At 44.7% G+C, this 71,333-nt stretch overlaps 5 protein-coding genes and 1 long non-coding RNA gene across 6 annotated transcripts; 4 read left to right on the forward strand and 2 right to left on the reverse strand.

Moving 5' to 3' along the window:
* The first annotated feature begins 2,398 nt into the window (after positions 1-2,398).
* LOC124648373 lies at positions 2,399-6,333 on the forward strand. Its single transcript, XM_047188154.1, has 2 exons — positions 2,399-2,650; positions 5,862-6,333. The coding sequence occupies exons 1-2, from the start codon at positions 2,399-2,401 to the stop codon at positions 5,982-5,984; spliced, it is 375 nt and encodes a 124-aa protein (XP_047044110.1). The 3' UTR covers positions 5,985-6,333.
* Positions 6,334-12,592: 6,259 nt separating this feature from the next.
* On the reverse strand, positions 12,593-13,905 carry LOC124648374. Its single transcript, XM_047188155.1, has 6 exons — positions 13,735-13,905; positions 13,509-13,639; positions 13,208-13,328; positions 13,029-13,121; positions 12,855-12,932; positions 12,593-12,598 (listed from the first exon to the last, which is right to left on the reverse strand). Exons 1-6 carry the CDS (start codon positions 13,882-13,884, stop codon positions 12,593-12,595), a joined length of 579 nt encoding a protein of 192 aa, XP_047044111.1. The 5' UTR covers positions 13,885-13,905.
* A 9,209-nt stretch (positions 13,906-23,114) lies between these two features.
* On the forward strand, positions 23,115-23,525 carry LOC124649735 (histone H3.2). The gene has a single exon (XM_047189324.1). The coding sequence runs from the start codon at positions 23,115-23,117 to the stop codon at positions 23,523-23,525; it is 411 nt and encodes a 136-aa protein (XP_047045280.1).
* A 9,343-nt stretch (positions 23,526-32,868) lies between these two features.
* Positions 32,869-34,139, reverse strand: LOC124649736. Its single transcript, XM_047189325.1, has 3 exons — positions 33,990-34,139; positions 33,331-33,371; positions 32,869-33,238 (listed from the first exon to the last, which is right to left on the reverse strand). Exons 1-3 carry the CDS (start codon positions 34,131-34,133, stop codon positions 33,106-33,108), a joined length of 318 nt encoding a protein of 105 aa, XP_047045281.1. The 5' UTR covers positions 34,134-34,139; the 3' UTR covers positions 32,869-33,105.
* A 37-nt stretch (positions 34,140-34,176) lies between these two features.
* On the forward strand, positions 34,177-35,895 carry LOC124648375 (dihydroorotate dehydrogenase (quinone), mitochondrial-like). Its single transcript, XM_047188156.1, has 7 exons — positions 34,177-34,206; positions 34,508-34,732; positions 35,143-35,223; positions 35,302-35,409; positions 35,493-35,522; positions 35,672-35,811; positions 35,865-35,895. Exons 1-7 carry the CDS (start codon positions 34,177-34,179, stop codon positions 35,893-35,895), a joined length of 645 nt encoding a protein of 214 aa, XP_047044112.1.
* Positions 35,896-35,954: 59 nt separating this feature from the next.
* Positions 35,955-36,383, forward strand: LOC124705765. Its single transcript, XR_007004153.1, has 3 exons — positions 35,955-35,993; positions 36,071-36,170; positions 36,338-36,383. It is a non-coding gene; the product is annotated as an uncharacterized LOC124705765 (long non-coding RNA).
* The last annotated feature ends 34,950 nt before the right edge of the window (positions 36,384-71,333 follow it).

Consider the following 71,333-nt stretch of genomic DNA (forward strand, 5'->3'; position numbering starts at 1 on the left):
ATGGATAGGTGGAACAAACGCTGGCTGATACTCTCCAAAAGGCACGGTTGTGTATGGATTTGTATTATCAACCCATTCAAGGAATGTGGAAGTGTTCTGTTGATCAACTCTAAGTGGAGCAAGTACTGATTCTTTTGCTGGATGGTTTGAAACTTTTCCTGCACATTGTGTGTGTGTATAGTACAAGAAATTAGAAAAGTGAAAACCTTGCCACTTATTCACACATGACAGCAAAATTACCTTTTTTCTTGCCTTTCTTTGCTCCTTCTAGAGCATCTTTTGATCTTTTTTCCATCCGAGCCTTCACTCTCTCGGGAGCTTTAAATGGCACCATTTTTTTGGAAATCTCTTCAGTACTTTCAGCAGAGCTTTCAGGGTCCTCAACTTCATCCAAGTTTACATTGCTAAGTAATTCTCTTGCTTCCAAAGCCAATTTATCAATACCATCGCTGAGGTATAGCAAGTGACATCATCTTTCGAGAAGTATGTGCAAACATGGATTCTAGGCTATCATTGTTATTCAGTTTGGATGTAAATATTTCCAATAGCTTTTATAATGGCTGCACATTGATCAGTGAATATGGTTTCAGGCTGCTTACCGGACATAGCTTGTAGGAAAGTTCTAAAAAACCACTCAAATGAATCGGCACTTTCATTGTATAGCAATGCTGCTCCAAAGAGAATAGTCTGTTTGTGATGATTGACACCAATAAGCGGAGCAAATGGCATTTTAAACTTATTTGTTGAAAATGTGGTGTCAAAAGAAATTGCATCACCAAAGACAGAATAATCCATGATTGCTTGCCCATCAGCCCAAAAGATATTCATTATTGTACCATCATTTTCATCTAGTTGCACACCATAAAAGAATGAAGGGTCCTCAACTTGCTTGTTCTTTAAATACTCCATCAGTGTTTGGGCATCATTGGATTCTAAATACTTTCTGCGCTCACTTCGCAAATAGTTGTTGCAATCCATTTGCAAGAAGGGTACACCATCTTTACCATACCATTGCTCACAGAAATCAAATATTTCTGATTGTCTAATGCCCGATGTCCTCATTTGTTTAATCATGTGGCGGTCAGCATCTAAGAGTTGACACAGAGATCGAAGCATGTGCCTCTTATCTGGACTTACTAGCTGATGATTGTGATCAAGTATGACTTTTTGAACATTCCAAATACCCTCCCGAGTGATGCTGAATTGAACACGAGCCACACAAGCAGTCCTAGAATTAGGTTGTTCTTTCTTGGTTACATGTGTTGGGTGAGTAGCCTTCACACCTGACTTGCTACAGATAAAATATCTAGAAGATAAAGTTTCATATGCTCTATACTTTCTGTGACACCTCCTAATGTTGAATCCATTACTCTCAGCATAAAGATTATAGAACTTGTATGCCTCTTCCTCAGACTGAAAGCACATCCCAACTCTTGGAATATTTTTTTCGGACGATGAATTCTGATTATCACCGCAACCACATGTTACTTCATTTTCGACTCATCGGAAATTATATTGCTGTAAGGTGATGAATTCAATAAGAGATGATTTGGGAAGAAGGGGGTTATGCGTATTGAGTTTGTATACTGTACTCACCGTGGATGGAGGAGATGTGTGCAGAGAGTGTTCCGGATGCCCGGCTGCCATGTTCGTTCCATTGCTGTCCGCCATGATGTCGTCATCTTCCTCCATCTTGATGCATCGTCACAGTAGAGAAGGGGCAGGAAGATGAATCGCAAGGTAGATGAATGGTCTGGGGATGGTTCAGTTCTCGCAGGATTAGGGATTTGATTAAGTAGAAGTGGGGAATAAGTGGCAAAAAGCTTTGAGATTAGTTCTGCTACGTGTCATACGATCGATTTGGTCCAGCGATGGAAACGGTACGACCCAAGTCATATAAGATTTCCTCCCTAGCAGTAATTATCTTCTACGGAGTACTCCGTACTGTTTTTGGGTCGCCCAGCACAGCCGGCGTCCGCGTCGGGTGGCAGATGCGGCGACTTCAACGAGGTTCTTTCCTGTAACGTTTTGCTCCGGCGACTCAGCTGCGGCCTGCGGGTGCTTCTTCTCTCACTCCGGTGAGGCGGAGGCGTTAATGCAAGCGGCGGCCGATCTCGATCTGCGCAGAAGATCCCATGTGCTTGGTTGTATTTTTCTATTTCTTAGGGTTCTTTCTGTAAAAGGGGGACAGCTGTCCCAGATCTGGATGTTTCTTGTAATTTCTTCTTGTTTCCTTACTTAATATATTCCAGATAGTTGGGTTCAAAAAAAAAAAAAACGCAAAACCCACCCACCCCATTTCACCCACCACCGCCGCGCAACTCCACCCACGCCACGCCCCCTCTCTCTCCCCCTTCCCCTCCCCGGTCTCCGGCGAGCGCGCGCGCGCGCACGAGCGATGGCGCAGGCCCCGCCCACCTTGCGGCTGCGCGGCGGCGATGGGGAGGTGTTCGAGGTGGACGCGCGGAGGCTTGCGGCGCTCTTCCCGGCCTTCGTCCTCAGGGTCCCCGCCATCGACAACTTCGGCGTCTTCAAGCTCATCAGCGCGTACCGCAAGTTCGAGGCCAGCGGCAGGCACACGGACCCAGACGTGGAGAACGCCTTCGTGAAGACCATCGGCGACCTCGACAACCTCGCCCGCGTCGTCTCGGTAAGCCACAACCTACCCCGTGTAGTACTGTAGTGCATGCCTCGGCCCAGAGTAGCCGCATCCTGGCTCCCGTGGGATTCGTGGTGGTCGATTGATCTCCCGTATGAGTTGGGTTGCTGCGTCTCCGGAGGGGAAAGAACAATTGCACTCAATTTTACCGGTGCTGAGATTGCTGCCACGCGCATGCATATCCTATTTGACACCGTAGGATTTGCGTGTTCAGATGTTCTGTTCTGGTCTTTTACTTGATCAGATGATGCGATGAATTGGTGTATGTATCTAGTAATAGTAGAGGCACGCACTCACTACAGGATGTCTGGATGCATGGGATGGGCATTACCGGGGTATGTGGTGAGGTTTGCTAACCATGACGATACGTTGTAACTATTGGGTGGGCATTCTTGGTTTAGCGCTTACTGTCTGAGCATAGTTGGTTTATGCTAAAGTGGAGTCCCAATACTGATCATCGGCCATTCAGGTTTACGGTCTGATGTAGGCCTTGTGAACTGAGGCTTGAGATAGCAGTATATTAGTAGTTAACATATGGTTATGCTTGCCTGTATTGGTAGCTTACAATTCGAGAAAACTCTTGTTGGGGCTGAGAGTGGGGAATCAAGTTTTTTCCTCATGGAGATGCTTTGTCCACTTGCAGATTAAGTGATGGGCCGGTCAATCTGGTCTGTAACGTAACATCAGATAGTCACATGGTTTTCCATCCCCGGTTCTATTTAGTCATGCTGCTGAATACCCAATTTGTTTTGTGCCTATGATCGATGATACATAGAACACTGCCGAATACACATGGGTTTGCAATTTTCAGTGTTTATCCATATATTATGGGGCTGCACAGGTGTGCTCATATGCATGTAGATAGTGTACTCACATAAACCACTGGAGCTATAAATTACAGGGATTCCTGTTTCTTATGGAAATTTCAGTGATGTCCTTTAAGATAATAATTTCAATGATGTCCTTTAAGATAGTTTTTGGGGGATTCAATGTTAATGCTTTTTTAGAATATACTCGGAAGTATATAGACATTGGCTTATTTGCGTGCCAGTGATGAATATGTACTGTAAAGCTATTGCACTATTAAGTTGGACTTGTGTCATCAAAAGCTGATCAGCTGACCCATGTCGGTTTGCCACATATGGTTCAGCTAAATTTGAAGCGCTAAAAATGTGCATGCCCACTCCTTATTTCTGATCTGAAAGCATTAAAAACTAAGGCTGTTGTGTTTGAATGCTTAACAGGTATTTTTTTGCATTTGATTATATTTTAACCAGTGTAGTTACAGGTCCTATTATCACAGTGGATTATAATTTGGTATGACCAGCTTGGTAGAGGTTGAATGATAAATAATCTATGGTGCCGTTGATGCTTATATGTGGAAAGTGAGCTATGGATTTTCGGCCTGTGGCTGCTAAGCTGATTCTTTGGAAGTGCTTATAGCAGTAGCTTAATTAGTTAGCATGTGTTTATGCCTGCCTGTATTGACGGTTTACAAGTCGTATTTGGGGGCTTGTGAATGCCCAAGTTGTTTGTGCCTGTTATATGAAACATACCATATACATGAATTGTATTTCAGTGATCAAAATGTGCAGGCTCAATCCTTATTTCCAATCTGAAAGCAGAATATAGATAACTTTGTATAACCAGCTTGGTAGAGGTCGATAAGCTGTGGTGGCTTTATGCTGCTCAACTGATACTCTACAAATAGGAAACTTATTGGCCATATCTAGTTACAACTTTTTGGACACTGTATTTCCTATCCTTGTTGGCGGATTCAGCTTAAATTACAATTTGTGATCTAGCTGTAACATTTAGAGTTCTTTCGATTGTGCTATAGTCGTAATTACTTGCGTTCCTTACTGTATATGACATGTTTTCCACTCTGGATCTCTTGTACTGCCCTTCTCTATTATGATTGTAGGCTGAAAGAAGGTGATATGATGTTTAGACCACAGAATACTAGAATGCAAATGTAATCGAAGAACATGGTTAGTTAATATTCAGATGCGCTAAACCACTGGCGTCTTAAGAAAAGAATATATGACATGATCTAAATTAAACTCAAAGAGCTGAATTGTTTATCTAGCCAGTGATCATATTCTTTTTTTTTGTTGCGGAAATAGCCAATGCTCTTCTTTATGACTGCCGCTTCTGTAACAGCGTGCACCTGATCCCCCCCCCTCCCCCCTTTGGTTGTTGTATACTTCCTATTTCAATTATAGATATGGACATCATTTTCGAACATGTGCGCCCATGGTTCCATTCGTGGCTATCTTTCTTGAGATTGTGGCAATTATGGCTCTCTGATGTACATTTACCTGTTTTGGAAAATATGTCTTTCAGTCCTGATTTATCTCCATCACATGCAACTCTTGTTTTTTGATTGATATCTCAACCAAAAATCGTTTAATCAATAATCTTCTATCATTCCTTACTTGTTCCATATAATTTATCTACTATGACTGTGATTTAACAACATTTTTGCTGTTCAATTTGTTGGAGGATTTAGCTTAAGTTACAATTTGTGATCTAGTTGCAAGTTTTAGAGTACTTTGGAACATTCTATAGTGGTAATTACCTGCAATACTTGTTGTCTATGACATGTTTTTCACTCTTGGTCTTTTGTACTTTCCATCTCTGTTATGATTGTAGGTTGCATGAAGGTGATAGGAAGATTAGACCTCGGTCTTATCACTGATTTAGAAGATTGGAAATGTAATATAAGAACGTGATTACTTACTATCCAGATGTGCTAAAGCAATGGTTTCTTCAGAAAAATTTATGACATGATCTCAATTCAACTAAAAGCTAAGCTGAACAGTTGATCTTGCTAATGTCTTCTTCATGGCTGCCGCTTCTGTGATGCCATGTTTACTGTCGTTTCTGAATCTCCCCCCTTTGATTTCTGTTTATTTTCTTTTTGAGTTATAGATATGGACATAATTTTGGATACATGTGCGTCCATGGTTCCATGCATGGCTATCTTTCTTGAGAATGTGACAATTGTTGCTGCCTGGTGTACATTTAACTTTTTCGCAAATATGTCATTCAGATCTTATTTATCTCCATCACATTTTTTTTCCGGTTCATATCTCAACTAAATATTTTTAATCAATAATCTTCTATCGCTCCTTGTTCCATATAATTTATCTTCTATAACCATGCGACTAACAACATTTTTGCCGTTCATTTATTGAAGGCTGCAATGCAGCTGGAAGATCATGCCCTGCTGAACCTGTGCCTGCAAGCGACAATTGTGAGTATCGGGCGGGCAAGGGCTGCGGGAAATCTCCAGAATTTGCAGGGACAGGAGGAGAACTAGTGATCTTCTGTGTTCATGCAATGAATTTTTTTTTAATAGCATCCTACATCTGCACTTTTAGGCCTTAGTAGAGATCTGAAACTTGTTTGTCTTTGCTAGCCTCAGTTTCCAGATCAAGTTCATAGCTCTTAGAGGAAAAATATCTAGTATCTGCGACGCCAAACAGAGATTCCGTCGCTGCTTCTGTATATCACATGTTGCTTGCCCCATGTAACTAAGTCCTAATCTGTATATCTCAGGTTGCTGTCATGCGTTTTGAGAACTGTTGAAGTTGACTGTAAATCCTTTTGTTTCAAGGAGCACGTAGCAAATTATAAGATTTCAGCTGGGCACGACAAGTTACGTTTTACATGAAACGTGGTTGAATCTGCTGGTTCTTGTTTGAATCCTCACTTTTTTTGTAAACGGTGTTCTTTTTGGTTGGGGGATCAAGTTGGCAGAGTATTGTCGTTTGGTTTGTTCCACCGTGGATTCTGCATTTGTTTCGTTCTGCTTTCTGATACATTTCGGTGCTGTGCAAAATGTAAGTGTGATGATCATGCTAATTAAGATGGCCATGCTTATGTGCGTATCAAATATCACCGTTCACCGAATACGAGCTACACATTCGAGCGATGCCTGCATTTTGGCCATTTATTCTCTTCCGAAATTTGAGGTTTTGGCCATTTAAGAAATTTTGAATTTCATCGATTTGAATAAGGAAAAACAGAGCAGTGATGCGAATCCGTTTTGAACAAGATGCTGTCACCCTCCTCTCCTCTGATCCGACGGCCAGCATGAACTGCTCATTCTGACAGCTGGCTACAAAAGCCCCCAAAGCGCCAGCTCACCATTCCATCTTGCCGTGAACCAAACGGCTCTCGTTTCGTTTCCATTCCCCAAACCGCACTCGCCGGCCGCTCCGACCAGGCGACGATGGCGCCGACGCCGGAGGAGATCCTCTCCGACGTCGTGCGGAACATCCTCAGGCCGCAACCCCCGGCCACGCTCTCACTCGACCGCCCGGTCATCCGCCTCCCCCGCCCCTCCGTCAGCCACGCCGACTGGCGGGGCCTCTCCGCGTTCGCCCTCCGCGCGCTCTTCAGCCACCTCCCCGTGCCCGACCTCCTCCGCCTCGGCTACCTCTTCACCCCGCGCTGGCGCGAGGTATGGCGCATGTGCCCACTCTACCTCCACGACAAGCAGTTCGCGAGCCTCCCCATCCCCCGCTCCGAGGTCGCCGACGCCATCACCAACGTGCTCGACGACTTCCTCCACGGCTTCCAAGGCGAAGGCGTGGAAGAAGATGACATCGGCGGCGTCCGCGTTTATCGCAGTGGCGTCTATTCTTTCCGCGTCGAGTCCACGGAGTGGCGGCCTGAGCACGCCGCGCGCTGGTGCGCGGCGCTCCAGAGGGGCGAGGCGGCCGAGGTCGTCCTCTTCAACCGCGGCCAGCCTCCCGTGCTCATAGGCGTCCCGCCTCTCCTCTTGCAGTGCGCCACCGTCAGCGAACTCCACCTCGCCTTCTTCACCGTCGAGGCCGGGGAGCTCGACGCGCTCACCGGAACCGTCGACCTCGGGCTCTACGGCTGCGCGTGCCGCCCCGGCGTCGTCGAGGGCGTCGTCGCCGCGTGCAGCCACCTGCATATGCTCTGGGTCCAGGATTGCGCGGTGGACTCCGTCGTCGTCGTCAGATCGGCGCCTCAGCTCCATCGCCTCTCGATGCTCCGCACCGTCTCGCGTAGCCTCACGGTGGACGACGCCACGAACCTCCGCGAGCTCCTTCCTGGCTCCACGGCCGCGCTCAGCATCAGCGGCGCGCCCCAACTGACAAGCATCTTGCGCCTCAACCTCCCCGCCACCCTCGAGATCGATGGCACCGACATCGCGGTATGAACTACGACCTGCTGTACTATACTGGCACTCATGGACATTGCTCGGTGCTCCATCCATGTTGGGCTGCATATATATGCAGGTTGGTAGGCAGGAGATGGAGCCGCAGATGCGGTCTGTCAGCAGACTATGGCTAGCCCTGGACTACACGGCGCTCCGCGGCATGGAGGTGCACATGGCGGCGCGCGTGGTGGAGCAGATGCTGAGGCGTTTCCCTTGCCTCAACTTTCTGACCATCGAGGTACCACCATGAACTTCAGTCATTTCGATCCTGCGCCTCTGGTCTGATCGGGCGTCGATCGCCGTGCTTGCAATGCAGCGCAAGGACGCCGTGCCACGGGAAGAAGGGATGGCCTCCCGGGACGACCACCACACGCACTACCCGAACCTCGACGGCGGCCTCGACCAGTGCCTGCACCACCTGACGCTCTTCGACTTCCGGGGCGGCAAGGCCGAGCTCGCGCTCCTCAAGGCGATCATGCACAGCACCCATGCATTGTGGGCCGTCGACCTGGTGTACAACGCCCGTCGCCAGGACCCCCAGCTCTGGCACGCCAACCAGGAGGCGCTCGCCGGGCTGGAACGGTTCGCGCTCATGAGCGACAACCACACCCTCCGCCTCCAGAACCCGCTGGTCGGCGTCAGACCCATGCGCACCAGAGAATTCATAGGATGCGGATGGTGCGGATCTGATCTCTTCTGATTCCGTCTCCGGAGCTAAGGTTTGGTTCATTGATTCATTGGCTTCTTTCCTCGGTACCCTCTGAATCACGCTTCTGTGATTTGGGAGTACAGTACAGTCATGTGCTTGGCACTACTATGAGTATACTGGAGAACAGTGATCCGGTGTATGAGGATGTCTGGTGTCTGATTTGTGCCTGGTTGTTCATCTTCTAGATGCCTTCACTGGTTTAAGGCATTGTCTTTTTGTTGCATATTTGAAGCTGCTATGTTCTGCTTGCATGCTTATTGCTTCTTAATCTGCCTCTCGCCGGTTTGTCATCCATCTGTCCTCCCTAGAATTTTAGAAAAGAAAAATTAAAACATGTCTGGTGGGACTCCTAGACGGTGTTTCAAGATTCGCGGTTCATAGCAACATGTTATGTTCCAAAGATCTCGAGATGAACTGTTGGTCTGTTTACATGTAGGAGTAGTGGTCTTGATTGAAGTGAATGTCATAACTAAGCTATGTTTGTGATTGTGAATACAGTGGTATGCTCTGTATGTAGCATACTGAAGAAGCGTGTTCCGTTTAACTGGGAGGTGTAGTATCTTATTTGCGGTTGGTTTTTGATCAGCTAATTGTCTGCACTGGTTATGTCATTGAGATTTCATTTTTTCTTTGAAACTGGTTTTGGTTAAGCAGTTGTCGATAAGCAGCACCTGAAAGCTAATTTTATTCTCCGTAGGAAAGGTTTGATTGATTGATTGGGTTCTATCCTTCCGAGTTCCTTGGTTTTCTCTGAATCACACTCACTCATGTTATTTGGGAACACAGAGAGTGATGAGCTTGGTACCATGTAGTACTAGTTCTGAAAAACAGTGATCAGGTTAACCAGGAGGTTTAGTATGTGACTTGTGCTTGTTCATATTTTATCTGCCTTCACTGGTCAAGACACTCTTTCTTTGTTGCATCATTGAATCTGGTTGCGGTTAAGATGCTGCGATAGTCAATAAGCGGTAGCTTGAAGTAATGATGTGACCATGCCAACAATGGTCAGTAGAGTTTGTTCTAAGTTTTCTTTGCATGTTAATTGCTTCTTAATCTGCCTGTTATGCGGTACCTTCAAAGCAGAAAATGGACTCTGGCCGGTATGTCCATCAGTCCTCGATAATTCTATGAAACTTCTGAACATTTCTTTTGACCGAAGATTATTGTGGTCATACTAGCCTCTTCTGTTCAAAGACCCTGAGATGAACTGTTGGCCTATTTACATTTAGGAGTACTGGTCTTTACTGAGGCTAATACAGTGATGTGCTTGGTATGTGGCATACTGAAGAACAGAAATCCATTTAATTTGGAGGTTTAGTGCCTCATTTTCCAGTTTGCTCTATGTTTTCTTTGCATGCTACTCCCTAATTGCTTCTCAATCTGCCTAGTATGCAACATCCTGAAGGGAGAAATGGGAGTCCTGGCCGGTTCCTCCATATAGTTTCTCGGTAGAATTTTACGAAACTTTTAAACATGTCTTTTGACTGAAGATTATTGGGGTCATACTAACATGTCCCGTTCAAAGATCTTGAGGTGACTTTTTGGTATGTTTACATGTAGTAGTAGTGGTACTGATTGAGGTAAATACATGGATGTGCTTGGTACTATGTATGTAGCATACTGAAGAATGGTGACCCACGATTGGGAGGTTTATTGCCTTGTTTGTGCTTGCTTGCTTGCTGATCAGTTAACCGTCTTCAGTGGTAATGTCATAAATTGTCTGTTCATTGCATCTTTTAAACTGGTTATGGCTAAGTAGTTGTTGATAAACAACACCTGAAAGCGAGGATGATAGTGTCAGACCATATGCAGAATGGATAGCGGAGTTTGTTCTGTGTTTCGCTTGCATGCTCATTGGTTCCTAACCTACATCCTCGGAGCAGAAATGAAGCTCTGGCCGGTTCATCCATGGTACAAAATTCATCCATCTGTCCTTGGTACAATGTATTGGAAATGTCATTGAGTTGAATATAGGGTGGTCGATCGATCTGGAGACAATGTTGAAGATTACTGAAGTCATGGTAACTATTCCTTGTAAAAAAAAATAACCGCGAACTGAACTGCTGGGCAGGGTACATCTAGGAGTAATGATCTGATTGGGTTGAATGTTATGATCGAGTATATATTGATACCCTGCAACTGTAACTTAAGTTAGCTAATAAGTTAGTCGTGACTGGCTTGTCTCATGAGGAAGCTACACAGTGGCAGGTGACTTTTTTTTACAAATATAAACAATGTATGACTTCAAATGAAGGAAAACAAATGAAGATTACAGCGGATAATGCTGTTGTGCCGGCACTTGTAGAACTGAGTACCAGCACGGAGGCCTATTTAGGGCAGGCCGGTGAAGATGCTCTGAGGCACACGCTCAAAGCCGAGCTCCCTTTGCACCGATTTTGATGCATGCTTGTTACGAGTTCCTCTAGCTTCCGGGCTAAGCTTGCCAGGAGTAGGCTGCAAGCAGCATGTGGTGCGTCCGTGCGTGCTGATGGAGTACCTCGCTATCTTTGGCCAGCGTGTAGGCTTCCTCCCAATTGCCAGCTCGGCCCATGGAAGAAAAGGCAGGGTGCATTAAAACCACGATCTAAGCTCAGAAAAAAAAACTGGCAAGGCTAACTTAGTAAGACGAAACTAACTTGACTTACTGTGGCAGAACACATATGCATGCTCGATCATAGCAGGATATGCATAATGTGTGCTTAACCACATCCAGTTTCAAATATGCAATGCAGAGACAAGAGTAAAATCACAAGGATATAACCAGTCAAGACAATTAACTTATCAACAAGCAAGCACAAATAAGACACTAAACATCCAATCAAGACAAGTACTCCTACACGTAGTTAAACAGAGCAACAGACCATCTCAGGATCTTTGAACATAAGATGTTACTGTGACCCCAGTAATATTACACATCATCTCTTTGGGGTACACCATGTATTCAGCCAAAAGACATATTTAAATTTTGTAAAATCTACATATGACAGATGAAGGAACCGACCAGAGCTTCATTTCAGCTGAGTCAACTACACTTTTCTTCCTTGGTTTGTGGCTTCCAGTACCATCTTTTGTTGGAGTGGGCTGGGCCTGTATGAAATATTGTTCAGACTTCAGTACGTTCATTCTGATATATTCCCTCCGTTCCAAAATAAGCGTCGCATATTTGTCTAGATTCACAGTATCTAGACACATTTTAGTGCGTAGATACATGCGAATCTAGACAAACTTGCGACACTTACTTTGGAGCGGAGGGCTAGATAGCAACACTTGAATACAAGGGCATCAGGTAACACTTTTCCTCAGGGCCAGGGGGATACTACATAATGTTTTGTGATTTCTATTTTTCTTGCTGAAGTGGTGGAATGCATGTTAATACTGCTCATGAATGCTCGACAATGCTAAAACAATGTGGTATGGTCTGTTCTGTTTTCATGTTTGTGGGTTTCAGTTCAGATAGTGCAAATTTAAAATGATTTACTCATGTTTGTGTGCATATTATATGCTTCTCTCAAATTACTTCATATGACATTAAGGTTATGTGCTATGCTGTTTCATAACATCCAACAATTTGAATTTTAGTGTGTGTACTACATTTTGCTAATATATTAGTAGATATGTGCACGTTTACGTTTACTTTACTTACCTGCCACATTTTGGCTAGATTGGCCTGAAGCAGACATCCCTTCTGTAGCAGTGATGGGGTAAGTTCCTACACAAATAAAAACATCTTTATTAAGACGAATGCTATCACTTTACTGACATGCACATTTGAAAATAACAAAGTGAAACGCCAGCCCCATCTAATAAAATAAAAGTACGACACCAGTCACAAAAAACAGTAAGAACTAGGGGTGGCTGCCGGGTGAGCACAATAAGTGGAGACACCAGCCCAGCAGAACTCAGATGAGCAAGCCGACATAGTGAGATATTTCTTAATATGATTTCTGTAATTACATTTTCCTCTATGTGAGGCCTAGTTTAAGATTTCACATTGCCCTAGCCTTCAAGTTTGATTTAAAACATACTAAATCTACAGAAGCAGCAAATGTGATAACTTCAGATTCGCAATCAGAATTGACTAAGCTATGTTAAAAGAGGAGATGTTTACTTCTTTTAACGACCTCTCCACCATCTGATACATCTACAATCAAACTTATATTTCTTCGGAGACGTTCCTCTGCGTGAAATACTTGAATCTGTAAAGTCAACAGTATTATTTGTTAGTGCTATGATCGCCATTAATCAATCAAATCATAGCTAAAAGTTCAAACTTAAAAGTAACTTACTGAAACATCTATTTTCTCATTCAGTTGACCTCCTTGATCTAAAAGGTCCCTGCATCTGTCCAGCAACATGTTTTCCAACTAAAAAAATAAATACAAAAGTCAACAGCATGAAGTGCAATATAAATATATAATCTCAGTCCATTTTATTTGAAACTTATTTATATATGCACCTACCTCAACTGTAGTAGATACGCGTTCTCCATTAAAACGTTCAATAATATCACCAATGCAGATTCCAAGTTTCTCAGCATGTGATTCTTTTGACACCTAATGTCCAATTACCATGATTACTCCATAATACGCATATCAGGAACAGTTCTAGCAATACTAAATAACAGGAAACAACTATATACCTCTTTAACAATAAGGCCGTCCTCGATTTTATACATGCGCCACATGTTCTCAATTTGTATTGGGTCTAGAAACTTGATGGAACTAAATTTCATTCGTAAATGGAGCCGAGGGATGCAGCACCTTTACCAAACATAATCATTAACACATCAACAACACATATAAAGATGGTATACGGAAGAATCCTTAATCAAGGTGGAAATGTACAAGTCATGCATGGAAACAATCATTAATCAAGTCAATTGTGTTTATCAACTCAAATAACAAGTAGAAAAAACAGAAGCACCATGGGGAAAGTCGTACCGAAACTTGCGCCACAAATCCACGCATTTATCCAAGATACAAGAAGGTACAAAAGAATTTTCAAGGTTCTTGTTAACCAGTCCAGAGACCTTCCCATCCAAATCAATGACAGACCCTCCATCGTCATCACACTACAATAGTGGACAAATATATAACAACAATTACAACTCACAACAACAAAATAGCAGCCATTGAATTGTAAACCATAAGAGTTGGAATTAAGTACCTCGTCATTTTTTTCATGGGAAATGTAATTATCCTTCTTTTGATGGGAAAGACAATCATTTTTTTGATGGAGAAAGTACATGTAGTGATGCCTCTCATAAATTACTGGATTCCGATCTTCCACCCTACCATGGGTTATCCTTAAATTCATATGGTCATCTCTTCCAAGCCTGAAAACTTCTTGGCCACAATGCACGCTGTCACTGAAAAGGGGCAACTCAACCTGTTCATCCACGCTAACCTTAAAAAAGGCAAGATCATAATGCTCCTGGTGGTAGAGGTAATGGCCATCTGCAGTGGTGCCATCCAGCAAGTGAACAATAACCTGAAACAGCAGCTACAAATATTATGACACTAAACTACCATTTGAGTTTAGCAAACAAGACATGATAAATACTTAGTAGCTAACACAAAGGTCCTGCTCGCAAGACTGACATAATGTGTGTGTCTGTTTCCTTGTTTTACTTCTCTCTCTGGTACTAATTGTACAGGGCATATACACGTATTTATATATATGCAATTAAGACCTCACATCTGTGTAGGATTATGAGATAAAAGCTATTCTACTTGGATAAGAACTGCACACATAACCTGACTTGGGCCAATACAATCCGGATTTGAATTTAGGGTCTGTTTGGATTGTAGCCTAACACTGCCCAGCCAATTTTTTGGAGTTGACCGCGGGCTTGGGCGTCCATTTGGATTGACGCCAAGTTTTCAGATCCATGCAAAATTTTTGGTCACCGCGTTCATCTCTACAGCCAACTCTGGGGCGAACCGGCGGCGGCAGAAACCCACGCCAAATATTTGGCACGCCCCATTTTGGTAAGGCTCGCGTAGGCGTCATCCAAACAGCCCCTTACTACTGTCTCCAACAGCAATGACGGGCTTCTCATTTGGTACAGGGGACCGAATGGCCAGAAGAAAATTTTATTTTAACCTGCATCACTTGACCAAGAAATCAACAGAATGAAGGTCCTGCATCACTCCTTCGAAGGGGAAAAGTGAAATCAGAACCAAGGTCTAGATCTCCCTCAAACCGGAATCAAACATGGCTTGTGCTTTCTCAGACCAAGATGCAACAAGCAGCAACAAGTAGTTACTTCAGCAGAATGGACATACATATTTTCTTACAACTCCCATTCACATGCATGTAAGATGCAACAAGCATCTAAAATCGAGTAAATAACTATACTGGACAAAACAGTTTCAGTTGTCATAAGCATAACAACAAGCAGTTGGAGGGCATCAACTCACTTGGGGCTTTGACTTGTATACATTGACTACAACTAATGAGGTGTACGTCGGTGTAATGCACTGGGCAACATGCGATTCAGCACTATAGCGTTTATCATTAAGCACCTTCATAGGATACAAATAGGCATCCCATTCGGATTTGTTAAGTACCTCGGTGTCATGCAAGATGAAAGAAGAAATCAGTCACATGTTGGGGGCAAGGTGAAATTTCTTATGGTTCAAAGACTATAGTACAGCTTATTATTTTATCTATCTCCTCTTAGCCATCCTCCCAAGTACCATGTACAAAATTATCAAGCACATTCACAAATTATAATGCAAACATAATTTGGGTTAGAAGAAATAAGCTTCAGCATATCAAGCTGTTAATTCTGTGCTACTTAAACGTGAATAAATTTCAACAATCCAAAACAAGAAATTACGTTGAATAGGTAACCTGATTCAGTGCCACGGTTGATTAATTAATCAGTTTAAAGTAGTGCTATTAGTTCTTTCATACTATAAGACAGAACAAACAATACAAGTGAATAAATGAAGGATGTTAAGAAAGGAACTCACGTTAGATTTAGTATTGTATTCGTCTGTGCCTTCCCAGTGGTTTTGCGTGGGATGCTTTGATCGAATCAGATGCGCGGTGGTCAACACGATGCCTGTCTTGCTCTCCTCCTTCCAGTCAACCCACAAACCGCAGCAGCTGGCCAGCGGCTTCCCGTCTGCAAATATCAATCAGAAAATCACAACCGCTGGCCAGCCGCTAGCTAGCCCCCCATCTGCAAATATTAATCAGCACAAGCAAGCAAGATGCTACAACATAGGCACGCACCGACAGAAGATGAGAGCCTGACGATAGATTTGGCAGCACGAAGCACCGCTTTTTTTGCAGGTTCACGGATCGGAAGAAGATGCCGTTGATGAACCAGGCATGAAGGCGCCACCTCGGGCTCACGCGGCACACTGAATAGACGGTACCGACGGCCTGCAGAGAATGTACATCAAGCAAACTAACTAAGAATGCACAATGTTTGGGTTGTGAATTAACCTGAGAAGAGTAGAGGGATTAATTGGGGTAGGGGTTTACGTAATTTTGCATTGTATTTGACTTCGGCCTCCTTGAAGGCGGCTAGTGTCGCTGGATAGGCAGTGGCACTAGTAGGAAAACCCTTATAGGCAAAGCTTAGTTCTGTGGCGCACCGTTTTGAATGCGCCACAGAAACTTATTTTGTGGCGCACCAGGAAGTGTGCGCCACAAAAATAGCTTATTTTTGTGGCGCATAGCTGAACCGTGCGCCACGAAATTATGTGGGGCCCACATTCTGCCACCACGAATTATTAGGGTAGGTATTTCCGTGGCGCACAATGCTTGCTGCGCCACGAAATAACTATTTCGTGGCGCACCGGCTCGGTGCGCCATAGAAGTAGTTATTTACGTGGCGCACCGGCTCGGTGCGCCACGAAGTAGTTATTTCCGTGGCGCACTTGTGCCGGTGCGCCACGGAATTAGTGTAAGTTATATCATCCCCGTACCCCTCCCCTCCCTCCCCTCCCCACGCCCGTACGTTCACCTCCCCTCCCTCTCCCCCGCCGCCGCCGCCATGGTCGTCGCACCGGCCGTCGCCGCCGCCGCCTCCTTCCTCCGCGAGGGCCGCATGCCGCCACGCTCCACCCATCCCCGCCACCTGCAGCACAAGCCGCCGCGGCGTGGAGGAGGAGGGGCCGCCGCATGGAGGAGGAGGGGCCGCCGCGTCAAGGAGGAGGAGCCGCCGCGTCTTCCTCCTCCTCCACCCCTGCCGTCGTCGTCAACCTCCTCCTCCACCCCTATCGTCGGTGAGCTCCACCTCTCCCCTCCCCTCCCTCCTCCTCCACCCCTGCCGTCGTCGTCAACCTCCTCCTCGATCCACCCCTAGCGTCGGTGAGCTCCACCTCTCCCTCCCCTCCCTCTTCCTCTACCCCTGCTCCGGATGTGTTGATGTTGTGCTCGATCTGGATGCTGTTGTGCTGCTGTTGTTCTCTGGATGTTGATGCTGCTCTGGACAAAATTACAGAGAGGATGATGTTGTGCTCGATCTGGGTGCTGTTGTGCTGCTGTTGTGGTCATCATGAATAAAAACAGTCAAACATTCTTTTTGTTTTACTGTGCTGTTAGCTATATATTTTTTCTATGCTCTGCCTGTGTGATGCTTGTGTTTTGGAGCAAGCAGCTGGCATGGCATGTGAGAGAGAGCATGAGAGAGTTCTTGGGGGCAGAGATGATGGCAACATCAGCACTGGTCCTGCATTGGTCCTGCTTTGAATTAGTAAGATCAAGTAGTGGCTTGAGTTCCTGTTGGTAACCAATACCAACAGAGAGCTACTTCATTTTGTCCCTGGTTGCCTCCTTAATTGATCCTGCTTTGAATTTCTTTTAAGGACTCTAGCTAGATTAGAGGGGAAAAAGATTGCTGATTTGTTGCCTATGATAATGGATCATCAAATGTTTCCCTTTGTCCCCGGTTGCCTCCTTAATTGATGCCTTATGATCCAAATGATCCAAGTCCCTTGCATGATCCCATTTGTCCCTAATGTTGCTTAATTAAGATGAATAAATTCCCTCTAATCACCATTTGGAGATCAAGACTAGTTCTTGATATCCATTAGCTAGACTCCAATATTAAAAATGTCTCCCAAATATGGAGACAAACATTTTAACATTACCCCAATGTTATTTCTCTCAAATTGACGAGTTTCGATGGTATGCTTGCTCCTCACGGTACTTTATCAATTCCCTACTGATCCTAAGTACCCATGAATATCTGGTGGTGTTCTTCTGCTGTTTAGTTACTGTCAACACATGTGTTTGCATGTGTGTGTGAGCTGCTTGTAGTGTCACTTGACTATTCAAGTTTCAATGTTGGTTACTTTTCCTCTACTGCAAGAAATGGTTGAGCAGATGTTTATCCACTGTTGGCCTTTATTCTTGGGTAGCTCAAAGTGTCATGCACTTACTGGATCATCAAATGTTTCCCTTAATTTGTCCCTGGTTGCCTCCTTAATTGATGCCTTATGATCCAAATTACTATATTATTGGATTGAGTGATATGGCTACTCGCTTGTTTGCTCTCCAAATGCTATATATGTGTATTTGACCATGCTTATGATGGATTTCTTTTAAGGACTCTAGCTAGATTAGAGGGGAAAAAGTTGCTCGCTTTGTTGCCTATGATAATGGATCATCAAATGTTTCCCTTTGTCCCTGGTTGCCTCCTTAATTGATGCCTTATGATCCAAATGACCCAAGTCCCTTGCATGATCCCATTTGTCCCTAATGTTGCTTAAGATGAATAAATTCCCTCTAATCACCATTTGGAGATCAAGACTAGTTCTTGATTTCCATTAGCTAGACTCCAATATTAAAAATGTCTCCCAAATATGGAGACAAACATTTTAACATTACCCCAAGTGATTTACTTGTCGATGATTAGATGGTTGGTCGATCACTCGTACACTCGGGGGTGGAGCAAGTGAGGCTTGGTGTGATGGCACAAATATCAATATCTTGTGCATCCTACCTGGCCTCACTTACTCCATCTCTGGATGTTAATATTTGTTTCGACCAACAAAGTATGAGGCATTCCATTTAGTTGATACCACTTGGCTCTTTCTTCCATTTTAGTGCCGATGATTAGAATGTTCGGTCATCTGTACACTCCGGGGTGTCGCTAGTGAGCCTGGTGTGATGGCACAAATATCAATCTCTTGTGCATCCTACCTGGCCTCACTAACGCCATCCCGGGATGTTCATATTTGTTTCGACCAACAAAGTATGAGGCATTCCATTTAGTTCATACTAGCTACTTCTTAATTGCATTGGCCTTTCTTCCATTTTAGTGCCGATGATTAGAATGTTTGGTCACCTATACGCCGCAATATACTTTGTAGACGAGCCCCCTTTCCCGGCCGCCGTTCCGTGAACGAGTCCTTGATGAGACAACAACGCCGACATGCCTCTCCGGCGCAGCACCACTTTTCTTCTCTCGCCGTCCGAGTACGTGAACGAGTCCTTAATGCCAAGACGGTGCCGGCCTCCCTAGCATCATGCCGACCCTCGTTGTCGCGCTTCAGGCCGTGTCGATCATGCGCCCTGCACTCTTCGCCTTCTTGTCCGGTGAACTAATAGACTAATCGTTGGAATAAGGAAGCCGATGACGGCCGATCGCAATTTAATCTTGCGACCGGCTGTCATCGGTTTCCTTATTTCAACGATCAGCCTATTGGTTCACCGGGCAAGAAGGCGAACAGAGGCGGGCGCGGGACACACGGCTTGAAGCGCGGCAACACGGCCCGGCATAATGCTGGGCAGGCCGGCACGGTCTTTGCATCAAGGACTCGTTCACTCGGACAGCGAGGGACCGGCGTGGTTCCGCGCCGGAGATGCAGATCGGCGTTGTTGTGTCGTCAAGCACCCGTTGACGGAACGCCGACCGGGGAAAGGGGGCCCTTCTGCAAAGTATTTGTGTTGACCAACAATGTATGAGGCACATATTCTATTTTGTCATTCCATTTGCTTTGAGATTTTCAAAATGCCGATGATTAAAATGTTTGGTCACCGTACACTTGGGGGTGGCGTAAGTGAGCCTCGGTAAGATAGCACAAATATCAATCTCTTGTGCATCCTACCCGGCCTCGCTTACCCCATCCCTAAATGTTAATATTTGTGTTGACCAACAATGTATGAGGCACTTATTCCATTTTGTCATTCCATTTGCTTTGAGATTTTCAAAATGCCGATGATTAAAATGTTTGGTCACCGTACACTTGGGGGTGGCGTAAGTGAGCTCGGTAAGATAGCACAAATATCAATCTCTTGTGCATCGGACTTGGTCTCACCGACGCCATCTCTAAATGTTAATATTTGTGTTGACCAACAATGTATGAGGCACTTATTCCATTTTGTCATTCCATTTGCTTTGACATTTTCAAAATGCCGATGATTAAAATGTTTGGTCACCGTACACTCGGGGCGGCGTAAGTGAGCCCGGTAAGATAGCACAAATATCAATCTCTTGTGCATCGGACTTGGTCTCACTTACACCGTCCCCGAATGTTAATATTTGTGTTGACCAACAATGTATGAGGCATTTATTCCATTTCTCTTGTGCATCGGATACTTGTTGGTCTCACTTTCTTCCATTTTCATCATAGTAGGAACTGGATGGAAGGACCCCGATGCAAGCGAGCCTGGTGGGTAGAGATGACGGAGCAAAGGAGGAGGAGGAACCGGATGAAGACTACTTTGTATCTCGAAATTGTGAATTTTGTATGAATTAAGAGTTGTATGCAAAACATTTGACACTTGCCACTATATATGTATCTCGATCGGGCTCTAAGTAATGTGATGATGATGTCTATGTTATATCCGTGCAATGTACATGATATTTATATTATATCTGAATGTTGCTGTATATAACCTCGTGTATCCGTATTGTGTATCCGTATTGCTGTGTATAAACTGTATATGTATACCGGGCAGCACAAAATCGTGTATAATACAAGCAAATTCTGTGGCGCACTAGGAAGCAATTCGTGGCGCACCCTTTTCGTGGCGCACCTAAGAACAAGTGCGCCACGAAACCTTATTTTTGTGGCGCACAGTCAGGTGCGCCACAGAAAGCTTATTTTTGTGGCGACGTTTCTGTGGCGCACCACCCGTGCGCCACAGAATCAAATTTTCGTGCGCCACTGATGAGGCTTTTCCTACTAGTGTGGGATCTTTTAGCTCGTCAGGGATGTAGGGCATGCTGATTGGAGATTTCGGTTTGAACTCATCCTCCTCCTCAACTGCCTGTGTTTGTGTCACGGACTCGTCCTGATCATCATCTGAAGAAAATTGTACACAAGGAACAAGTAAACACCCAAGTACGTATGCAACGATCTATCGGGAAAATAGATTGGGGGCGAAAAGTACCTCCAGCTCCTCTCATCTGTGGACGGGCAAGCTGGGCGACCTCCATCTCCTCCCCCGGCGAAATTCTCTTCTTCTTTGCATCCCTCTCCGTCTCGGTTCCACGTGACGCCTCCGAATCTGGCGAGGAGTCTCTCTTCTTTGCCGCCTTCCCACGATGGCTGTCGTCCATCTTCTGAGCTCGGGAGTGAGGCCCCGCGTCTGCACCGTACTGGGCGGACTAGGGTTTTGGGGCTGAGGGAGGGGACCGGCGCGGCGCCGGAGGAGGAGCTCCGAGTACCGGGGGAGGGCGACGACGAGTACAGCCTTGCGATTGATCCCGAACCGCTGTATCTGCTCGTTGGGTTGGGCCTGTATGTACTGCCGGGCCGGGGATACGGACTGGACCTGGGCCGAACCACTCTCGAAGCCCATCCATTTATGTGTCTAGCAAAAAGAGAGCAGCACATGCACATGTTCGTCGGCAGGAGCGGACCCACGTTGAGCCCAGTGGAACCCTAGCCCCCAGTCAATTTTTGCTTTTATAGTTTTGAAGCCTACTATTTTACTATTTGGGTCCCACCTAGCCAAGTAATAATGTCTCCACTCACTAAGGCCTCCACTAGATTTTTGGGCTGGGTTCGCGACTGTTCATCGGAGACGGCATATGTCGGTCAGATTCGTCGAATTATTCGGTTTGCCGAGCATCTGATTCATGATGACATTCCTTACTCAACTGTACAATGGCGCAGTGCCTATATGCGCTGGTTAATGATGATATCACCTAGCATATGTGCATGTCCAATGTTGTGGGTATAATTTATGGGTATTGCCAACGACATGGTCTAGATCCGGCAAGCCCGGGAGGCCCGCATATGGTGGTGCGGCTTATGGCCCACCGGGCGGTCCAGTTGCTGTTGATAGAAGATGGAAAAAGTCCAACCCCGAAACAGGAGCCGGATCCCAACTGACCTATGCCAGTAGTCGGATCTATGGAGGTCCATGAAGTATCCGGATCCAGGACGGCAAGCTAGATCTAGGTGGATTGTTGACGTGCACGGTAATGTATATTACGTAGTTAGGCATCTTGTATTTCGGCTAGGACTCTCCGTAGAAACCCTAGATCCGGACGTCTTTATAAGCCGGATCCTGGGAGCCCTAGAGGACAACCACAACCCATTGTAACAACGCGGAAGCGCCTAGATAATTCCATACACGCAGTAGTAGGCCCTGTCCTCGAGCAGGTGTTTCGAAGCTGGGTAAATCGCGTACCACCGTCCCGAGTGCTCTCCGCCCTATGGCCCCTACTTATTCCCCCTTCCGTGAGGGTCCCTCCTCCGGGGTACCATCGAATAGGCAACGACAGTTGGCGCCCACCGTGTTCGGATTCCGGGTTGGGAAAAAGAAAAAGAATACAAAAGGGTATGTCGAAAACATGGAGCCAACACTTCAATTCACGCCCGCTACTACCTAGGGCGCGCTGAAAGAATGTAGTACCGCATGAAAATTATCCAAGACTAGAAGGACCCTAGAATGACGAGAGCGGATTTTCACAATCTGGTAATGCTTGTTCTCAAGATTTATGTTTTAGACTACATCATTCTCATTTCTATTTTTTAAAACTCAACTAATCATCATTTTTTTGCGAATATGCTTGATTATTTCTCAAAACTTTATAAAAATCAATATGTTCTTTTTATTAAGATGTAGAAATTATGTGTACCAAAAGCTATCTGAGATTCTGAGTCGAGGCGAACGGTATGCATTCGTAAAAGGGTCGTGCTTTTGCACTTGCTAGCAGTGGATGGCTCCTAATTGCGCCGCACATATGTTTGCTCAATATCTATTTTTATTCACGAATTGGCGGCAACAAGCAAACAGTTTGTTTGGGATGTTGGCGGCAAAGAACCAACATGGCCGCGCCTTCCTCTAGGCCGATCCGGCTGACTCGTCTCCAACCAATCAGAGTGCACGAACCACCTCCGCACGGATCACCCTACAAAAGCCAATCCCAACCGTCTACATCTCACCCCACGGATCCAACGCCCCTCGCTCGTCTTCCCTCCCGAAAAACACAACTCACGCGCCACCATCCCCGAAAATCTCCCGCCCGCGCGCCGCCTATTAAAACTCGCCCTCTCCCCTTCTTCTTCCTCACTCCAAATCCAATCCCCAACCGCGCTCTCCTCCACGCCACCAACCAAGCCATGGCCCGCACCAAGCAGACCGCCCGCAAGTCCACCGGCGGCAAGGCCCCGCGGAAGCAGCTGGCCACCAAGGCCGCCCGCAAGTCCGCGCCCGCCACCGGCGGCGTGAAGAAGCCGCACCGCTTCCGCCCGGGCACCGTCGCGCTCCGCGAGATCCGCAAGTACCAGAAGAGCACGGAGCTGCTCATCCGCAAGCTCCCCTTCCAGCGCCTCGTACGGGAGATCGCGCAGGACTTCAAGACCGACCTCCGCTTCCAGTCCTCCGCCGTCTCCGCGCTGCAGGAGGCCGCCGAGGCCTACCTCGTCGGCCTCTTCGAGGACACCAACCTCTGCGCCATCCACGCCAAGCGCGTCACCATCATGCCCAAGGACATCCAGCTCGCGCGACGCATCCGGGGCGAGAGGGCCTAGGCGAGTGAAGGACTACTGCTTTTCACCTGTGGGATGTATCGGTCTGTGTTAGGTTCTTGGTTTAGCTGGTGTTGAGTAATGGAGATGGGCTAGTGTTGTAGGGAATTCAATGTTACTTGCCTGCCATGGTGGACGTGTAATGGCGTGGTCTGATGTTACCATCTTGTTGTCATCAGCAATCGAAAATTGTTTATCTCATCTTAAACTTGTTCCTTCCTCAGTGCTTGTTTCTCCCTTTTGTGTGCTATTCTGCTCGACTGTGATTTCACCCAATGGTGCTTGGGATTATGTATCTCGTGAATCTTTCCGTAAGTTTTAGCTACTGTCCTCTAAATGTCCATGTTTCAGCTTAATTGATTGCTGGTGGTGTCAGACATCACTAATCTGGTTGCAGTCATTATGTTTATGTACCCAACAGTTGATTACAATGCCATTATGTTTTACTGTCAATACGCAGATTCTTGTGAAATTGGTTTGATTCAGACTTGTAAGTTTATTACTATTTCGTAATCACTATTCTTGTTGTTCTGCATCTGAACCTGAATGAACTCGTGGACATGCTCGTCCTGCAGATCCTTGGATGCTTTTCTCGGCTTCCTGATCACAACTCCTGGAAGTGTCTGAAGTCTGAATCCTGTTCCTTTGCTGTATAAATACTCTTGAAACTACAGTACATAGTTACAGTACAACTTCCATGGATGTTTTCATCGGCATTGTTTGTTTTTTTATGAAGTGTTAATCACAACATGCAGTAGTAGTATTTAGTCAGAATTCAGAAAACTTTAGCTGCTCCCACGGTAATACTATAATACAAGTGCCAATTTGTCTGGACCTGTTATCCATTCAGTTAACACATCACACTCTCAACGGATAGCACAAATCCTGGAAGTTTACAGTTGTGTTCAAAAGGCTGATGATCATCTGAGATTGAACATATGCTTGGCAACGCATGTATTGTCTTGTATGTGAGCCTGTCTGAATGCTATTTTAGCAAATTGCAGATCAGATTATCCCAACTTGTGAATTTTCCTGCCATTTTTTAGCTAGTGTGTTTTGAACTATTTTTTAGCTTCAATGATGTTGTGGCTGCTTAAAATTCGTAATCATAGTCCTCATGGATGCCTCTTAACCTGAACTAACAGTACGAATATTTGTAATGTGCAGATTTTTGAAATGATCACACCATCGTAGAAGTTTGATTTTTCATAATTTCTAATCTGGTAGGATGCCTCTGAACCTGAACGACAGGGTGTGATTTCACACAGGTGCTTGGGATTATCTAGCTTGTGAACCTTTCTGTCAGTTTTAGCTCTTTCATATTTGTTTTTAGCTACCGTGCTTTAAATATTGACCAGTTTCAGCTTCACTGATGGCTGGTGCTGTCAAACATCACTAATCTTTTTTTTTTGAAATAGTCAAACATCACTAATCTGGCTGTAGTCCTCTGAACCCGAACTAATAGGATGTTATGATGGTCGCCTTCAGTTTATGTACTACCCAACAGTTGATTACAGTACCATTATGTTTTACTGTCAATCCGCAGTTTCTTGTGAACTTCTGCTAGTTTTAGCTAGTGTGTTCTACATCGGTTTGATCCTTAGTTTAAATGATGGAACCAGAATGTATTATCTCGTTATCTAGTTGCATGTCAGTATTACATGTTTTATGTTCAGTGTGCAGATCCTTGGATGCTTTTCTTGGCTTCCTGATCACAACCCCTGGAAGTGTCTGAAGTCTGAACCCTGTTCATTCCTTGTATAAATAATCTTGAAACTACATGGTTACAGTAAAACTTACATGGATGTCTTCATCCGTAGTGTTTATTATTTTTTGATGAAGTATTAATCACAACATTCAGCAGTAGTGAAATTTCCTGAACTCCTGTCAGTGCTTGAATGCAAACTTGTGAACTCCTGTCAGTTTTAGCTAGTGGGTTCTAAATTGATTTGGTCTGTAGCTAAAATGAAATGATGCCTTTTCTGCGTCGATTTCCGTATTCACATACTTGTTGGCTGTCTCTGAACCTGAACGATTCCATGTATCCACAAGAGTGGCCTGACACTCGGACAGTACCAATTCGTTTCTCTGTTGTCCTCCAGAGCAAATCAATTGGAATTGTGTAAACACTGCTTGGCATTGTCTGTCTTTCCTTGTATGTGATCCTGTGCTCGTATGTGGTTTCAGCAAGATGGTGGATTAAATTATCTTGTGAAATTTCCTGCCGGTTTCAGCTAGTGCACACTAAATTGCTTTGATATTTTAGTTTGTATGGTTCCACGGCTGCGTCAGATAAACTGATTAAGTAATCAGTAATCTTGTTGTTTGCCTCTGCACTTGAAAGGACAGAATGTCAACATACTCGTGTTCAGTTCTTCTAACAGTACTAGTAAGTTTTGGTGTTTTACTTTGTACGCGAGGCTGTTTCTAAATGCGATTTAACCAAATTGTGGATTTGATCATAATAGTTTTGTTTTAATACATCTCTTGAATTTTAGCTTAAACGGTGGTTCTTTGCGTCAAGAATCATTAATCTGTTAGTTTCCTCTGAACATGAACGAACATGATGTTGCCATGCCCGTGTTCAGTTCTGTGTATCCACCAGTTGATACGTACCAGTATGTTTTATGTTCAGTTTACAGATTCAGGTTCTTGGAAGCTTCTCGGTTGGCCTTCTGATGAGAGCAATCGTGAATGTTTCCGAACCCTGCAGTATATCTGTTTTGTGTTAATCACAACATAATGTTACTCGTTGGTACTCTGGGCCTTCTTGGACGTCTTCGAGTTCCACATGTGATCCTAGATCGCTGGGCTTACCCTGAACATGGACGCTGCTGTTCTTGAGGAATGCAGTGTACCAGCGAGCATAGAGCCTGGCGTGCCTCGTCTGTAAAGTCAAGCCTTCTGCAGCTGTTTATGAATGAGTCGACATGTCGCAACTCGCGTCAAGTGAACGCCGATCTTCTTTCATGGTTTACAGAGAACGGGAGGGCAACTGCCAATTGCTCTTCTCTTGAGGAGAAGACAGTGGACCAGTGGAGACGGAGGCATAACCAATTTGCCATCGCACACAGACAGGTAAACAGGGGCACGACAGTGTAAGATTCCTCCAGAACAGGGACTATTCAACACAGCCGGAATAAGGGACGAAATATAAAATCCTAATATAGACCGTGCAGTTACAGAGGTACACAGGTTCTATCAAAGTAAAACAAGAAATATATACCCCATGGCCATGGACTCTTTAGTTTGCATACTATAACTGTCTACACCAACCAAAATCGAATCATCCCAACCACAAAAAATGAGATGAAACTAACTACTCCAGAAAACAACAGCGCATCCACCTATTGTTCCAGGACGGCTGAACCGAGAACATTTGTCCATCAGCAGAATGGGACAGGGAACAAAGCATGGTTATGGTACAAGAAGTCAATCGTATCACTGCACAAGTGGCAGAGTCTCAGGTACCCTCTATTCCACCTATTAAGGCAAGCCAAGCATATGAAAGAAGGTTCTGTATCTGCCACAGCTATGTACCGAGAAGCGCCCAAGCTATTCCAATGGCATGCAGCTGTAGATGCAAAGACAACCATTAGGGACATTAAAGATAGCACAAATCATTCGAAGAGGCAAAACAATAGTAATCATTTTGACAAGAACTGTCATATGAACCCAGGTCAGTAGCACCGCAAACACTAAGGGTTTGCCGCCCGCAGAAAATAGTAAGGCTTTGCATTGCATAAATGTGATGGATAACAGATTAAGGAAACAACTAATGAACTATTTAAATTAAATCAGATGAACCTCAAGATGTTAAAAGCCCTGACATCTCATTTGCACATAGGAACACAGAAGACATAAGAGCAATTTCACAGAACATAAGCAGTGAACTAGTGGCAACAGAACACCATTCAAGGATTTAGTTAACACCTATTAATACATAGTAAAATCAAACATCAGCATTACGTGACACATCAACAACTAATCCACGGAAAAAAAGTAGAACCCCAAAACTGAATGCAATACAGTATATATATAGTTTAGAATTTACATTCCTCAGGCCAAGCTACATAACTTAGGCCCAGTTCTTTTCGGCTGCGGCTTGTGCATAAGCCATTCCGGATTGAGCTGTCCAGAGAAACAGCTGTGAAATTAAGCTCCTGAGAAACTGCAACCCAGTTCTTTTTAGCTTCTACCGTCTTAGCTTATTGTCTGAGTTATATGATAAAAAGTCTGTATTGCCCCTGAAAAAATTTAGTGTTTTAACAGTCTAATATTTAGTTATTTCTTATTGTTTTTGCTGAAAATTTGAGAAAGAAAACAACTACATAACATCTGAATTCTTAACATTAAACATCATGAAGAACTGGTCCAGTACTAGCTAGCATCAAGATTCTAGCGCGGTGCATGTACTCGGCATCTATCAATTAGATAAGAAAAACAAGGCCTAATCAAATACTTGTATCAGCGTTCATCTCGTTCTGGCAAAGAAGGAAGCGTACACGGGCATGCCGGCCTGCACATCAACCATCTGAGCCGAGCCGAGCAAGGCGAATACCCGTGAGCAGGTGAGTGGTGCCACTGAGTCCGCGGCCCAGCTGGGAAGGGATGTGTCTGCTGCCGTGGAGGCCGTCCGCCGGTCAGGTTCCCATGGCCGAGCTGGGGTAGAGCGTGGCTGCCGTCGTGGAGGCCGTCCGCCACTCCGCCCGTTGGGTCAGCCGCCCCTTGAGATTGGCAGGGACGTTCCTTGGAATGGAATTGGGACGATCTGGGGAGCAGTTTGGCGGCGAGGGCCGACGGGGGAGGCGGCCGGGGTTGCCCTGCCGATGGTGGCGGCGGGGTGTGGCAGAGAGGAACCCTAGCGGTTTCTTTCTCGGGGGAGAGGAGCTGAGGGTGTCTCTCGGGTCTCATCCGGCAGGAAAACGATTCAGCAACAAGAACAGCCTAGCGCGGTGGCATTCAACGTAAATAGAGTGAAAAATAGGGTCATCGCTATGTACCGTTTCGGTTGGGCTCGGGAAGCTGCAGGAAGTTGGGGGTACCTAGCTTCCCCCCACTACACACGAAAGGCCAGAAACGGCTGCCCCCCCAAAATGGCTTAAAATTCAGTTCTTTTGGGCTTTAGCTTATTTCCACCATTAAGCTGCCCATAAGCTTCAAAAGAACTGGGCCTTAGCATCCCCAAATTGCTAATGGTTTCTGGAGCAAGGGGAAAATAATTACTTTGCGTGAATCTTCAGAGTGTACCGTTCATAATTTTCGAAGTACCTAATTTAGTAACAAGAACACTTTTCTCGGTGCTGAGTTTAATTATGCAGAAGTAATAGAGAATTAATCATGTCTTTCAGATAAATATAACAATATTTCATAGTTATTTACGAGATTCTTCAGAAATGTCAGAATAAATTTACAAAGTTACACAGATTTATGTAGTAAGCTTGACAGCCATTTCAAAATGGAAGATGTCAACTACTTCTTGCAATGCACACGGATAAGCTAGGCGAAAAACTTAAAGTTAGTCTTCAGCCTATATTTTTTCTTGCTGTCAAATATTGGCACACCACAGTTTCATGCTCTTTATTTGGAATGGTTCACCTACATGCAAAGCATGTCTATACCTAATAATAAAGGAAGAAGCGTTTCTGTGGTTTGGTACGTCACAAAGTTTCATCCGTTCAGTATGTTAGTCTGCGTCAAACGTTTGGCCCGTCTTTCCGTTCTCTTGTGCGCCATAAACCATACGTGATTGACCAGGGCAAAGAAATAATGTTTCTGGACCTAATACATTCTCCAACCTAGGCTGGGACGAGGAGTCCTGCCTTTATAAGCACCAAAATCCCACCCGCGATACCTCCTGTCCCTAGGCGGTCGTTGGATCGCATCATCGATTGCGAGAGCTTTCCGGCGGCGGCGATCGCCAGAGCTTTCCAGCGCGGCTCCCCACGACATCGCACAGGCTTCATATATTGGCGGCTGATAGCAGTCGGTTCCACGCAAGCCTCTGCACCGCCTGTGTCGAGCTCCTCTCAGGCTCTGACCGTCCCCGCCGGAGGTCACAACATTGGCCTCATCCAAACAACCTTGATTTTCCACGGACCCGATTTCCTGGAAAACTCGGGCCCAAAAAACCTCTGGCGCAGATCGGCACCATGGGCATTGGGCAACCCGTAGAAGCCGCCCCGAGGTCGGCCTTGCACATGATGAGGGTGTCGTCCACATATTGGAGGACCGGACAGGGGGTGGTTTGAGAGAGGGGGTGGGAGAGGGAGCCCTGCTGCCAAGCTTTCCGGATAAGGCGTTGCAAAACGTCAGCTACGATGATGAAAAGGTAGGGGGAGAGGGGGTCCCCCTGCCTCAAACTATTCTTGCAGCGGATCCAATCCCCAGGGACACCATTGAGGAGGATGGCCGTATGCCCCGTGTGGAGGATTTGGGCCATCCAAGAGCACCACTTTTCGTCAAACCCCCGAGCTCTAAGAATAGCCAGAAGGCTGTCCCAGTTTACCGAATTGAAGGCTTTGCGGAAATCAATCTTAAAGACAATGGTGGGCGCCTGCCTAATGTGACATGCCCGGAGCAGGTCAGCGGCGTAGACAATGTTTTCCGAGATACGCCTCCCAGATAGGAAACCCGTCTGGTCAGCCTCAACCAAAGAGTGGATCGCCCGCTGGAGTCTAGAGGTAAGAACTTTAGTGATAGCCTTCATAATACAGTTCTGGAGGGAGATGGGGCAAAACTGGGAGGGGTGGGTGGTGGAGTCAGTCTTGGGGAGAAGGACAAGGAACGCTCTGTTGATGCGAGCAAGGTCGATGGATCCCACATAGAAGGAGGAGAAGACCTCAAAAACGTCCGGGGCAACCGTTTCCCAAAAGGTGGAAAAAAAAAGGACGGTCCAAACCCATCAGGCCCCGGGCTAGAAAGCTTGTTCAGGTATGTGAAGGCGTCCTTAATTTCAGTTCGGGAAAATGGGGCGGTGAGGCCAGCCGTCAATAAAGGGGCATTGGGGTAAAGGGAGTTCAGATCAAAGGACCAAGAAGTAGGGGCGACCGAGCTGAGGCCCTAAGTAGTAAGTTTTAAGAAGGGCGGCTTTGCCAGGGTGGTCGGAGGTGTCAACCCCATTGACCGATAAGGTCGAGATGGAGTTTCCGCGGAGCCGGCAAGTCGCGGATGCGTGGAAGAATTCGGTATTCTCGTCGCCTTCCAGGGCGAAACGGATTTTCGCCCTGGCCTTCCAGTAAAGCGAGCGCTCTTTAATGGAGATGTGAAGAGCATCCATGGTGAGGGCGCGCAGACGGAACTCTGGCGTAGAGAGGGGGCGAGATTCCTCAAGGAAATCCAGAAGGTTGATGAGGAGCCTACAATCCGTTTCTCTTTGCACGCAGGGGGTAAGCCGTTTGGTCCAGGTCTTGCAGGTAGCTCTACACAAGCGAAGGCGCGCAACAAACCTAGTCGTGGGATCCACGCGGGTGGTGGACCTCCAAGAAGTCAGGATTGAGGACCGGAAACGCTCGTGGAGAGCCCAGGAGGGCTCATACCCCTATGAAGAACATGATGATATATCTTTGCTCAACCCTTCTTATCCATGTCAAAATTTTCACTGAAGTGCATACCAACAGGTTTTGCTGGTTAGTACCAATCATATTTTACAAAGAGTAGATATTTGGAAAGTATGGCCACAACACATGAAGTGCTGCACACTATCGTTCTATGAAAAAAAAAGGTGTAGTCCTAAAGTTGACCATGAGATAGCCTACGATAAGGTCCATCCAAAATTCAATAGGAAATTCTAGCTTCTTTTTTTGCAAAGGGAAACAAAGAGCCACGCATCTGTATTAAAACGATGGACACATTTCGAATTTTATTGCATAGTTCTAGCTATAAGAGAAGTTTAGCTAGGAATCTTTTTTTTGGATGTAGGAGATTACTCATGAGATTCTATGGAGATCAAAGTAAACAATGAAGAGAGCTAATTCTTTATCACGAAGGTGGTGGATGTGTTCTCTAGGATGTTGTCCAAAGGGAGGTAGATCAGATGTTAGGGATGTCACATTTCACCGAAGAACAAGAGAATACCAAGGGTGGACCAAGTCAACCTAAGGCACCAACTGGTCTAGGATGGCCCAAGCCTAGCACGAGGCAACCTCTACGACGTATCGTCCGACTATTTCATGAGTCGTACTTCTATACCGTCACCCGGACAATCGACAAGCTAGATGACACTCGGATTGTTGAGATCGCTATTAAGCCGGGCATCAAGACAAGCGTCACAAAGCTTTGAAGACAAACGATACCAATAGTGCCACTACACCATCTTTAGCCTCTTGCCAAGTAATTTAGGTTAGCGTTAACATTGTTTGTTACGAGACTGTGCTACCATATATAAACCACAATCCGGGATCACATGCCACTTAGGACATCTCTAGATACAAAGAGAAGAGAGAAAATGAAAGGAGGAAACATCAAAGCGGAAAAGAGAGTATATGGGAATTCACCGACATCTGCTTGGTTTCTGTTGTCTAGGGGTGGCAAAAACGGTTTAACCTGTATATCCCGTTTTAGCTACTCACTGTGTTTCAATATATAAATTAGTAACGAGAATTATGGAACAGAGGGAGTAGTTCATTTTTATAACTAGATTGAAAGTTCCGATTGAGTTTGCTAAGAAAATGAAAGGCTCCTACCAGCCGGTTTGCACGGTTTCAGTATTTAGCCGCGCCGTCGAACTCTCCCTCCAGGTGGCGCAACAGGGGAGGGCAGACGACGTGCTCATGGAGCACCAGCGTCTTCTCGTCACCCTCCGCAGGGAGAGGCGGCGCACGACGCAGGAGCTGCGTCGGAGGGGAGGCGACGACGGGGCGAGACCGTCGATAGCACCACCGGGCGACAAGTAGACTAGAGTTAGATAAAATCTAGCTGTTTTCATTTAAACTTGTAAAATATAATCAAATTTGAATGAATTTTTTTATTTTCGTGCACTTTTATTTATTTAGGAGGCGTGTTTGGGAGACGCGGCTGGGGAGCGACATTCTTAAACGCGGCACGAATAAAACGCGTCCCATAAACGCTTGATCCGGCGCCATTTGTGGGACACGGCTAGAGAAGCTAGCGAGGAAATAGCGAGGCTGAACTCTGGGCACGGCTACCACGTGCACTGTAGAAAGTACTTGCTTTCTCAGAAGAACGCTTGCCCAATTTGCAAGACCGCGTCTCAAAACCTTCGCCGCATTACTTTTTGTTCTGGTATAGTACATGTATTCATTCATGTCTGAGAGATGTTTCATGTTTGTTCTTCCTATAGCCCTTTGATGCTCTGCATATAAACATTGTTGATGTAAAAAACACAGGAGACCAACACACAACTCGTCAATTATATGTGACAACATACCATGTCACACAAGATAGCACATATAGCAGTTCATCGGTGATACTCATATAGCAGTTCATCAGTGATACTCAGGTTGTAGCTACCATCTCATAAACATCCTCAGAACAGTGACGATATATAGTGCTGGGTAACATTCATACATTAAAAAAACGTCTTGCTTCTTCTCTGCCCCGTTCACTTGCTCTGCTTCTTCTCTCACCCCTTCACTCGCTCTTGCTTCTTCTCAGCCACCTTCACTTCGCTTCCATCAGTGGCTATCATAACAACCAGACTTGTCCCTGCCATAAGGGTAATGATTTTTCTTGCCGGAAAATTCACTATCAATTCCCTGCAGATAGAACAAGAGGAGATGATATCAACTCCTGTCAAACAGGAAAAGAAGAAGAAATAACCTGTATATGCATATGTTTGGTATTGTACCATAAAACCTGGTGTATCGGCTTTAGGTCCTTGAATTCATCCTGAAGATTCAACATGATCATTAAAATTTATATCATTAGTTAACTGTTAGTTGATTGGTAGTAATAAGAATAGTAAATTCTGATACAAAAAAACAGTGTCATACATACACTGATGCAGCCAATGCCCTATATATGTTTGGTTGCCAATTAAAGGATGGATTACATGGAAGTAGGAAAGACTTTTTCTGCTTGGGTTAGTCCCTAGCATGCTTAGGAAATAAATTATTGAATAGTACTGTATTATGAATTGCAGCAAGCATAAAAATATATGTTTTAAGTTATAAAAACAGCAGCAGTAAGTTAAACATCTAATGTGTTTCCATATGCTAATTAAATGGATGGTCAGCAGAATTCAACATCCAAAGATGATCAACCAGGAGATAACGCTGCTTCGTGTAAAAATGCTACTTTGGGTAAGTAAACTTGCTCTTTCCTGTAAAAAAAGAAAGGGAAATCTTGCCCCTGTTTGTAATAGAAAAGAGACCCACTAAAGAAGTCGTCTTAACACATGGATGTTCATGTTTTGATCGCAAAGAATTGGGATATTTGTACAGCACAACAAATAGCAGAAGATCGTGCGAGATAAAAAAAAAAGATGTTAGTTTTTGGTGAAGATACCTCTTCGGGATGACTACTGAGCATGCGCCTTGGCACGAGCAGGCGTCGCTCCTCAGCAACCGCCGGTGATGTGACCGCCGCCTGGGTTCGCTGGAGCACAGAGCCACCGATCCTCCTCGCCCCCTGTCGAAGAAGCGCCGCCATCGTCGCCGGCCTGCAAATCGGTAGGGATTAGGAGAAGTCCGTCATGAATCCACAGCGCCGCCCCCTACCAACGGTAGTGTGGGCCGGGTTGCGATCGGTCATACGAGGCAAGAAATTTCGGCAGATCTTGGTGGTGCCTACCTTGCCGATCTGGGAGTTCTTCCTCCTTAGGGTTAGCCGGTTAGGGTTTCTCGCTCGCCTTCTTTCCGCCTCCGAACTCCAAACACAGCACGAAGAATGGGTGGGGTGGCTTCTTGCGCTCCCTTAGATGGTTCGGTGCCGTGCGCAGCGCCACCTTTATAGTCTCGAGAGCAGGCCCAGCCAACCTTGTATGATTCACACTCGGTCCATCCTCTAAGGCCTAACCTAACCAGTTCCTCATCCGCACGAGTACCCCGTGCGGTACGTGGCATTGTGGCAAAGAGAACTGCTTTAGAGCATTCCATCGGTATCCTTCATCAAACAGTAATGTAAAGCAGGGAGGGAAAGCAGGACCTGGAATTCTGGGTGTCAATCTTGGCAAGAATAAGACTAGTGAAGATGCTGCTGCTGACTACGTTCAAGGAGTTCATTCGTTGTCGCAGTATGCTGATTACCTGGTATCCGTCTATTGATATTACAAGATAACTTAACATCATGCGTTTGGTACTTTCAGTTTCATATGCACCATAGATTCAGATCGATATGATTGTTACAGTAAGCAACTTTGCATTCATTCATGTTGATCTATTCTCATCTAACATGGCCCATCAAATGATCAAAGAGAGAAAGAAACAACATTATTGGAGAACTGTTTGCTTAAGAACAAAGTGTATTCATTTCTTGAATGGTTTGTTGTCAGTGCACAATGGAGAAATGAAGGCTTATTTTGTGAAACTGTGTACTTTGCTTGTTATTATCTGCTAAATCACATCACTACTTATTGAAATTAGGGACTATGGTCTGAGGAAAAACATTTGATTATGCTTCTTAAATAAATGTTCACAGTGGTTTCTTGCTCTTAATGCAGGTCATTAATATCTCTTCCCCAAATACTCTAGGCCTTCAGGCCTTGCAAGGTAGAAAGCGACTGAGTGAACTTGTGAAGAAGGTCTGTAGTCCTTTTAATTGAACTGGTAGTTTTCTTCATTTGCATGGGAAATTAGTATGACCTACACTGCATGTGCAGGTGCATGATGCACGGGATGAGATGCAGTGGGCTGAAGATGGTCCACCACCATTGCTTGTGAAGATTGTACCGGACTTGTCGAAGGAGGACCTTGAGGACATTGCTGCGGTACCATACTGGACTTGGCGTTGTTTTTGATGCTCATCGGCTATTGGTTGTGTTTTTCTTATGCTTTTCTTATTGTTATCCAGGTTGCTCTTTCTTCCAAGTTGGATGGCCTGGTAGGTGGACAGTTCTTGCATGACCACTTTTACGTGGCACTTTACTGAATATCATAATCCTTTTTAACTTCTGCACAAATATGTATTTCCCTCTCCATGTTGTTTCGCTAATGTTTGCTTGTTCTGTATCGACATTGTTAACGACACAGATTATATCGAACACAACAATTGCAAGGCCACCTCCTGCAGAAGCACATCCACTAGCTCAAGAAGCCGGTGGATTAAGCGGGAAGCTTCTATTTGACTCATCTACTCGCGTCCTCAAGGAGATGTATATCCTTACAGGGGTGTGTGTTTTTTATCCGTTTGCTTACTTCAGTATGCCATATCTATTTACTTCAGCACATCTTCCATCCCGGTTATTGCATTTTGAGTGCCGCTGTTTCTTTGTCTCGTAATTCTCGTTCACTAACAATTCTTGCATATCTTGCAGGGCACTGCTCCCCTCATAGGCTGTGGTGGTGTAACTAGGTAATGCAATTTCTGTCTGTCTTTACCTCGACGATGCTTTGCACTTTTAACACAAAATATTCAATTGATTTCTGCAGCGGTGAGGATGCGTACAAGAAGATACGTTCTGGAGCTACACTTGTTCAACTTTACACTGCTCTTGCCTATGGTGGTCCAGCTCTCATCCCAAGAATAAAGGTGAATAGCCAAACACATTTGGTACTTGGTTTTTAAGCTTGCAAGTTGCAGTTTTTTTTTTGCCTCAATAGCAACGTATCACTGTTCACAAAAAGTGATCGTAACCATCCAGACTAAAATGTTCAATATAGTCCTTATATATAATATTTGACACTTTCGTTCAACAGGCTGAGCTAGCAGAATGTCTGGAAAGAGACAGTTTCAAATCGGTCCTTAATAAAGTGAGTAGAGTAGTTTGAAATCCTATGTTCTACCTAACTTCTCTCAACTTCTTCAAAATCCGTTTTGATTGAAGTCCTTTCCAATTGTTCCATAGACTTGAGGTGATTCAAATACCTATCAAATGAATTCCAATTTTTATGGAAACCTTTGCACCTCATGCATACCTCTCTGGTCTATTCAGAACGACCATCCCATCTACCTAGCCATGATCCTCTTGGGGGTCATTGGATCATCTTTTGGTTTAATCTCCATTCCATCTCTATCTAGCTTAATACTCTCTAATATGTTTATAGCTCACCAATGTTAATCTAGGTGATCAACTCCATTTTCTTGGTCATCTTGCATAGCTAGCTAGCACCTTGTCTTGCCCCTTTCTTGCTTGGCATAGGGGTGGAACCGGCCATGCCATGCAATGGCATGTGTGTGCCATATTCCCTCCCTATTTTATCACCTCAACCCCACATATGTGACCTTCCCATCAGCTGAACCCCTCCCTGGTCGAGCCCTGCCCTGTCTGTGTGTGCTTGGCACGTTTGAGACAAAAATGGAGCGATGAGTAGAGGCCGGCCGTGCCATGTCTGCAAGTCTAGCTCGCATGTGCATCTCCCTTTTCGCACCCTTAGGCAAGCCAATGAAGAACCATACCCGGCACTACTTTAGACCCTACCTGTCCCCTCTCTTCAGCCCTAGTTTCTCCCTCTCACTCTTATGTCCCTTCTCTCACTCTTGTCCGGTCACACTTGATCCATGGACAAAAAAAAACAACCCCGCCCTGTCTCGAGGCTGCGCCATAGGGACACTGTGCTGCCAAGCACTATAGCACGCACGCTCCCGAGGTGGTCCTTGCCCCACAGTAGTGCCGCCCGTGCTCGACCAACCCGTGATCACCGCGGCTGTGGACACCACCGCGTTCCCGCCCATCCCCTCCTCTCCTTTCCCCTCCATGGACTAAGGCATGCAGGGCACGCCACCGTGACCCAACTTAGTGCCCCCGCACCCTCCCTATTGCCCTATTTTGTCATCCATTTCCTGTCGAACACCAGTGTGCGCACGTGAACACCACCTAGCTCTGACCGGTCCAGGGCACCCCTCTCCCTCCCTTTGACTACCATGGAACCACCCCTCTACACCATGCTCTATACCACCGTTTTCCCTCTCAATCGCGCCCGTGCACGTGTAGCTCGCGAAACATGCCTTATGTCCACGGTGCACCTCTTCCGGCCTTCAAAAAACCCTAAACCGAGCCTCTAGTTTATTTCCACCCTTCTCCTCTCACTCCCCACTCTCTCCTCCTCCCAGAAAACCCAAGGGGCGAAGCCCTGCTACGTCTCCCTATATGGCCGACGGAAGAACCGAGCTGAGGCTCGTCATGCTGCATGTCGCCTCGGCGAGGCTGCTACCCCTCTTCCTCTCTCGCCTTCCTCCATGTTGCTTTACTCCTCTCTCAATATGGCATCCTGATGCAACCGTTTTCGTGTCCAGGAGCTCGCCAAGCGGCCGCCATCGTCGCGTTCGTCCGCCATGCCTGGGACCGTGTCTACGTCCTCGTCAACCTCCTGGAGACCGCCCTGCACACGCACGACGCTGCCGAGCCGCCTCGACCTTCCCCCGTTGCCCTGCAAACCCCGCCTCCATCACGCATCAACCCCTCGGTGAGCCACCAGCCTCTGCCCTTCCCTCATCCGCCGTCTGGGACGAGCGCCGCCCAGTTCTGGACGTCGCCGGCAGCGTCTCGGTCGTTGCCCGATGGGGAGAGACATGGGCCGTAGGATCTGCATCCCGCGGCTGCATGCGAGCTCCAGCGGGCACTGCATCCAAGCATGGCGGGCCACGTCCCTGCCCCATTTAAACCGCCATCCGGCACGCCGACGACAGCAGCTAGGCCGGCCCGTTTCGATCCGCTCGGATCTGGCCAATCCGGCCCACTCTCTTACCCCTCCTGTTTATGAAAATTAAATAAGCTGCAGATCTGTCCACAACTTTTAAATCACCAAAAATTCATTTTTGTCCCAAATGAAACAATTCAAACTTATAAATTCTTCTAAACAAATTCCTAACCACATCAACTTGCATGCATGTGATTTACTTGTGTAATTATTACTGGTATTTATAATTCTGAAATATTGTCGTTTTTGTATAAATTTGTGAAACTTTTTGCAATAGGGTTAATTTAGTTAGAAAGTATATCCCCACAACTAATTTTTGGCATAGTTTGTGTATGTAGGAGCTTCCTAGATTTTAAATAGTCTAGAAACCTAAATCTGGCCAGTAGGTCCTTTCATTAATTTTAGTTTGCAAAATAAAAGTGTGTTTGCAACTAAACAAGGTCCCTCTGTTAGATATAATGTTAGGCTACAAATAGGTCAGAGGTTTTATTTTTTAGACCTATATTTTATTCATGGGGATTTTAGAACCAAAAAAGGGTACCTTTTTAGTATTTTAATTTTGTAAATTATTTTACAACTCAAAAAAATGCCAAACTAGTTTTGGTAGTTCACATTTGATAGTACATATCCATTGTAATGGTTGTTTTTGGTTAGATGCACTCTGGTGCTTGTGTGCTTGAAAGTTGGATTGACCTAGTTTCTGTTTTGTTTAAATCTTTAAAAATATTTTAAAACTTATTGTGTGATTCCAGTGCATGTGTGTTCTACTTGTTCATAGCTTACAGTACAGGTGTTGCATGTATTTTTGTTACTCACAGAAAGATTTAAGCCATTTAATTGGTCCCTAAGTCAATTCTGGTTTTATAAAAATCATAACTATTCTTTTAAAAACACAAATTTAGTGAATCCAATCTCTGTAGCTTTATAAAGTCATGCTTTACTCTCTGTGATTTTACCAAAATTTTGTGTCCTTTGTTCCGGGGCAACTTGATAATTTGGTATGGTTGCTTATTTCACCCCTAGGGAAATTGAGTTGTTTTGTTTAAAATGGTTTATAATGAGCTTTGGCATCAAACCCTACTTGTGGTTTCCAAAGGTCATTAGACACCTTTGATTGTGTAGATTATGATTTGTTGTGAGGTGGAGCCTTTTTATCAAAATAACCATTTTGCCCTAGGTGCCATTATTTGATGTGTTTAGTGTCTCTGATTTAGTGGTTGGCTGTTGTGTGTTGTTGTGTGGTTTCATGCTATGGCTAGGGATTGATTGCCTTCTCTTTTATTTTGCGATGTTAGAATGCGACTATCGGAGAAGAAGGAGATAATCTTGGTGAGAAATTCGAAGAGGGAGGAAGAGCAGATGATTCGTGAAGATGAAGTCCAAGGACAAATAGCCAACCAAGGCAAGCCACCCCTTGCTGCATATCTTGACCTAATTATCTTACCCTTGCATTATTAGCACTTTTATAAATTGCATGTTTATTTCTTTATGTGAGTGGTCCTGCCACTTGGTGTTTTATTATTCCACCCTGACGGGTCCAGTCCTCGTGATACCTACTGATCAAACACATGCTAGGGATATGGTGCTTAACACCTTATCATTCTTGTCACCGCTTTTCAAGAAAAGTTGGACTATAGGTTGGGAGCCCTCTTTAAAAATGTTTGTGAAAATGTTTTCAAGGAAAGAAGTGTTTCGAAAACCTTGGAATGGGGTAGCCCTGCCCAAGTGTGGGTTTATAAAAAAAAAGTAAAAAAGTTTTTGGGAAGAAAATTGCTGGAGGCAAGTGTAGAAAATTGTTTTCAAAAAACTTTGGTGACTGAGTACCTAACCGGACCTAGCCAGTACAACCACATTACCCTTAAGTGGGACGGGGCGTAGCGTACTAGTTTGTCTCGCCTTAGTTTGGGTTCTGCAAGTGTAGTGGCAGTCCGACCATGGACGCTTCGACCGGGGTTCTTTCAATGGGAAGGGACGCAACCCATTTGCCTTTTTAGGTACGCGGGGTACAACTTATGAGCTCCCATTGAAAGATGCCTAAGTGGTTGGATGGCATTCCGGAGGTTCGGGTGTGGTGGGGACCTTGCTACTCATGGATAACCCCCGGACTCTGGTGTTAGGAGGTACAACTCATTCGACATGTCTTAGGCTAAGGTGAGCAAGCGAAAAACTGCGATCGGTTATCTGAGCCTCGCGTTTTGACGCTTGGCGAACCAGGGATGATCCCGGTGGATTTATCGGATCTTGTGGGGAAAGTGTACAACATCTGCAAAGTGTAAAACTATTCGAATAGCCGTGTCTGCGATTATGGACGTGGGAATGGAAGTTGCTTGGCATTAAATTAATAAAGTTTTGGGTTTATAAAAATGTTTTCCAAAGGGTTTGGAAAAGGATACTAGTGGGACTAGTGGAAATGTACCTGGGAGGTATGGTGGAAAGTTGGAAAAGTTGTTGGTCATACTGAGATGGACGGAAAGGAAAATGGGTCGCCCTTACCTATTAGTCTTCAAAAGAAAATTGTTTTCAAAAAGATTTTCAACAAAGATATAGAGATGTCATAATCCCGAGAGAAACTGTATCTCACTCCTTGTAACCCTAGAATAGTGTATGTTCCTTGCTACTGCCAAATATGCATATCCTTTACTTCTCTCTAAGGTGGTTTGCGAGTACAATTCATAATGTACTCATGGCTTTGTCCCTGGCTATTTACTTGGCCAGACTTTGTGGAATCCGACAGATGAAGAAGGAGTCGACGACGTCTATGCAAGCTAGGCACGTCTTCCCACTCAGTTGCATGTAGGGTTATGGCATAACTTGGGCCATGCGAACGCTTTCGTCTGAAGTATTTTCGTTGTGTGATTGTTGATTTCCTGCCATTGCGGCTCTTATGTAAGTATTGGTCATGTGACCTGTTGTAACCTTTTTATTCGATACTGTAATGGATGATGTATTTGATACCAGTTTGGTTATGCTTTCACGACACACTGATCATGGGATCGTGAATGTGTATGCATAACGGGTGTTTCGGACAGCTAGTCCGAGGCCCCACATTTATCTCGTTAACGCATAGCTATCTTCGAGGGTATGTTGATCTTCACCTCGTTGCTACCATCTACTAGATTAGATCTTGGCTTGTTATTCGTTCTTGCGGTAGAATTTTTTGTTTTCTATGCTACGAATACCTACATTGTATACATAACCGTATTAATCGAAGTATTGAAACCTATTTACCGTATAACCGAATTAACCAAACCAAATTAACTGAACGCGTAGCCGGAGGATGAGGGGACCTATGTGACTATGTGTGCATGTGACAATGGCACTTGATTTTCTTTTATTTGTGCTTACTAAAGGTGTACGGATACATGTTATATTATTTGTCTTCTGGTAGAAAAATCATGATGTTTTTCTGCTTTACTGCAATGCCATAATCCTCTCTCTCCTTTTTGACATGTTGAGCAAAGCAATCATGCACAATATTGTTGCTCGCATTTACCATCGATATGTTGGAGATATGCCCAAGAGGCAATAATAAATTAGTTATTGTTATATCTTAGTGTTCATGATAAATGTTTACATCCCATGTTATAATTGTATTAACAGAAACATTGATACATGTGTGTTATGTAAACAACAAGGAGTCCCTAGTAAGCCTCTTGTATAACTAGCTTGTTGATTAATAGATGATCATGGTTTCGTGATCATGAACATTGGATGCTGTTAATAACAAGGTTATGTCATTGGGTGAATGATATAATGGACATACACCCAAATAAGCGTAGCATGACATCAAGTCATTAAGTTCAACTTGCTATAAGCTTTCGATACATAGTTACCTAGTCCTTCGACCATGAGATCATGTAAATCACTTACACCGGAAGGATACTTTGATTACATCAAACGCCATTGCGTAAATGGATGGTTATAAAGATGGGATTAAGTATTCGGAAAGTGTAAGTTGAGGCATATGGATCAATAGTGGTATTTGTCCATCCCGATGACGGATAGATATACTCTGGGCTCTCTCGGTGGAATGTCGTCTGATTAGCTTGCAAGCATGTGACTGGGTCACAAGAGATGACATACCACGGTACGAGTAAAGAGTACTTGTCGATAACGAGGTTGAACAAGGTATGGAGATACCGATGATCGAACCTCGGACAAGTAAAGTATCGTGTGACAAAGGGAATCGGTATCGTATGTAAATGGTTCAATCGATCACTAAGTTATCGTTGAATGTGTGGGAGCCATTATGGATCTCCAGGTCCCGCTATTGGTTATTGGTCGGAGAGGAGTCTCGACCATGTCTGCATAGTTCACGAACCGTAGGGTGACGCGCTTAAGGTTCGATGTCGCATAAGTAGATTCGGAATATGAGATGGAGTCCGAAGTTTGTTCGGAGTCTCGGATGGGATCCAGGACATCACGAGGAGGTCTGGAATGGTCCGGAGAATAAGATTCATATAAGGAAAGTTGATTTCTAGGTTTCGAAAAAGTTCGGGATTTTTCTGGTGAAAGACCGGGAAGGTTCTAGAAGGTTCCGAGGGTCCCACCAGTGGGCCCATGACCCTAGGAGGTCTAGCATGGGCCGAGGGGATGCACCCTAGCCTAATGGGCCAGGGGCACATGCCCCTCAAGGCCCAGGCCGGCCACCCTTAGGGTTTTCCCCAAAACCCTAGGGGAGATCAACTTGGGGGGGGGGGGGGGAAGAATTCCCCCTCCCCCTTTGGCCGCCAGCCCTATATGGGTTTGGGGCATTGGGGGGCCACCCAAACCGACCTCCCCCAATATAAAGAGGAGAGGGGCAGGGGGGCGCTCACCCCATCAGACCTAGCTCTGGCCGCCCCCTCTCTCCTCCATAGAGTTGTACCGGCTTGGCGAAGCCCTGCAATTTTTCTCCTCTACCACCACCACGCCGTCATGCTGCTGGGACTCCGAGGGGATCTACCACACCTCCGCTGCCCGCTGGAACGGGGAGAGGACGGGCTTCATCGACACCGTACGCACGACCGAGTACGGAAGTGCTGCCGGATTGCAGCACTAGATGATCGACTACATCAACAACGAGATCTAATCTCGTAGGCTTTGGAATCTTCGAGGGTTAGTCTCACATACATCTCGTTGCTTCGATCTTGATAGATTAGATCTTGCCTATTCCTAGATTGGATCTTGGTTTTGTTCTTATTCGCGGTAGGAAATTTTTTGTTTTCCATGCAACGAACCCTTCAGTGGTATCAGAGCCGTGTCTATGCATAGATCTGTTGCACGAGTAGAACACAATGGTTTTGTGGGCGTTGATGCTTTTGTTGTCTTTAGTTATGTGTACTTTGATCTTGCGGGATGGTGGGATGAAGCGGCCCGGGCTAACTTTACATGACCGCGTCTCATGAGACTTGCTCCACGCTTGACATGCAACTTGTATTGCGTAAGTGGCTTTGCGGGTGTCTGTCTCTCTCACCATAGTTAAGATTCAATTTACTATTTCTATCGACAACACTAGTATCACCATTGTGATTCATGTTCGTAGGTAGATTGGATCTTACTCGAAAACCCTAAACCACGTAAAATATGCAAACCAAATTAGAGGCGTCTAACTTGTTTTTGCAGGGTTTGGTGATGTGATATGGCCATGATGTGATGATGATTATATTTGATGTATGAGATGTTTATTATTGTATTATGCCAACCGGCAGGAGCCTAATGGTTGTCTTTAAATTTGTTAAGACCTACGTGTCTATTCATCATGTAATAGCTTTATTTCAAGTAGTTGTTATAGTAGCTATAAGTGATGGACAACCATGAAGCGGCGCCATGGACCTTGGTGCAATGCTGGTGATGATGGAGATCATGCTCGTGTTCTTTGGAGATGGAGATCAAAAGCACAAGAAGAAAGGCCATATCATATCACATATTATGAATTGCATGTGATGTTAATCCTTTATGCATCTTATCTTGCTTAGATCGCGACGGTAGCATTATAAGATGATCCCTCACATTAATATCAAGATAATAAAGTGTTCCCCCCTCGTATGCACCGTTGCTAAAGTTCATCGTCTCGAAGCATCTCGTGATGATCGGATGTGATAAATTCTACATTCACATACAACGGGTATAAGCCATGTTGCACACGCGGAAATACTTGGGTTTGCTTGACGAGCCTAGCATGTACAGACATGGCCTCGGAACACAGGAAACCGAAAGGTTGAACATGAGTCATATGGATGATATGATCAACATGTTGATGTTCACCATTGAAGCTACATCATCTCACGTGATGATCGGTTTTGGTGTAGTGGAGATGGATCGTGTACCACTAAACAACTATGAGGGATGTTGTGTTAAGTGGGAGTTCATTAGTAATTAGATTAAAACATGAACAAATTATCATGAACATAGTCTGAATAGTATTTTGAATTAAATTTGTAGAATTGGTATCTGTTATCTACCATGCGCTAATCTTGTAATTGAGATGTTAAGTCTGACAAGAAACTTTACGGACTAGTACCGTATTGTTAAAGAATCAAGAAATGATTAAGTCCTATTGCAAACTTTTAGTAAACCTCACATTGATGATTCAAAGAGCAATGGTTTCAATTAGTACCTAAAATCATCTTGTCTCCGTGAAACTTGAACTTCAAATTCGTTTGAAAAGTAAGGAGCTGGAAATTTTGTTTTCAGAAATAAGCAAGGTATGAGATATAGGTGATATCTAAGACCTTATTGCAAGATGATAGAATATAATCTAGTGAGACTACATAAACTCATAAGTTTTATGGGAATGTGATACGTCTCGAACGTATCTATAATTTCTTATGTTCCATGCTAGTTTTATGACAATACCTACATGTTTTATTCACACTTTATAATGTTTTTATGCATTTTCTGGGACTAACCTATTAACAAGATGCCACAGTGCCAGTTCCCGTTTTCTGCTGTTTTTGATTTCAGAAAAGTTGTTTTACAAATATTCTCGGAATTGGACGAAACAAAAGCCCACGACCCTATTTTCCACGGAGTGTTCCAGAAGACCGAAGAGGAGTCGAGGAAGGCCAGCAGGGGGCCCTCCCCATATGGCGGCGCGAGGGGCCCACAGCCGTGCCGAGACGTGGGGAGGGAGCACCCTGGCTCCCCCGACGCTGCTCCTTCGCCTATTTATTCCTTCGTCCCCGAAAACCCTAGCACCAAGAGCCAAAATACCAGAACAGTTCCAGAGACGTCGCCGCCGTCAACCCTAACTCGGGGGGGGGGGGGGGGTTCAGAAGATCTCCTCCGGCACCCTGCCGGAGAGGGGAATCATCACCGGAGGGCTCTACGTCACCATGCCCGCCTTCAGACTGATGCGTGAGTAGTTCATCCTTGGACTACGGGTCCATAGCAGTAGCTAGATGGTTGTCTTCTCCTATTGTGCCATCATGTTTAGATCTTGTGAGCTGCCTATCATGATCAAGATCATCTATTTGTAATGCTACATGTTGTGTTTGTTGGGATCCAATGAATATGGAATACTATGTCAAGTTGATTATTGATCTATCATATATGTGTTGTTTATGATCTTGCATGCTCTCCGTTGCTAGTAGAGGCTCCGTCCAAGTTGATACTTGTAACTCCAAAAGGGAGTATTTATGCTAGATAGTGGGTTCATGTCTCTATTGAATCCGGGGGAGTGACAGCAACCCCTAAGGTTGTGGATGTGATGTTGCCACTAGGGATAAAACATCAATGCTTTGTCTAAGGATATTTGTATTGTTTACATTACGCACAGTACTTAATGCAATTGTCTGTTGTTTGCAACTTAATACTGGAAGGGGTGCGGATGCTAACCCGAAGGTGGACTTTTAGGCATAGATGCATGCTGGTTGGCGGTCTATGTTCTTTGTCGTAATGCCCAAAGTAAATCTCATAGTAGTCATCATGATATGTATATGCATTGTTATGCCCTCTCTATTTGTCAATTGCCCAACTGTAATTTGTTTACCCAACATGTTATTTATCTTATTGGAGAGACACCACTAGTGAACTGTGGACCCCGGTCCATTCTTTTACATCTGAAATACAACCTACTGCAATCATTGTTCTCTTTTGTTTTCTACAAGCAAACATCATTTTCCACACCATACGTCTAATCCTTTGTTTTCAGCAAGCCGGTGAGATTGGCAACCTCACTGTTAAGTTGGGGCAAAGTAGTTTGATTGTGTTGTGCAGGTTCCACGTTGGCACCGGAATCCCTGGTGTTGCGCCGCACTACACTCCGTTGATGACCCACAAGTATAGGGGTGTATCGTAGTACTTTCGATAAATAAGAGTGTCGAACCCAACGAGAAGCAGAAGGTGTTGACAAGCAGTTTCGATGAAGGATTCACTGTAAATGCTCACAGACAAGTATTCAGGGGTTTTTGATATTGCAGATAAATAAAGTACAAGTAAATAAAATGCGAGAGAAATAATTGCAACGAGTGGCCCAATCCTTTTTAGCACAAAGGACAAGCCGGTTTGTTTACTTATAATGACCAAACGTTCTCGAGGACACACGGGGATTTTAGTCTAGTGCTTTCGCTTCATACGGCTGATTAATCTTCATTGTTTTGATAAGTGTTGTGTGGGTGAACCTATGCTAATGCACCGCCCTTCCTAGGACTAATACATACTTGTGATTATACCCCTTGCAAGCATCCGCAAATACAAGAAAGTAATTAAGATAAATCTAACCACAGCCTTAAACTGCGAGATCCTGCTATCCCTCCTGCACCGATATACTAACGGGGGTTTAGGTTGCTTGTCACTCCGGCAACCCCACAATTAGCAAACGAATACAAGATGCACTCCCCTAGGCCCATAAAGGTGAGGTATCATGTAGTCGACGTTCACATGACACCACTAGAAGAGTAACACCACAACTTAAATATCATAACATTGAATACTACTCAACAATAATTCACTACTAACATTTAGACTTCACCCATGTCCTCAAGAACTAAACGAACTACTCACGAGACATCATATGGAACATGATCAGAGGTGATATGATGATGAATAACAATCTGAACATAAACCTTGGTTCAATGGTTTCACTCAATAGCATCAATAACAAGTAGTAATCAACACCGGGAGAGTTTCCCCTATCAAACAATCAAGATCCAACCCAAACCGTTACAGCGGTGACGAGATGCAGCGGTGGAGATGGCGGTGTAGATGGTGGAGATGATGATGATGATGATGGAGATGATGTCCAGCTCGATGACGATGGCGATGGCGTCGATTTCCCCCTCCGGGAGGGAATTTCCCCGGCGGATTCCTGCCCGCCGGAGAGCTCTTTCTCTCTGGTGTTTCTCCGCCCCGCAGAGGCGGCTCTGTCAATTCTCCGTAACTCCCCAGGGCTTAGGTTTTCGGGACGAAGAAGTACGCGAAGGAGAGGTGGCCAGAGGGGGCTGTGGGCCCCCTCCCCACAAGGCGGCGCGGCCAGGCCTGGGCCCGCGCCGGCCTATGGGGGGCCATGGTGGCTCCTCCCGGCTCCTCCTTTTGGCTCCCTTCGTCTTCTGGAAAAATAGGAATTTACGTGTAATTTCCGTCAATTGTTGATCTTCGAAATATGGTGTCCCGACGGTGCTTTTTCCAGCGAGAATCCGACTCCGGTGAATAATTCTCCAATGATCACGAAACATGCAAAATAGATGAAATAACATAAGTATCATCTCTAAATATGAAATATATCAATGAATAACAGCAAATTATGATATGAAATAGTGATGCAAAATGGACGTATCAACTCCCCCCAAGCTTAGACCTCGCTTGTCCCCAAGCGAAACTGAGCTCGATAAACAAGACCACATGTTTATGGAGTGAAGAGTCGATAAATAAAATACGGACAAGAAGCATCATATTGATTCACACAAGATATTCTAGTACACATTCTCTTCATATAACTCAACTTGAAATAAGTAAAGAGAAATCACAAATAAAGGTGCATAGGAAATCATGATTGGTTATGGCAAACTTTGTTCTTGGTCAGAGAACTACTAACGGATTGTACTTATATTCTAAGCAAAGCTTTCATATTAGAATTTATATAGCTGAGCTTTCATTCTTAATCATAACAATCTTCTCATAATCATTGATAACCTTCAAAGTCATATTCAATCAGATAAAATTTGTACTAAACAAGAAAGCATAAAAGAAATGATTAACTAAATCATATCATAAATGGTTGGTTCACAACAACTCAATCGCTTGCTTATGATAGAGGGAAATAGGTTTACTGACTCAACATAAAAGTAAAAGACAGGCCCTTCGCAGAGGGAAGCAGGGATTAAATCATGTGCTAGAGCTTTTCAAGTTTTAAAATCATATAAAGAGCATAAAAGTAAGACTTTGAGCGGTGTTTGTTGTTGTCAACGAATGGTAGTGGGTACTCTAACCCCCTTGCCAAACGAACCTTCCAAGAGCGGCTCCCATGAGGGACGACATCTCTACCAGCAAGGTAGATCATCCCCCTTCTCTTTTGTTTACACATGTATTTTAGTTTTATTATGGATGACACTCCCCCCAACCTTGGCTTTCTCAATCCATGGCTAACCGAATCCTCGGGTGCCTTCCAACATTCACATACCATGGAGGAGTGTCTATTGCAAAATTAAGTTGCTTACTGATAAATCAGGGCAAAACATGTGAAGAGAATTATTAATGAAAGTTATTAATTAGGGCTGGGAACCCCGTTGCCAGCTCTTATTGCAAAATTATTGGATAAGCGGATGTGCCACTAGTCTATTGGTGAAAGTCTGCCCAACAAGATTGAAAGATAAAACACCACATACTTCCTCATGAGCTATAAAACATTGACACAAATAAGGAGTAGTATAGTTTGAATTATTTAAAGGTAGCACATGAAGTATTTACTTGGAGTGGCGCAAAATACCACATAGTAGGTAGTTATGGTGGACACAAATGGCATGGGTTTGGTCTAAGGTTATGGATGTATGAGAAGCATTCCCTCTCAATACGGGTTTTTGGCTAGCAAGGTTTGATAGCAAGCATAAAGGTTGAGGGAAACAAACAAATATACATGTGATAGAAACAATCATGCATCTTTCTCATAAGCACAAGCAATTTTAACTTCAGAATACTAACTTATTGGCATAAAGATAATAGAGTAATATATCTACATGTATTTCCCTTTTCTATTTGAACATCAAGGTGTTGTTACTATTGACCAATGCTAAGTTTGCCAAGACCAAATAGATTTACTTAATGCTCCCAAAGTGATATCCATACTAATGTCAAGAGCAATCATATAATGGAGATTGCAAACTAAAATAAGGTGTGCAAAAAGTAAATGATAAGACTTCTCATTAATATTCCATAACGATAACTCACACCAACGGATACATAGATAACCAACTAAGAGAGATACTTCCACATTGCAAACTATTCCATATGATAACTTCCCTACTCATGATATGACACTACTTGATAGTAAAAGATAAAGGTAGTGATGATGTGATACCGCGGCACTCCCCCAAGCTTGGAACAAACCAAGGGGATGCCAATACCGATGATGAATTACTCCTTCGGCGGTGATGGTGGATTCTTCTCGTCCTCAGACTTCCAGGGAAGAGGCTCTCCATCAACAAACGATGTCTTGGTCTCGGGAATCCTGAAACTAGCAGCATTGCTAATGCGTTTAAACCTGTTTTCATACTCACAGTTTTGATTCCAAGCATCATAAAGTTGCGCCTGAAGTTGGTTGGTGGTGTTGTGAAGTGAGAGGATATCGCTCCATAGCTTTGCAGTCTCCTTCTCGTGTTCACCAATGAGCTCGGACACAATTCTGTGGAAGATGTCCACTTCACGCTCAGCCATCTTCTTGTAGGTGAAGACCTCTTGTTCTAGTTTCTCTATCCTGTCCTCCAAGCTTCCTTCTCCCTTAGGTCCCCGAACATCTTCTATCTGCAACTCTCCATCCACGAGCAACAACTCCTTGGGATGCATCTTCAACTCGCTTATGTACGGGTTGACGACATTCTCAAAGAAGTTGTCCTTCGGAGGCTCCGACGAAGACATGGTGGCTCTAGATCTGAAAACAATATCTGGCAGAAAACAGCTCGAAACAAAACACGACGAGAAAACGATATACGGACCTCCAGGGGTCCGGGGGATTATATAGCAAATATTTTTACGACAAAAGGAAGGTTCCAGGCCGAAAACGAGTGGAAACGGGACGCCGAGGGGCTGTCCCCATAGGGCGGCGCGGCCAGGGTGGGGCCCGCGCCGGCCTATGGTGACGGGCCCTCGCACGTCTCTTCCACTCCGTTTCGATCCCGTAATTTTTCATATTTTCCAAAAACAGCAGAAATATTGTTCGGAAAGCTAAACGCGGACTTTTTATTACTAAAACTGTTACCTATTCAAAGTCGGACTCTGTAGGACTGTCAATTTGATCTTTGATGAAAGCTTCCGGAGTTATCACTTGAATAATATCAATATCTTCATTATAAGAATCTCCAGAAATATCACTACAAGAAAAGTTGCCATGGCCGACGAAGTTGAAGTCGCGCCGTGGTTGCTGGTGCACCATGGCCGACGATTTTTGGTCCCTCCGTGGTTCATGTCAAAACTTTTTTTTCTCGTTTTTGAGGCCACCTAGCCCGACGAAAGCGGCCAAAACGTCGCGTATGGTGGCCCGGGACGTGGTGCATCGCGAATTCTCGGGTTCGCCGGCCGAGTCAACGCAAATCCGCACCGCCCAGGGATGTAGGGCCCACATGGCAGCCTCTCTAGCATTGTTTTTTTTCTCGATCGCGCCATCTCGTTCAACGCTCTCCGATCGAGCCGTTTACGATGCGGGATCATGGGTCCCGCTTGTCATCCTCTATGAACCAAAATTCCTTCTTTTCTTGGATTTTTTTGACCCCCGATTTACGGCTACTTCCTTTTTCTTTTGATCCCGTGCCGCCTTGGAAACGTTGAGACCGCTGCTGCTAAATGGGACCCGCATGTCATCCTCTATGAGCAATCAACTTTCTTTTCTTGGAGTTTTTTTGGCACCTCATATTTGGTCACTTGCCTTTTTTCTTTCGATCCCCTGCCGCCTCTCAAACGGTGATACCGCTGGCTGCTAAATGGGACCCGCATGTCATCCTCTATGTACTATAAAACTTTCTTTTCTTGGATTTTTTTGGCACCTCATATTTGGTCACTTGCCTTTTTCTTTCGATCCCCTGCCGCCTCTCAAACGGTGAGACCGCTGCAGCTAAATGGGACCCGCATGTCATCCTCTATGGACTATAAAACTTTCTTTTCTTGAATTATTTTTGGCTCCTGATATTTGGTCACTTGCCTTTTTCTTTCGATCCCCTGCCGCCTCTCAAACGGTGAGACCGCTGCGGCTAAATGGGACCCGCATGTCATCCTCTATGAGCAATCAACTTTCTTTTCTTGGAGTTTTTTTTGGCACCTCATATTTGGTCACTTGCCTTTTTCTTTTGATCTCATGCCACGTTTGAAACGTTGAGGTACCTGCTGGCTCATGGGACCCGCATGTCATCCTCTGTGTGCTATAAAAGTTTCCTTTGTTGGATTTTTTTCACCCTCTGATTTTTGGCTTGCCTTTTTCTTTTGATCCCCTGCCCCCTTTGAAACGTTGAGTAAGCTGTTGGTTCAAGGGACCCGCATGTCATCCTCTATGTCCATCAACTTTCTTTTCTTGGATTTTTTTTCACCCCCTAATTACTAGCTACTTTCTTTTTCTTTTGATCTCAAGCCGCATTACAAACATTGAGACCGGCTGCTGCAAAATGGGACCCACATGTCATCCTCTATGTACAATAAATCTTGGATTATTTTTGGCTCCCGATATTTGGTCACTTGCCTTTTTCTTTCGATCTCATGCCGCCTTTGAAACGTTGAGTAAGGCTGCTGGCTCATGGGTCCCGCATGTCATCCTCTACGAACAATAAAAGTTTCCTTTCTTGGAGTTATTTTTTACCCCTAATTTACGGCTATTTGCCTTTTTCTTTTGATCCCCTGCCCCCGTTGAAACGATGAGGACGTCGTTGGCGGGTCGGTCCCACATGTCATCCTCTATGAACAATAAAAGTTTCCTTTGGTGGATTTATTTTTGACCCCTAATTAATTTCTGGCTATTTCCTTTATTTTTCTTTTGATCCCCTGCCGCCTTGGAATTGTTGAGAATGCTGCTGCCTCATTTTTCTTTTGGTCACGTGCCGCCTTGGAAACGTTGAGACCACTGCTACAAAATGGGACCCGCATGTCATCCTCTATGTACAATAAAGTTTCTTTTCTTGGATTATTTTTGGCTCCTGATATTATGTCACTTGCCTTTTTCTTTCGATCTCATGCCGACTTTGAAACGTTGAGGATGCTGCTGCCTCATGGGTCCCGCATGTCATCCTCTCAGAACGATAAATGTTTTCTTTTCTTGTATTTTTTACCAACTGATTTTTGGCTTTTTTTTTTCGATCCCCTGCCGCCTTTGAAACGTTGACGACGCTGCTGGCTCATGGGTCCCCGATGTCGCCTCCCCGTACAAGAAACATGTGATATTTTATTTTGCAGACAATAAACATTGTATTTCGCTCTGAGCTATTGCAAACGGATAAATTAAATCTTTATATCTACATAAACAAACTTATATGTTGAATCTCCTTGTTTTTTGTTTTTGCGAAGCATAGGACTTTCCTGTTTTTTTTTGAGAAAAATCCGACCTTTCCTGTTTTGGAGTGGGCTGAAATTGTACGAGTCAAAAGGCCCGAGCAGGATAGTTCGAAGGCCCGGATGTCCGGATACGGCCCAATTGAAATCTTTCTTTTCTTGGATTTTTTTCACACCCCGATTTACGGCTACTTCATTTTTCTTTCGGTCCTGTGCCGCCTTGGAAGCATTGAGACTCGCTTGCTACAAAATGGGACCCGCATGTCATCCTCTATGTACAATAAAGTTTCTTTTCTTGGATTATTTTTGGCTCCCGATATTATGTCACTTGACTTTTTCTTTCAATCTCATGCCGACTTTGAAACGTTGAGGAAGCTGTCGGCTCATGGGTCCCGCATGTCATCCTCTATGAACAATAAAAGTTTCCTTTGTTGGATTTATTTTTTCCCCTAATTTCCGGCTATTTGCCTTTTTCTTTTGATCCCCTGCCCCCTTTGAAACGATGACGACGCTGGTCGGCAAGTCGGTCCCACATGTCATCCTCTATGAACAATAAAAGTTTCCTTTGATGGATTTATATTTTTGACCCTAATTAATTTCAGGCTATTTCCTTTTTTATTTTGATCCCCTGCCGCCTTGAAATAGTTGAGGATGCTGCTGCCTCATGGGTCCCGCATGTCATCCTCTCAGAAAGGTAAATGTTTCTTTTCTTGAATTTGTTTACCAACTGATTTTTGGCTTATTTTTTCTTTCGATCTCCTCGCCACCTTTAAAACGTTGACGACGCTCGCTGGCTCATGGGTCCCCAATGTCGGCCTCCCCATACCGCAAATCCTCTTTACGCAAAGGTTGTATTTCTAGATAGATAAGGTGGATTCGAATCTGCCATGGTTCGAGCGACTCGGGTAAGCCTTCTTGCACCGATTAATGGAAGTAGTGCATCGCAAGGTCAAGACATGTGGCTCGGTGTAATGAATCTATATGAATCATGTTGTGGGTTCAATCCGATAGTTCTCTAACGAGTCAGCCAAAATAGAAATTAAGTTTTTTTCTAAAACGGAAATGCAAATTAAGATGAACACAAACATTAGTTATCATAATAGCCGATCATACATACATACTTGCTAAGAGCAAAAGCTTGCCGGAGTTTTACCACACATACAATTAATTAGCAGTTCGGATAAGATAACCTTATATAAGTATAACTACAAATGCATTTGCTAAGGGCTCATGGGACAACGAGAACTAGACAACCGCGAACTTTATGACCGAGCATGTCACGAGCGGCATCGAAAGATCTTGACCTTCAACTTTGATCCAATGCGAAGTTTGGCACCGTCAATGAACTTTTTCCACTCGGAAGTAACAGCCAAGCGGCCATCCGTGGGACTGACGGAGTACCGTCCCTCCACGGTGAGACCTTCACTCTCCATGACGAGGGATATCTTGCCCCTTCGGCCAGCATTGAGATCCTTGGAGATAATTTTAGGCAATTTCTGATTCAAAGCAAGAGATACCACCAAAAATTAGTCAATGGTACCAATGCACTGAACCATGTGAGACTTTGAGCAGAGAAGACATCAAGATAAGAGCAGTTATGCTGTCATATACTCACGAACATAGCCTTCAGATGCGTCCTGGTCACCACACGGGTGGCCACAACAATGAGCTGAGACCTCGGTGATCTGGCTGGGGCAGGTGCATGAGCCTGGGCTGGTACACGAGCTGGTGCTGATGCAGGAGACTGCTGGGCAGGTGCAGTAAACGGTGCCTCTAGAGGAACCGGTGCTGATGCAGGAGACTGTTGGGCAGGTGCGATAAACGGTGCGGCTAGAGGAACCGGTCGTCGATGCGGGAGCCTGCTCGGGCATGTGTAGTATATGGGGCCTCTACGGGAACCAATGCTGATGTAGGGGACTGCTGGGTAGATGCGAGCAAACGGAGCTGAGTACGAGAACCGGTGCTGATGCAGGAGAGTGGGAAGCCGGTGCCGGTGCTGGTGTGGTTGCCCTTTGTGACATCCGCTCCTGTTCCATCAGGGGATCTGCAGCTTTGATCATGTTAAACCCAGCAAGCTAGAACAGAGGGAATGATTTAGAACAACTGCTCAGAATGCAGTTATCAAAAGATATGAGTAGAAAAAAGTTACATATTATATATTTGGAAGTGTCTCCAACTCTGTAAGCAGTTACGTATATCTGCCCGTTTGAGTTTCTGATCCTCGGCTCGTCGCCCTTCTTCAGACCGTAGTCAAAAGCAAACTTTTTCCAATCATGTCCATACAAATATGTGATGGCCTCGCGTCTTGTAGACATACACCTCATAGACCGTGTAGGTGTTCATCAATTTGCCATTGCCATGCATAGTGAAAGATCCTTCATGCGGACACATCCGGTTAATCATTGGACGAAGTTCACAAGGTACGATCCGCATGTGAAAATTGATACAAATGTAAGAAGCGGGAAGACTAAAAACAAGACTTTACTATATGCCAATTCATGCTAAACCACTGAGAATACATACCCGTAACTCGTGAAGGAGCTACTAGAAAGGTAGATAGAGCCATAGGAGGTGTTATATGCGGGGTATGTACATGGGCCCGCCATATTCCCGCAAGCTCGGCATCGGGATGGTGAAGGAAACATGGGAGGTACTACTGGTGCGTAGCGCTGAATGTAAGTGGAAGAATTAGGTTGTGTAAAGTGCATAGTTCGAGCAATGCAAATGTTGACAAGCGAGTGCATAACACTATGTTACAAACTGAACAGTGAAAAATTAGTGTATGATGAATATAAGCATGTTAATTTGGTGTTTCCGAATTCCAAAAAGCATTAGACAGATGATAATATCAGACATAAATCATGGCATGTATATGTGGCTTAAGAAAATATACCCGAACCCTTGGATGGTTACGGCCCGGCTGGTCCTTGGACTTGAGCTTATATAAGCATCCAGAAGGTGGGGCCGACGAGTAACTTGGTGGCAGCCTCTGCGGATGCCTCATCGGCGGCAGTTGCAATCCTTTTGACCAATGAAGGCTTAGCGGTTTCGGTCGCATATGAAAATTGAAGAGCAACAAACATCAGCGGTGATATATAAAATGAATCTATGAGACAACGATGCATATAGTGCTTGGATGTAAGTGGAAGAATAGGTGTGTGTGTTTCGAACTATTGGTAAGCATTAGACAAAGCCGGCAATAAACGGACAAAAATCAAATCATGTATGAGGATTAAGAAAATATACCGCTTACTCGAAAAGGGTACCACCCAGCTGGCCCGTGGCCTTGTGCTTGAGGAGGTTTTCGGAAGATGGTGGCAGCACCATCGTCTTCACAGCAGACCTCATCGGGATCATTTTTTATCCATTTGAGTAGAGGCACGAAGTTTCATCCTGCATATGAATAGCAACAGAACTCATCATTGATATTTAATAAATCTATGAGATAGACTGATGCAAATAGTGCGGGGTGTAAGTGGAAGAATAGGGTTGTGCATAGAGAACGGTTGACAACAATGCAAATGATTACAAAAGAAGCCAATGGAAATCAACAGTTTATATACTGGATGAGACAGACTAAAAAGTGAAAAATTAGTGTATGATGATTGTAAGCAAACGCAGTGTTTCTGAACTTTTGGTAAGCATTAGACAAAGCCAACAGTAATTAAACGAGATAATAATGAAATCATGTATGTGGATTAAGAAAGTATACCGGATTCATTAAAAGGTCACCACCCAGCTGGCCCATGGCCTCGTGCTTGTAGAGATTTTCGGAAGATGGTGCCGGCACCATCGTCCTCACAGCGAGCCTCATTAGCCTCATTTTGCATCCACTTGAGTAAAGGCGCGGCGAGTTTCAGCTCGCATAAGAATGGGAACGGATCTCAGCGAGTGATATTGAATGACTGCGAGACAGACTGATGCATATAGTGCTGGATGTAAGTGGAAGGGTATGGCCGTGTATGGACAACAGTTCACAACAATGCAAGGGTGTGTTCGGTTATGAAACAGCGTGGAATGGAATGGAATGGTTCCATTTCAGAGGAATGGAATGGTTACATTTTTGTTCGGTTGGGAAAAATGGAGAGCAGAAGAGATCGAGGTTAAACTAACCAATTGTCTCAAAATTGTAATTAACAATTGCAAATGACATGTGCTACTTTAAGCATATTCCAGAACAGGAACAGATTGAGGATGCAGAGAGACACTTAAAAGGTAAAGAGTGGATAAGCAAACGGAGTACCTGCTTCGCGGGGCTGGGGACGCAGCTCAGGCTCAGCCAACTGCCCACATGCGTGGTGGCCTTATGCTCCATTGCCCCCACCGCCGAGGTCTTACCTTTCCTGTACAAGCTGACAAAAGATACAGTGAGGATCAGCAGAAACTACAAAGGTTGCAAATGTCGACATATAAAGGAAGAACACCCCAATCCAAGCAAAGGTAGCCCCCGCCCCCACCCCCATCAATCACTCCCAGCTCGAGGGTGACCAGAAAGATACCCCTTCGCCCAGAATAGGAAAGAGATGCGCAAGATATCGAGGAGAGGAAAAAAGAACCGATCTCGAGAAAGGAAAGAACATTACTAGTCCTACCTAATCCGCTTGGTCTAGATGCAGCTTGCCCCTCCAAGCTGCATGCCTGGACGGTGGAGGCGAAAGGAGGGGATCGAGCTAGCGGCTTGCATCCGTCGGCAATCGGCACTCGATCGGGAGAGAAGGGGTGCTACATAAAGGGGAGGGGTAAAATATTTTATTACACAGTGAACTTACTGATGTGACTAGTCATTACATGTCTCACTGAAACTAGGGCCCATAGTGTGGCACCCCAAATTCACTTGAAGCTGCCCGGCGGGACGCATTGGCGCGTCAAGAAACCCCCGAATTGTAGCGGGGAAATGAAACATTTCACAAAAATTCGAAATTCAAGCACACCGCCACGCGCCAAGCACGCGGCTGTTCCTTCCTCTTCCTCGGTTCCTCCTCCCCTATCCGAAAAAACCCCAAATACCAAGCTCAAACCAAAAAAAAACAAACAAATCCCCTGGCCGCCATGCATGTCCTCGTTAACCCGCTGGAGATCGTTCCCGGACGATCCGGACCACCCGCCCTGAGATCCAGAATTCCGTCCACCTCGAGGCACTGCGTGCTGTCTCGCAGCAGCGGCTTGAGGGCGCCGAAGAGGAAGTTCCGCCGGAAAGTGCTCATGGCAACCGTGCAAGCTCACCGGCGTGCTGTATCCCGAGAGGAACTGGTCAAAGCTTTGCTATTCGCCACACAAAAAAAATTGCGGGCCAAGATCTGGTCAAAGCTTCGTCGATGGCTTGCCGCGAGAGTCTTGGAGTCCAGAGTCAATAAACTAGCTGCTCGAGGAGTTGGGCGGTTTACACGGATTCATATTAACTGACTCAAGTTTGTTAGTCTAGTTAACAAATGCATCTAGATACATCCATATCTAGACAGAATTGAGTCAATTAATATGAATCGAGAGGAGTACTCGAAAGTGTTTCATGCTACCAACTAATGCGCTGGCAGGAATCACTGTAGAAGTAATTGTGCTACTACTCATACGATGAACTGATTGTGTGGGTGTCAAATTTTGCAACGCGATCATCCACTGAATGCTTAATCTAGCGCCAAAGGCGTACAAATCATAACATACTACAACACCAGAACATAAGAGTACGAATCATAAAGTAGCTCAACATTTTGCATCAGGGCTGGGTGGTCCTGAGACTACCGGGACGCCCCTGATGATCTCCGGGTGTGCATCCTCTTCAACGCAAAGCTGTGTACTCGGTCCACGGCCTCCTTCTCGTAGGCTGGATAATCTCGGGTGCAGGACCTTCGTCTATGAGAGGCTCGTCATCAGTACCATCCACAGGTGCATCAGGGCTGGGTGGTCTTGAGACTACCCGGACGCCCGTGATGATCTCCGGGCGTGCATCCACTTCAATGCAAAGCTGTGTACTCGGTCCACGGCCTCCTTCTGTAGGCTGGATAATCTCAGGTGCAGGACCTTCGTCTATGAAAGGCTCGTCATCAGTACCATCCATAGGTGCATCAAACTGAGATTCATCTTCAAATCTCCCATCAAACTGAGAGACCTCTTCAACTCTATGCTTCTGCAATTAGTACATCAACCGATTAGACAAACATCTAAGGGATGCAACCTGAACAAATGCCGTTTTACATATTTACCTTCTCATCTGGCACATCACATGTCCCAGAGCTGAAACCCGTTTCCTGAAGCAAGCGCTTTTTCTCTCCTTCCCGTCCATCCATCCGCAACAAGTTAAATTTGAGTACGTAACCTTGCACAACAATGCAAACTATTGATTGAAACAATGGCAGCATCAATATAAATAATTAACTACATATGCCAAGCACACATACGAGTGTGAGCAAGATCTCGCTTCTCCCGCTAAAGGATCATTATATGGATCACCATGCTAAAACCGCCTAACATATGTGCGGTACATCCCAAAAATGCGTAAATGATCTCGCCACTACGGGGTGAGGACTCTTCTCACCATACATACATGTGCAGCGCGGGCAATACACGTCCAGGTTGTGACCATCATGAGCTCTAATAAACCCCATAAAGGGTTGAACACCATTTATATATGAAGGGGAACATAAGTGTCCATGCAAGTATCCAAGTTCCGTCCATCTGTTTAATTATGAGATACAAGTGGTTGGTGATTAATTTAAGGCGAAGTAGGAAATGTATATCCATCGAGTACAAAACTATACTACATGATTATGCATTTCAGCAATCATGTCGAGTACAAAACAAAAAATGCCCATCGACATTTTAGCAAACAGATCGTGTACAAAACTCGCCATGGCATTTCAGCAAATTAACGGATCGAGTGCGAACCGACTCTATATGTCCACGCAAATGAACAAATTGATCGATGACAAATCGAGCGGAAAACTATAAAGTGCCAATTAGTTCAAGCATACCGACGATTTTTTTAGCAAGCATCAAGAAAATATAAATCGTTAGGCTGTCTTGCCCGATACATGATTGAGCTAGAGATAGCAGCCCTACCGTGGATCAACTTGACCGCCGGTGCGTCTCGAGAAGAACGACGGGGAGGGGAAGCTTCTTCTTCGCACGGACGGTACGGGAGGGGAAGCTCTTCGCACGGACGGGGATAAGTTGTGTACGGGTGGGTGGGGGTCATGCGGCCGGGCCGCCGGGGTGATAATTAAGGTCGGTAGGTGGCGTTTAATGGAGTTGCGTGTGTAATTTGCCGTGCACAAGGTTGAGGAATAGGCGGTTCCCTTTGCCGCGCTCACAATTCAAACTATCCCGCCCATGTAGTTTAAATTCGCCATATTTTCGTTAAATCGACATAAAGTCATGTGAGTGGGGGAAAATTAGCAAAGTTGCTTGAAAAATAGTAAAACTCTGGAATTATCCTTTAAATATGCTCTACTTCGTGTGAAAATCGGGGTGTGGAAGCATGTTGAGCTGTTTTATTTGTACTTTCTTCATTAAAACTCCCATTTTATGCACTTTGGATGGAAAGAAATCATTTGTACATAAATTTTGACAATGCCATTTGCAAACACTAATTGTTTTACATGCCAAGATGCACCCATCCACCAAATATATATGGGGCAAAAGTTTATCACAATCTAGCAGATATGCATAATTAGTGAGGGACCCCTTTTGATTTTGTGCAATTTCCACTAATTAGGTAGAGATCGAGAAGGGTTAATTAATTAGGCCATGTTAGGGGTTATGTGTTTTAGATTAGGTTGTGTGGATTCAAATACAACTTCTTTATTTGTGTGCTATGATTAATCAAAACTAGATCGATCGACTGCGCACACATTATTAGAGGCGCATGCCTTTGCGCACAAAGTGCATGTGTGTGTTGTTGGCCACCAACGAGAGAGAGAGAGAGAGAGAGACAGAGAGAGAGAGATGTAGAGAGAGCTACATACGAGAGAGCGATTGAAATCCCCAAATTAAACACATATATATGCATGGCACATTTAATTTAATTAGAGGACCGCGAGGCACCCCTGGCCTGCTTGATGCACAATTAAGTGTCATTGGCCTATATATAGGGTTTAATTAGGGTTTAGGGTTTAGGGTTTGGAGGTTAGGGTTTAGGGTCTAGGGTTTAGGGTTTAATGTTTATGGTGTTTAGGGTTTAGGGATTAGGGATTAGGGTTTATTTAGGGTTTAAAGTTTAGGGATCATCGATCGAGTGCGCACACACACATTATTAGAGGCACACGCGCCTTTGCGCATAAAGTGCATGCGTATATGTGTGTGTTTTTTTGGCCACCAACGACATATAGATGATCGAGAGAGAGAGAGATTGAAATCCCCCAAGAATATGTTCAAATATATATTAAAATATATGCACGAATGCATGCATGGTAGGCCATGCATGCACACTAATTATATATATATTATGAGGAAACTTAATCAAATGTGTTTTCATTCGAGAGAACTTGTCAAAATTCAAGTTAATTAATTTATCATCGATAATTATATAATTAATTAATGAATCTCAGGGAGATGTTATACAACATATGATCGATATAGGCCATGTATATATTAATTGGTGTTAATCTACCGTTTAATTTGCTAGCTAGCTGCTATATATAGAGCATGTTTTTATTAGATCGGGTTATAGCTAGTATAGTTTAGGGATATGTGTTTTAATTAACTAGGGTTTGATTAGCTAGGGGTTAGTTATATATATATATGGTTTAGGGTTAATGCATGGCACATTTAATTTAACTAGAGGACCGCGAGGCACCCCTGGCCTGCTTGATGCACAATTAAGTGTCGTTGGCCTATATATAGGGTTTAATTAGGGTTTAGGGTTAGCTAGGGTTTAGGGTTTAGTGTTTAGGGTGTTTAGCTAGGGTCTAGGGTTTAGGGTTTAGTGTTTACGGTGTTTAGGGTCTTAGTGTTTAGGGTGTTTAGGGTCTAGGGTTTAGGGTCTAGGGTTTAGGGTTTAATTAGTGTTTAGGGTGTTTAGGGTTTAGGGTTTAGTGTTTAGGGTGTTTAGGGTCTAGGGTTTAGTGTGTTTAGGGTGTTTAGGGTTTAGGGGATTAGGGATTAGGGTTTTAGGGTTGTTTAAGGTTTAGGGATCATCGATCGAGTGCGCACACACATTATGAGAGGCACCCCGCGCCTTTGCGCATAAAGTGCATGCGTATATATATGTGTGTTTTTTTGCCACCAACAACGATATATAGATGATCGAGAGAGAGAGAGATTGAAATCCCAAGAATATGTTCAAATATATATTAAAATATATGCACGAATGCATGGTAGGCCATGCATGCACACTAATTATATATATATTATGAGCTAGGCAACTTGATCAAATGTGTTTTCATACGAGAGAACTTGTCAAAATTGTGAATTTAGTGATCAGGTGTATACGTGTGCACGCACCCCGCGTCGTCCGATTTGCTTTGAGATTATCTCTCCATACGTTGATGCTCACGGCTACCTAACGGTGTGGAATCTGCTTTTTGAGTGGACCCGAGGCCAGCTGCTGTCGGCTAGCGCATGCGTGAGCGCATCTCTTTAGCCACCATATACTACTGTCTCCTCTGCTCCCGTTGACTAAATTTGGAGATGCGCGGCGGCATGAGCCAGGACAAGCAACCAAGCGGATCGACGAGGGTGTGGCCGGGCAGCTTTGCGGCTGGTGCACCGCCTGGTTCATGCTCTCATGGGTCGCTCGCGTCGCCATTATGTGAGGAGTGACCTCCGCCATGGTCGGCGGAGTGAGATCGACCAGTCTCGGTGGAGGTGGAGCGAGGTCGACGAAGAGCCAAGGAGATGCGTCGGCCCGCTCCTAGCGGCACAGCCTGACGAGTGTGGTGGTGTTGCACGGTTGATTGCAAGCTGCGGCTCAACTGGGCGGTGGAGAGCTGGTGGCGTGCGGCGCGCCGGTGCCTGAGCGGGACGGAGACTAGGCGCTTTGTTGTTGTCGGCCGGCTACAGCCTCTGGACGGAGGAGGATGTTATGCTTTTGTTTGAAGCCAATGAAACGGCACTTACTGCTTTTCGTTGGATCTATGTATGGAGATTTCTCCTTGTTATTTCCAATTTTCATTGTCCTCTTCTGGCCCAAGATTAGGTGCGGTAATTGTGTGATTGATGGAGTATAAGATTTTCAGCTGTATGGTGTGTTAAGACCTGACAAATAAAGAAGATTGATCCTTCCCTACCAAAATCAAATTTTTTTTTAGAGGGATTGATACCGGAGGAAGAACATTTTTTAAGGATTGGAACAACAGCAGAACCGCGAAGCAGACTCCATGTCTGAATGCTGTGGGAAAAATGCTGCTCGAAAGACGAAATCAAAAGAAAGAAAGAAAAGAGAACACCGAAGGCAGACCACGGTGAGCACCATCCGGCCGCCAACCAACCGTGCGAGCAGGATCTCCTCGTCCGACTCGAGCAGCACGACGCGGCCGCGCACAAACTGCTCAAACGGCAGCCCGACGCGGACGCGGCCAACGGCAGCGCGATGCGGCCGCGCACAAACTGCTCCTGCCTGCCGCTGCTGGGAACCTCGGGGCGACCAGGGGGCACGCGGTGGGAAGCATTCTTGGTGTCTCCCGTCGATGGGGAGCACTGGGGCCGCCACGTACGTCCTCGTCTCGAGCAGGGTCCGGGCCGCCGCCGTGCCCCTCGTTCCCAACCTCGCGCTGCGGCCTGATGCTCCACGCGAGGGCGCCGGCGCGCCGCCGGATCTGGGGCAACCTGCCGACGAGCAGCTGGATGGGGATGAGAGCGGACACACGCATCACCGACGAGCTCGACCCGGGCTCCTTGATTTGGGAAAAATCGGGCTCCTGGTGCGATGGTAGAGGCCACGCGGAGTGGGCCCGGTGATGGGAACGGGTGAAGTGGTGGTTTCTGGGGGCGGTTGCGCAAGGAGCGAAGGTACACAGCTCAACGGCACAACACACGGCGTGAGACACGTGTTGGATGGAAACCGCGTGCTCACGTATACACCTGATCACCGGGCTTCATCCGTTAATTAATTTATCATCGATAATTATATATATAATTAATTAATGAATCACAGGGAGATCGATAATTAATTTAGGGTTTTAGGGTTGTTTAAGGTTTAGGGATCATCGATCGAGTGCGCACACACATTATTAGAGGCACCCGCGTCTTTACGCATAAAGTGCATGCGTATATATGTGTGTTTTTTTTTCCACCAACGTTATATATAGATGATCGAGAGAGAGAGATTGAAATCCCCAAGAATATGTTCAAATATACATTAAAATATATGCACGAATGCATGGTAGGCCATGCATGCACACTAAAATTATATATATATTATGAGGCAACTTAATCAAATGTGTTTTCATTCGAGAGAACTTGTCAAAATTAAAGTTAATTAATTTATCAAGATAATTATATAATTAATTAATGAATCTGAGGGATATGTTATACAACATGATCGATATAGGCCATGTATATTTTAATTGGTGTTAATCTACGGTTTGCTAGCTAGTGGTTATATATATAGAGCATGCTTTTATTAGATCGGGTTATATCTAGTATAGTTTAGGGTTATGTGTTTTAATTAAGTAGGGTTGATTAGCTAGGGTTAGTTACATATATATGGTTTAGGGTTAATGCATGGCACATTTAATTTAATTAGAGGACCGCGAGGCACCCCTGGCCTGCTCGATGCACAATTAAGTGTCGTTGGCCTATACATAGGGTTTAGGGTTAGCTAGGGTTTTGGGTTAGGGTTAGGGTTAGGGTTAGGGTTTAGGGTCTAGGGTTTAGGGTTTAGTGTTTAGGGTGTTTAGGGTTTAGGGATTAGGGATTAGGGTTTAGGGATTTAAGGTTTTAGGGGTTGTTTAAGGTCTAGGGATCATCGATCGAGTGCGCACACACATTATTAGAGGCACCCGCGCCTTTACGCATAAATTGCATGCGTATATATATATGTGTGTGTTTTTTGGCCACCAACGATATATAGATGATTGAGAGAGAGATTGAAATCCCCAAGAATATGTTCAAATATACATTAAAATATATGCACGAATGCATGGTAGGCCATGCATGCACACTAATTAATTATATATATATTATGAGGCAAGTTAATCAAATGTGTTTTCATTCGAGAGAACTTGTCAAAATTCAAGTTAATTAATTTATCACGATAATTATATAATTAATTAATGAATCTGAGGGATATGTTATACAACATGATCGATATAGGCCATGTATATTTTAATTGGTGTTAATCTACGGTTTGCTAGCTAGGTGTTATATATAGAGCATGCTTTTATTAGATCGGGTTATATCTAGTATAGTTTAGGGTTATGTGTTTTAATTAAGTAGGGTTGATTAGCTAGGGTTAGTTACATATATATGGTTTAGGGTTAATGCATGTCACATTTAATTTAATTAGAGGACCGCGAGGCACCCCTGGCCTGCTCGATGCACTATTAAGTGTCGTTGGCCTATACACAGGGTTTAATTAGGGTTTAGGGTTAGCTAGGGTTTAGGGTTAGGGTTAGGGTTAGGGTTTAGGGTTTAGGGTCTAGGGTTTAGGGTTTAGTGTTTAGGGTGTTTAGGGTTTAGGGATTAGGGATTAGGGATTTAAGGTTTTAGGGGTTGTTTAAGGTTTAGGGATCATCGATCGAGTGCGCACACACATTATTAGAGGCACCCGCGCCTTTACGCATAAATTGCATGCGTATATATATATATGTGTGTGTTTTTTGGCCACCAACGATATATTGATGATCGAGAGAGAAAGATTGAAATCCCTAAGAATATGTTCAAATATACATTAAAATATATGCACGAATGCATGGTAGGCCATGCATGCACACTAATTAATTATATATATATTATGAGGCAACTTAATCAAATGTGTTTTCATTCGAGAGAACTTGTCAAAATTCAAGTTAATTAATTTATCACGATAATTATATAATTAATTAATAAATCTGAGGGATATGTTATACAACATTATCGATATATAGGCCATGTATATTTTAATTGGTGTTAATCTATGGTTTGCTAGCTAGCTGCTATATATAGAGCATGTTTTTATTAGATCGGGTTATATCTAGTATAGTTTAGGGTTATGTGTTTTAATTAAGTAGGGTTAATTAGCTAGGGTTAGTTACATATATATGGTTTAGGGTTAATGCATGGCACAATTAATTTAATTAGAGGACCGCGAGGCACCCCTGGGCTGCTCGATGCACAATTAAGTGACGTTGGCCTATACATAGGGTTTAATTAGGGTTTAGGGTTAGCTAGGGTAGAGGGTTAGGGTTAGGGTTTAGGGTTTAGGGTTTAGGGATTAGGGATTAGGGATTTAGGGGTTTTAGGGTTGTTTAAGGTTTAGGGATCATCGATCGAGTGCGCACACACATTATTAGAGGCACCCGTGCCTTTACGCATAAAGTGCATGCGTATATATGTGTGTTTTTTGGGCCACCAACGATATATAGATGATCGAGAGAGAGAGAGAGAGATTGAAATCCCCAAGAATATGTTCAAATATACATTAAAATATATGCACGAATGCATTGTAGGCCATGCATGCACACTAATTATAGATATATATATATATTATGAGGCAACTTAATCAAATGTGTTTTCATTCGAGAGAACTTGTCAAAGTTCAAGTTAATTAATTTATCACGATAATTATATAATTAATTAATGAATCTCAGGGATATGTTATACAACATGATCGATATAGGCCATGTATATTTTAATTGGTGTTAATCTACGGTTTGCTAGCTAGCTGCTATATATAGAGCATGTTTTTATTAGATCGGGTTATAGCTAGCTAGTATAGTTTAGGGTTATGTGTTTTAATTAAGTAGGGTTGATTAGCTAGGGTTAGTTACATATATATGGTTTAGGGTTAATGCATGGCACATTTAATTTAATTAGAGGATCGCGAGGCACCCCTGACCCGCTCGATCGATGCACAATTAAGTGTCGTTGGCCTATACATAGGGTTTAATTGGGGTTTAGGGTTAGCTAGGGTTTAGGGTTAGGGTTAGGGTTAGGGTTAGGGTACGTTTAGGGTCTAGGGTTTAGGGTTTAGTGTTTAGGGTGTTTAGGGTTTAGGGATTAGGGATTTAAGGTTTTAGGGTTGTTTAAGGTTTAGGGATCATCGATCGAGTGCGCACACACATTATTAGAGGCACCCGCGCCTTTACGCATAAATTGCATGCATATATATGTGTGTTTTTTGGCCACCAACGATATATAGATGATCGAGAGAGAGAGATTGAAATCCCCAAGAATATGTTCAAATATACATTAAAATATATGCACGAATGCATGGTAGGCCATGCATGCACACTAATTATATATATATTATGAGGCAACTTAATCAAATGTGTTTTCATTCGAGAGAACTTGTCAAAATTAAAGTTAATTAATTTATCACGATAATTATATAATTAATTAATGAATCTCAAGGATATGTTATACAACATGATCGATATAGGCCATGTATATATTAATTGGTGTTAATCTACGGTTTGCTAGCTAGCTGCTATATATAGAGCATGTTTTTATTAGATCGGGTTATAGCTAGTATAGTTTAGGGTTATGTGTTTTCATTAAGTAGGGTTGATTAGCTATGGTTAGTTACATATATATGGTTTAGGGTTAATGCATGGCACATTTAATTTAATTAGAGGACCGCGAGGCACCCCTGGCCTGCTTGATGCACAATTAAGTGTCGTTGGCCTATATATAGGGTTTAATTAGGGTTAGGGTTAGGGTTTAGGGTATAGGGTTTAGTGTTTAGGGTGTTTAGGGTTTAGGGATTAGGGATTAGGGTTTCAGGGTTGTATAAGGTTTAGGGATCATCGATCGAGTGCGCACACACATTATTAGAGGCACTCGCGCCTTTGCGCATAAAGTGCATGCGTATAGTTTAGGGTTATTTGTTTTAATTAAGTAGGTTTTGATCAGCTAGGGTTAGTTACATATATATGGTTTAGGGTTAATGCATGGCACATTACATATAGTTTAAATCTCAAGAATGTTTATACATGATAGGCCATATGTGCAAAGGAATTTTTTTCCCCGTGAACTTGTCAAAATTCAAGTTTATCAGTGCCAATGGAAAATAGTCCAAAAAATTACATAGAGGACCAAAAGTACTAGACAATAACTAATAGAACCTGCAACTTTACAAAAAGGACCCCAAAACATATAGAAGAAAATCAATCGAGTCCTTCTCGACCGCACATCAGATCTCTCGCTCCGCATCCTTTCCAAGCAACTCCGTCGCCGGGGACGCACCACTTGGGACGGTGTCGCCGGTAGTCGCCGGGACGAAGGAGAAGAAGGGCCTCCAGCAACGGCATATTGGCTCTGAGAAGGGTCGCTGAAAGGCCAAGATGTGCACGGGCAAGACGGATGACGCCGTCGTATGCCCCGAGCTTGTGAACTTTAGCAGCTTGACTTCCCCATTGGCCAGATCTGAAGCACTGAACAAAGCAAGCCTCACCGTTAGCGCCATCACATTGATGGCACCAGATCGGGGTTTGGCCGGCAAGATCCGCCAGATTCACCATAGGCCAGATCCGAAGCCGATGAAGAGATCCCCGACTCCATTGCGCCATTCTCGCTCATGGGAAACACTCGGATCTAAGCTTACAACAACACTAACTCTCTCGGATCCAAATTAGCCGACTCAACTTTGCTTATCTAAATATGGATGTATCCACACATGTTTTTACTCTAGATACATACACGTCTAAGGAAAGTTGAATCAATTAATTTAGTTCGGAGGGTGTACAATATACGAGAGAGAAGTCGGCCTCGTCTCCGGCCGGCGAGGCCGCCGGAGAGAAGGGGGAGAGGAGCCGGGGAGTGGGAGAGACTCGAGAGAGAAAGAGAAGAGGAAGAAATGAGAGCTCCCTGGGGAAGAACATTATTTTTGTCGTTCAGCTCGTAGCTTGAAACTGAAAATTTCGGCCGCGCGCCAAATCATCCCGCCGCATCCATTCGAAAATCCCGTGACCAGTTTTACCCTTTTAACCCTGGTCCGGAAGCTACAACCCACCGACCATGGAGGGCTCATTCGGTAACAATGAAATATCTTGCCTAGATCCCGAACCCTCCCCACGAGGCCCACATCCACCCACCAACCATTCGCCCCATTAGCTCAAAAATACTCTCACACGCCAAAGCTCGACTCTCTACAGTACTAGATCTGCTTCGCCGCTGGCATACTCCTCCACAGCGTAGCCTTGATCGTGTTGGCTGTCCACCCACCTGATCCGCTCCCCTGCCGCCCTCGTCACCGACGGATCTGCTTCACCGCCGACCTCGCCACCGACGGATCTGCTTCACCGCCGACCTCGCCACCGACTACCTCGCCGCAGTGGCTGTATCAACTTCACCGAATACCTTGCCAGCCAACCAGATCTGCTTCACTAACACCCGCTTCTACTGAAACAGGGTCGATTCATCGTCTCCCGCGTTCGCCGCCGCTAGAATGCAAGTTGCCGCCCCCGTCCACCCCGCCGCAGCCTTGGTTAGTACGCTGGCCCGTTAGATCGCGGTGTTTCTTTAGCCATGTTTTGTGTAGTTATTTGCAGATCTCATATGCCGTTAACTTTCTTGATGTGTTGCTTCGCATGAAGTTTGTTTAAATATTGTACAGTACAAAAGCATTATCCGGTCACTACCATCCTGTTCATTCTACTGACACCTGTGTGCATCCACATATTTATAGCCTTGTTGACATGGGTATACCCTTCGGGTACCCATTATTGGTATACCTGGATCGGCTCGGCCCAATATGGAGAAGGCCCAACAAGGCAACCCGAAGAAGTAGTCGACTAGGACTCTTGTAAAACCCTAGGCTGGTTGCATATATAAAGCCAGCCAGGGCACCCAATAGAGATAAGCCAACATATAGACAACACAGCTCCGCCTATGGCGGCACCCTGTAAACACATTTATGATCATATAGTAGATTGCTAGCAGCATGTAGGGATCCTCCACCGAGGGGACCCGAAGCTGGGTACGTCGTGTGCCTAATCTCGTCCCCGGAATCTCCAGCGTCGCTCTCTCCCGAAACCCAAGTCTACAATACGTAGGCATTGCCGAGGTGTTCCCTCGACAATTGGCGCCGTCTGTGGGAAAAAGCGACGACTGGATTTTGTCATCCGGGCGGGATTCTTCGGATTCATCAGGAACATCGTCGGCAAAGCTTGAAAACTAGAAAAGGAAGTTTGGATTCTTTGCCAAATCGCATCTGGATCATGCACAACCCGCAGTCAACGAATCCTTCACATGTTTCGAGATCTGGTCGGTTGGTTATTTCCGTCAAAGAAAAAAGCTAAGTGCCTACTACTCCTACTTCTCCTATACGCATACGGTAGCTACTACTACTATAGTTGTAAACGATTCATTCACATAAGTGGGGCTACTCACGTTACGGCCAGTGCGTTGCCTCCTGGCATGAGCTAATATTATTTGTATGCATCAAATCCCAAGAAAAAGCATGCATCTACGTACATCAATTGATTCTTGAAGTTACAACAATTTAGTTCGTGCTCGGGCATATTTGTGATTCAGCGCCAGCAGCGTCGACGCACAGCATAAACGGCGTGACGAATTTATTTTGGTCAAATATTTTTTGCGGCTTGTGTTGTTATTTGCGCACAGAAATTTTGCGTCGTAATATCAATGCAGATTGGGAATAAGCTTCGACTACCCTGTTCGGTCGACCGCGTCCGCCATCGCGCACTCGTCGTACTTGGGGGTTCGCCTGTCGCGGATCCGACATATTCGGGCGCTCAACCATGGCGGATGCACCACATCGATTGCGTCCTCTTCATCGACTACTTCCGGCTAGACGCCACACAACTACATCGACTTTATCCGCTGCACGACTTGTTTTCACGTCGGGTCCGCCGCATCCGACAACAAAGCTAAGTGTTCCTCTTCAAGTAGTCAATTATTATTTACTTTTGACACACTCGAATACTCGGGGGCTGCACCATTGCATCATTACATTAAATTTACCCAATACTGGGGAGTTGTGCCATTATTTCTTTACCACAAATATGCTTGGTTACTTGGTGAATTTCTTTTCTTCGGCTTAGTGGAATTGTCTTCTCCGAAATATATCTTCTCCGACTCAGTGGAATTATCTTCTCCGGCACAGTGGAATTATTTTCTTCAGTTCAGTGGATTTATTTTGTTCGGCTTAGTGAAATTATCTTCTTCGGCTCAGTGGATTCATCTTCTTCGACTTACTGGATTTTGTCTTCGTCGGATTCATCTTATAAGGTTATCATTGGTTTCCTCTAATATAATATTACCCGACGCGTTTCCGGGTCAATGGATTCATCTTCTATGG

This window comes from Lolium rigidum, chromosome 4 (genome assembly GCF_022539505.1).
Source record: "Lolium rigidum isolate FL_2022 chromosome 4, APGP_CSIRO_Lrig_0.1, whole genome shotgun sequence".
Taxonomy (NCBI): Eukaryota; Viridiplantae; Streptophyta; class Magnoliopsida; order Poales; family Poaceae; genus Lolium; species Lolium rigidum.

What these genes read in the sequence shown, in the direction of transcription:
- LOC124648373 (XM_047188154.1), top strand. Translation starts at nt 2,399, where the DNA reads ATGGCGCAGGCCCCGCCCACCTTGCGGCTGCGCGGCGGCGATGGGGAG. An exon ending in ACCTCGCCCGCGTCGTCTCG is followed by an intron (nt 2,651 to 5,861) that starts GTAAGCCACAAC and finishes CATTTATTGAAG; the next exon opens with GCTGCAATGCAGCTGGAAGA.
- LOC124648374 (XM_047188155.1), bottom strand. Translation starts at nt 13,884, where the DNA reads ATGAATTTAAGGATAACCCATGGTAGGGTGGAAGATCGGAATCCAGTA. An exon ending in ACGGCCTTATTGTTAAAGAG is followed by an intron (nt 13,122 to 13,207) that starts GTATATAGTTGT and finishes ATTGGACATTAG; the next exon opens with GTGTCAAAAGAATCACATGC. An exon ending in GCGTATCTACTACAGTTGAG is followed by an intron (nt 12,933 to 13,028) that starts GTAGGTGCATAT and finishes TTATTTTTTTAG; the next exon opens with TTGGAAAACATGTTGCTGGA.
- LOC124649735 (XM_047189324.1), top strand. Translation starts at nt 23,115, where the DNA reads ATGGCCCGCACCAAGCAGACCGCCCGCAAGTCCACCGGCGGCAAGGCC.
- LOC124649736 (XM_047189325.1), bottom strand. Translation starts at nt 34,133, where the DNA reads ATGGCGGCGCTTCTTCGACAGGGGGCGAGGAGGATCGGTGGCTCTGTG. An exon ending in TCAGTAGTCATCCCGAAGAG is followed by an intron (nt 33,372 to 33,989) that starts GTATCTTCACCA and finishes TTGAATCTTCAG; the next exon opens with GATGAATTCAAGGACCTAAA. An exon ending in CCGATACACCAGGTTTTATG is followed by an intron (nt 33,239 to 33,330) that starts GTACAATACCAA and finishes TTCTATCTGCAG; the next exon opens with GGAATTGATAGTGAATTTTC.
- LOC124648375 (XM_047188156.1), top strand. Translation starts at nt 34,177, where the DNA reads ATGAATCCACAGCGCCGCCCCCTACCAACG. An exon ending in CGCAGTATGCTGATTACCTG is followed by an intron (nt 34,733 to 35,142) that starts GTATCCGTCTAT and finishes CTCTTAATGCAG; the next exon opens with GTCATTAATATCTCTTCCCC. An exon ending in ACCTTGAGGACATTGCTGCG is followed by an intron (nt 35,410 to 35,492) that starts GTACCATACTGG and finishes ATTGTTATCCAG; the next exon opens with GTTGCTCTTTCTTCCAAGTT.